This window comes from Panthera uncia (assembly GCF_023721935.1).
Source record: "Panthera uncia isolate 11264 chromosome E2 unlocalized genomic scaffold, Puncia_PCG_1.0 HiC_scaffold_20, whole genome shotgun sequence".
Lineage (NCBI taxonomy): Eukaryota > Metazoa > Chordata > Mammalia > Carnivora > Felidae > Panthera > Panthera uncia.
Window position 1 is genome coordinate 8,827,411 of NW_026057589.1, and position 60,948 is coordinate 8,888,358.

The following is a 60,948-nucleotide window of genomic DNA, read 5'->3' on the forward strand; positions in this document are numbered from 1 at the left end:
TACTTGTCAGTAGGAGGGGAAAGGCATGAAAGGGTAACTTTGTTTGGTAGTAGCTGCCTCGCTGTAGTCAAGGCACACACTTTCCACTTTGAATTATGTATTAACCTGGTGTTGCAGATTAAGCTGCCTCGAAGAGGAAGCCCTATTTAGTCAGCTGGGGGACATAACCTGCTATTCTTTGGAGGCCAGTTTAAATTCACCTTCATTAGCTTCAGGAGGTTTTGATTCTGTTCGGCCCAGGGGAGCCGATGGGAGGCAGCCTGGAGGGATGGCTTGGCTGCCATTCCCCATTCTGCTTTGCTTCGCTGGAAGCTGCGGGCTGCATGCCATCGAGGGGCACTGAAGCGTGAGGTCCGAGGGTGAGGGGGGCGGCTGTGGAGCCCGAATGCCCCTCCGCCCCTCCGCCTTGTCACTCACTAGGAGACCAGCAGAGCAGAGCTGTGCAGCACCTGGTTCCTGGCAGGGCTGGCCTGCAGCTTCAAGCACCAGCGATGACAAGGGAGATTGAACGGCAGACTCCTACTGGTGCAAGGTGTCTGAGCATTTCACAAGTTTGGATTTGAAAACTGGCGGAAAGATGAAATCTTTTTTTGTGGAACTTTCAGCTTCAGTGACCTGAAGCCCTCCAAAGCTTTGAGAATGGCCCTCTCAACCCTGCAAACGATAGGAATCTCTTTCTCTTGATGATTGCTCCACTTCTCCTGCCACTTGTGCCCAAGACAGTGACACTGCCTGCCCTTAGCGGTGCTTCCTGATGGCGGCACCAACCGTTCCCACTGCATGCAGCCCCCTTGCTCTGGTTCATGGGCTTGCTAACATGCCTCCTCCACCCATTCCCGCTCCCTACCTCCAAACCACAGCTCAGTCGTCCCCAGACAATACTGGTAACCTATTCCTACCTTGCTCGGACTTCTTCAATAGTTCTCCATTACTACCAAATAAAGCCCAAAGTCCTTATTCAGTCATTCAAGGCTTCCAGAATCTGCCCTTAGCATCCTCCTCCTCAGCAGCTAGAATTTGCCTGGCACATCTTAGAGCAGGTACTGTTGCAAGTTCTTCAGTGCAAATTTCTTTTTTTAAAGATAATGGAAAAATTCTTTAAATGCTTATTTATATATTTTTGAGAGAGAGAGGGAGAACACAAGCGGTGGCGGGGAGCGGGGGGGGGGGGGGGGCAGGGAGAGGGAGAGGGAGACACAGAATCCGAAGCAGGCTCTAGGCCCCGAACTGTCAGCACGTAGCCCGACGTGGGGCCTGAACCCACGAACCGCAAGATCATGACATGAGCCGAAGTTGGACGCTTAACCGAGTGAGCCACCCAGGCGCCCCGAGATTTTATTTTTTTTAAATAATCTCTACACCCAATGTGGGGCTCGAACTCACAACACAAGATCAAGAGTTGCACACTCCACTGACTGAGCCAAGCCAGGTGCCCTTTCAGTGTAAATGGCTTGTTTCATCCAGGCCTTTCTTCACTGCCCTTCAAACATGCCTCATCCATTCTTCTACCTGCTCTGTTCTTAAGCTACTCTTCCCATCTAGAATGTTCCTGACTTTCTGCACAGTCATCTCAAGTTCTCCATGAAACTCTGCTCAGCCTATTCCAGCTCCCTGAGATCTCTTTCCTGAAATCCTCAAACTCTTCTAGTTGGATTCTCTTATCAACATCTAATTATATAAACTGTCTTGTATGATGACCATTTTTGAAGTGTATTTGTCTTCAAAATGGATAACTGTCTAGATGGCAGGGACCAGCCTGAGATTTTCTGGTGTCAAAGCATCGTTCTCTTCTCAGAGCTGGTCTTCAATGTTTGTTAAGTGAATGTTGAAATACAGCACACATCTTCTACTACTGAGCCGAATGAAGAGGCTTATCCTTTGGAACCCGTGTAAAAGCCATTTCAACAACATCTGAATTCACGCGTTTAAATGATTAGGTGTGGAATTAGTCCTATTCCTAAATCCCCAGTGGTAAGCAGAGACAAACTTGAGCTTTATTGTATCAGCCCTTTAAAGATCCCCCCTCTTGCCCTTGATGAGCTGAATGCAAATAGGGCACCACAAACTGGATCTTAATTACAGTCAAATCCTCTCTGGCATAGGCTGGCCACAAAGGTAGAGACCCTACTTGCTGCCTGGTGACACAGGGTCGCTGGCCCTGCAGATTAGAAAAAGAGAATTTGCTTCTTATGGGAAGCCATTCAGGGGGCCAAGCCAACTGGTATGGGCAGAATGTTTACTGTTCTCATGATGTTGCATCTGGACCTGCTGTTCATTTAGGAGTTTTTAATGGACTAGCCCACCAACTATAAAACTCCCTGGAGCCAACTGAGTGAGATAGGCAATAAGCCTGTGGGGCAAATTTGAAGCCTTAGAAATTAACTAGGCATGAGACCATCCTGGAACATCCCCAGGAAACTTGCTCCCAGAGAAGTCATGCTGCTGTTGCGTTGAGGGCAGACAGATCTTTCCAAACTGGCTGTTCCATTCCTTCAGCTTCTAAACAGGTCACTTACAAGCAGCCAGTTGGCTGTATATGACTCACAGACACATTTTGCCTGGCCTGTGGAGTGTTTTCTTCTTTTTTTTTTTTCTTTCAACATTTGAATTAGTTGCTAACACTTAGAAATTAAGAGATTTCCCATAAAAATCTGGATTTCAGATTTCTCTTGAAAACAGAGCACCTGCGCCCTTCTCCTTACTGGGGTATCTTTAAACGGGATATTCACTCCCCCCAGGCAGATACACTCATTTTTGTCCCCACCCAGCCCGTTTGTATTCCCTGATCTAAAATGTTGCAGGTTGCAAATTGGGGTGGGAGGTAGGATCAGATAGCTCTTTCAGTCTCTGGCAACTCCAGGCTCTGTGATGATGCCCCTGAAGGTGGAGGAGATGGCCTGGGGCTCTGGGAGTCCATAATGCATTTGAGACAAGGCATTTTTTCATTAACACTGGTCTCTGAATTTCCGGTCACAAGTATCACATCCTGGAGCAATGAGCCTGTAGAATCCACGGCATTTGCAAACAGATGCTGGTCTCTGGTGGAGGATAACTGGAGTTAACTTTCACTGAGCCTCTGCTTTCAGCCCATTCTTCAATTTTGTAACAACCCTGTTAAGTAGATACTCAATCCCATTTCTGGGAGGCAGACCCTGAGGCTAGGGCCTTGCAGCTAGTGGCAGGACGGACTCCAAAGCCTTCCTCTTAACCAGAGGCTTCTCTATCAACCTGCATATTATTAGCTCTTCTTAGGTCCTGTCTCAAGTTTCAAAACACATTCCCATTGTGGATTCAATACTAGTTGTTTTTTTTTTTTAATGTTTATATTTGGGGGGCGGGCAGAGAGAAAGAGAGGGAGAGAGACAATCTGAAGCAGGCTCCCTGCTGTCAGCACAGAGCCCACTGCAGGGCTCAATCTAACGGATCATGAGATCAGGATCTGAGCTGGAATCCAGTCCGGCCGTTACCCGACTGAGCTACCCAGGCGCCCCTTAATACTAGTTTTTAAAACACACAAAAAAGAATATTTAAACCATATAGCATATTTGTGATGATTTTCTCAAGCCAAAGTGTGAAATGATCTGATTTCTGTAATGCACGATGGGAGTGGGTGGAGTAGGTGTCTTTGCCAGGGGTCTTTGTTTGCTTGTGGGACCCAGCAATGAGTTCTGTGGCCTAGAGCCTAGGGTGGGCAGGAGCAGCTTGTAGACTGCAACTCAGGTTCCTATAAATGTGTTGCGGGTTGGGAAGAAGCGATGGAAATTATCTCGGGTGTGTTTGGAGGACACGTAAATTCATTTTTTACTAGTCTTTAATTATAATTTCTCTTCAAGTTTTTCCGAGATTTGGAAATAGGGTTCTAATTTAGCTGGTTCTAAACTTCCTCTCCTAACAATTCCTCACCTCTCCCTGACCCCACTCCATCTCATCCAAGTCTAGCACCAGCTTTTAAGGAACCTGAAAAACACTGGCTATAAGGTCATCTGGGAATTTTAGGAGGTTATGGATGTCGGAAATAAAAGTGTAAAAAAAAGGGGGAGGAGGAATTGGTTTTGGCTTTAAGACACCGGAACTTCCAAGGTTCCTGCAAAACCATTTGGAGGTTTTGCAAACCCTTAAAGTCATCAGCGCCCCACTGCGGAATTCAAAGCTAAGCTTGTCACAATTGTTAACACCTTCTTTGAACAGTCTTTTTATATTTGACAATTATTCTCTTCTGCGCCTCTGCCTCTTTTTTTTTTTTTTTTTTTTTTTTTTTTGCGGGCAGGAAGGTTCTACTGTCTTGGTTTTAGGGAGTACCCTATACAACGAACAACCTCTCCGCGTGCCGCAACCGCAGGAAGATTTCCATCGCCTCCGCGGGCTTGCAGAGTGAGTAGATTTTGAGGCTTAGCGGGGCGCGGGGGAGGGGGGACGGAGAGTTAACAGTTTTGGAAGTCGCTAGGGGTTATATTGAAAGTTAACGCTTCAGGTTCTAGGTTGAGCACAATGACCGCCTCCTCCTGGGCAGCTGGTCCGGAGGCGAGCGCGGAGGAGCTCCGCCTCTGGCTGCCTTGGGGGAACCCACCTTACCAGGGCGCAGAGACCGAATCTGGAGCCGCGTGCACGGGGGACCCCGCGTCCCGCCGAGCACCGGCCGCGTGTAGCCCTCTCCGACTGAGCTAAGAAGGGGGTGCTCCTCGCGGCCCTCTGGGGGAGCCCTCCCACTCTTTCCAACTTTCCCGGCCCTGGGGCCGGAGGAGGGCGCCTCTCCCGGCGGGTGCGCGCTCGGTACTTAAAGGCGGCTCCGTGGGGCCGGCGCTCGTCAGTCGGAGCGCGCAGCGGCGGCGGTGCACCGGGGAGCGAGGCGCGGCGGCGGCGAGGAGCAGGAGGAGGGGCATGGAGCCGCCGCGGGCCTGCTGAGTACCGGAGCGCGGGCAGCCGGCGGCACGGTGAGCGCGGGCCCGGCCAGCCGGCCACACCGGAGGGGCGGGCCGTGCCGCGCCGCGCGGGGGCTGCGCCGGGCTCCAGGGGTGCCGCTTGCCGAGCACGGCGGACCCCCACCGGCTTCCCCCGCCGGTCCGGCGCCGGCAGGCCGGCTGAGGGCTGCAGTATCTCCAGGCTCCCGGGCGGTGGTTCCTGCAGCCCCCTCCCCACTGACCCCTCCTCCCATTCTTCCTCCATCCTCTCTTCCTCCAGCCTCTCCTCCCTTCCTCCCTTGCGGCTCCTGTTTTGTGAATGGATTAGGGGGCGGACGACGGTGCGGGGCACGAGGCTGGTTGGAGTCTCTCCCTCCCCCACTCCACCCTGGGGGTTCGCACCTGTCCGGCACCGAAATGCCCAGCGCCTTGGTCCCTGCGGGTCAGCCGGGCCACGGCCGCGTGTATCCTTGGGCCCGGCCTCCCTTTTCCTAGCAGGCTCGGAGGGGCGGGGGGTGGGGGGGTGGACGGCCGGCCAGGCGCAAGGGAAAGAGCCCCAGCCCCGCGCACAAGTTTCCATCCCGCCGAGTGTGGGCCTCGTAGCAGGGCACACCTGTCAGCTGGAGAGGCTGCACACTGGCAGCCCCGCAAAGTTTCGGGTGTAGATTGGCGGCGTGCGTCCTTGGCTGAGGATTTTCTCCTTCCGTCATCTGGGTGTGTGTGGGGGGGAGAAGTGTTCTAGGGAGCTCCCCCCAACCTCGTGTCCTTGAAGCCGGGTGCGCATTATACTAGGGGGACCGAGCTCTAGCGGATCCCTTCTGAGCGAAATGGGGGTGGATGAGAGGCGATCTAGGCTACCCTTCGCCCGCTTGGGTTGGCACGGCCCCCTGTCTGGGCAGGGGCGCCCCTTCCAGAGACCGCACCAGCACCTGATTGCTCGTGGGGTCTTTGGCTGTGGAACCTTATTGGCCCTCGGTGGGGTAGGGGTGCCAGGGTAGTGCCTCCAATTCGTGTGCGGGGTTGGGGGTCCTGCCCGGGAAAGGAAGGGGCCGGCGACATCGGAGATGCTGCCTTTGTCTGCAGGCACACTTTGCCAAGGTAACTGGGGCCCAGAGGAGATGAGCGGGGCCTGGTCCGACTGATTTCTTGGGTTTTCCGTTCCTTCCCCGCTGAGTCGTGGGAAACCGGCACGTGGGTGTGGCCGGCGCCGCCTGTGCCAGAAGGCGAGGCTCAGGCGGGGGTGAGAAGCCTGGCGAGTGCCTTCCCGGCTGCATTAACCTGGTGGGCACCGCCTCCGGCATTGCACCGAGGCGGGGCGCCAGCACCCGGCAGGTTGCTGGGCTGGCCTCGGCGCCCCCTGCCCTTTCCTGCGGCGCAGGTGGGCGGCGGTGCCCAGAGGCGCCCCTTTGGCATGTAAAGTCTAGAGGGCGACGGGGACCCTTCTGGAGTAGGTGCAGCCCCGGGGTTCCCCTGGGCAGCAGGCGCATGGCGGCGGGGTGGGGGTGGGGGGCAGGGAAGACTGGGAGTCCTGCAGAGGAAGCAGGCTCCCAGGGATGGCGGGGCAGAGCGCCTGGAGCCCGCGCTTCCCGAGGAGGCGAGGCTGCCAACAGCACTTTCCGGACCGCAGCTGCTGGAATGCTGTTGGTGCCTGAATCTCAGACTGATTTAGGCAGTGACTGCGTGCTTCTTACCCGTCCTATGTGGCAGGTGGTAAGGGAACAGACACTGTTCCCCTGGCAAGAAGGTGCATTTGTGTTGGGAGTGGGGCTCAGGGGAGTTGTGCTCAGGTGCATTTGTGTTGGGAGTGGGGCTCAGATCCAGAGTTGGAGAAGGTTGGAAGTGAGACCCCGTTGCCTGTGGCGGGTGGGTGGTGTTGGAAATGGGATCCTCCAGATGAGGCTGGTGGCAAAGAGTAGATGGGGAGGAGGCCTGGGTATGAATGGAGTGGGGGAGCTGTCCTCATCAGACCCTCCCCACCTCCCCGGCCTCCCCACTTGGATAGTCCATCGGGGCTGGAAGTGCTTCCAATTTCAGGCAAATTGTTTACCTGAGACCTACGGAGCCAGAAATCATTAGAACCCCTTCTTAGGCGGGGGACACCAAGTCTCAGACAACTTGGGCAAGGTCAGGCAGCCAGGAGGCGGTTGAGCTGTGTCTCAAGCACAAGTCTTCCGGTGCTGAGTCCTAGGCTCTTTTCATTAAAACACAGCTGTTCCCAACAGGGCGCTACTGGGAGCCCTGACTTAGTGCAGACCAAACCCGGCAGCATCTCCAGGAGTGGCAGGGCCTGTGGCTGAGCACAGAGATTCCGTGCGGGCACTAGGACCGAGTGGATGGGGCTTCCCAGGCCGCCCCCCCTCCCTTCCCAGGCTGCTGCAGTGGTGGCTGCAGTTCCCTCCGACGCCCTGACTGCTGGGCTTCCAGGAGAGCTGTCCACACCCCAACTCTCATTTCCTTTTCGTCCTTGTCTGCTTTTCCCTGGTTGCTTTCCCTTTCTTTCCTGCCTCTCAAGTAAATGAGAAAAAGGTGAGAAAGCAGAGAACACAGGGGGAACTTTGTCTGATTTTGCTGTTTGAAGAAAGGGAAGCTGCCTCCTCCACCTCTTTATGTTTCCTGCTCTTTCTCCTCTTTGCCTCTCCTACTTTTTCATGGGCCTCATTGGTGCTTGTGCTTTGCTTCCCCTCCCACTGTGCAGCTCCCTAGTGGGTACAGGGCAGGTAGAAGCTCTTGGCCAATGGCTACCTCCCTGGCCATCCTCCTCTTTGCTCTCCCTGGGCCTCTCATGTGCTCAGAGCTGCCTCTGGCCTCAGGTTCCCCCCAACTGAAGCTTGCCTAGGAGAGCTTTGGGTCATGCACACCCCAGGACCGCCATCCACCAGGTGGGGATCACCTAGCTTTCTGGCTTTGGTTTGTCTAACAATAAAAAATGCTACTCTAAATGCTTTACATATGTAATCCATTTAACCCTTAAAGATGCTACAAGGTACAGCTGTAGTCCACACTTTACAGATGAGTTAACTAAGGGGCAGAACACAGTCACACAGACAGAGAGCTGGGATTTGAACCCCAGTAGTTTGACTACCGAGTTGTACAAACAGTCTTAGTCATGCGCAGTCAGCGGCAGTGGTTTTTATTAGTGGATCATTTCCCCTCTTCTGGGCCAGGCCCAGAGAAAACACCCCCACTCCCATGGACTAGAAACGCTGCCTTCTGCCTGACTCCACACCTCCCTCCTCCCACCAGATGCCGGTGCAGCTGACGACAGCCCTGCGTGTGGTGGGCACCAGCCTGTTTGCCCTGGCGGTGCTGGGTGGCATCCTGGCGGCTTACGTGACAGGCTACCAGTTCATTCACACAGAGAAGCACTACCTGTCCTTCGGCCTGTACGGTGCCATCCTGGGCCTGCACCTGCTCATCCAGAGCCTGTTTGCCTTCCTGGAGCACCGGCGCATGCGGCGGGCGGGCCGGCCGCTGAAACTCGCCTCCCCATCGCGCCGCTCGGTGGCACTGTGCATCGCGGCATACCAGGAGGACCCCGACTACTTGCGCAAGTGCCTGCGCTCCGCCCAGCGCATCGCCTTCCCTGACCTCAAGGTGGTCATGGTGGTGGATGGCAATCGCCAGGAGGACGCCTACATGCTGGACATCTTCCACGAGGTGCTAGGCGGCACTGAGCAAGCTGGCTTCTTTGTGTGGCGCAGCAACTTCCATGAGGCAGGTGAAGGGGAGACCGAGGCCAGCCTGCAGGAGGGCATGGTCCGTGTGCGGGATGTGGTGAGAACCAGCACCTTCTCCTGCATCATGCAGAAGTGGGGAGGCAAGCGAGAGGTCATGTACACGGCTTTCAAGGCTCTTGGTGATTCAGTGGACTACATCCAGGTAAGCGTGCCTTCCCAGAAGCATGCAGACATGGGGGTGTGTCCAGCCAGCTGGGCCTATACTGTCCAGGGAGGTTAGGTCCAGTTTAGGTCTCTTGTGTTGAGCACACCCCTCCTCTGCGCTTCAGAAGGGCAACAAGACAGCTGCTGCTCGGAACAGCAGTCCTGGGGTCAGAAAGACCTGGGATGGGATCCTGGTTCTTCTGTTACTTAGCTCTGTGACTTTGGGTGGGTCTCTGGACTGGTATCCCACTACTAAGAAGAGCAGATCGGCGTGCGGCATTTACTGCATACCACACACCATTGCAGGAGCTTCAGAGACCATTCTTTTAATCCTCCTAGGATTCCTAGAGGATAAGTACTACTATTATTTTCACTCATAGGTGAACCTGAAGCACAGAGAGGGTAAGTAATTTGCCTAATCTCACACAGCACTAAGGTGCAAAGATAGGATTTGAACCTAGGCAGTCCGTCTCATGTCTGCCCTTACCCGTTGTGCTATACTGCCTCGCCACTGGTAACATGGAGATGAGTCTCTCCATAAGAAGGTGTGGTGAAGAGTAAAATAAATCATGCTCCAAAGCACTCAAGTATTGTTTTAGTTATGGGCCAAAGGGTCCTTCTCTACCCCGTGTCAGATTTGCATTTGTGAGATGGAGAGACACGGCAGTGAGTCACCCCCCAGCTTAGTCCTTCAGCAGTCTCGGCAGGTCGGGATCCTGAACAGATTCAGTCTAGCTTCTGGTCCAAACTGTCACTGACATTAGCCTGAAAATTTTATTAGGCTGATTACATAGCTCCGATTCTCAAGTAACAAAATGTAGAAAGAACTGACTGAAACCACACACATGTCGGTACCAAGTAGAAACTGCACCCAGAACCCCAGATTTTTGGTCCAGCATCCACACCGTCCGTTTCTCTGTTGCATTCCTTCTCTGCACATGCCAGAATAAATAGCACCTGTCGTGGTAGCCCACCTATGTACCAACCCAGTCTTGGTGACAGCACGTTGAGGACCCTGATATTGAAATGTTCTGTACTGTACCCACCTAAAACTAGCTTGCCACAGACATTTTGGCTTTGGCTTTTTTTGAAACTTGCATCCTCAAATGAGTTGGTACCTTGACTTCTTTCTGTCTTCCTAGGCCCAAGGACCTCCACGGCCTTGTAGGGAGGGCTGTTGAGGCATTTGATTCTGTAGTTCATCTAGAGTCAAGGGGCCTCTAAAGCTTTCCTAGAGACTCAGAGGACACAGGAAAAGCCCTTGAGACTTGGCACATGCTCAAACCACAGGGACATTGTCATCTGCTCTCTTGAAGCACAGAATTTCCCGACCTGCCACACATCTTCCTTTACTGACCATTACTTGTGTGTTCTGGTGGATCAGCGAATAGGCTCACACACCTGAGCCAGCCTTTCCCTTTATGGCTCTGGGCTCACTGCCTGGGGCAGCTTGGGCTTCAGTCACGTTTGGTGGATTCCAGCCTGTCTTCCAACAGCCCTGCTACTGGTGGGTCTTTCCCCGAGGGAGACGGCCCTGCCTCAGCCAGGGGGAAACCCAGGCAGGCAGGAGCTCTAACTACTCTAACCCTGCTCTGCTCGAAAGACCTCCCTGGAGTGAGGGAAGCTGAGCAGCATGAAGAATGGGTTAGGGTCAGGGGAGGAAGTGGTCTTGAGACGGGCAGTCCTGGAAAACTTGGCCTGTAAAGTTCAGGAAGTGCTGGGAGTCCAGCACGAGGTTGGTGAGGAGGTAGGAGGGAGCAGGTGTGATGGCTCTGCCTGGATCCCCCTCCACCTTTAGCTGCTGGTCTGTAGCCAGCACATCTTCCAGCAGGGTCGGGGCATGGGGTGGGAGGGCAGCCCCCTTCCCGCAGGATTAGCAACTTCAGTAAAAGGATTTTAGGCTTTTGGAAAGCCGAGTGTAGGCTCATCTGTGGGTATTGCTCTTTGCTCTGTTGTTCTTCCAGTGGTTATCTGGGCTCTGTGTAATTTTCTAGAAAATAGACAAGGAGTCAGCCACCTGGGTGAGAGTTCATAGCTCAGATTCAACTACTAATGGAGCCACCTGTTAGAATCAGACCATGAGTTCTCCCCGGGGAATGTGGACAAGTGGGCAGGATTTGTTCTAGGCCCTAGTTGGAGGCAGCAGCTGCCAGCCTCCACACTCATCCAGAGTATATAAAGTCCAGGTGTCGTGTCAGGATGGCCAAATGGTGTCAGGTGCCAGACTCCAGCTCCTGCTTCCCAGAGAATGCAGGTGAGGGCAGCCCTTGAACATACCGCACCCTGACCTCAGAGACTTGGCCAAAGGAGCACAGAAGGCCTCGCAGCCCTATTAGTGGGGGGCCTATGACTGGGTAGATGCATCCTGCTCTTGGGCTGTAGGTTGTCCAAAACTGGTACCAGAGGCTGAAACTGGGAAGAGACCTCGTTAAGAATCCTAGGAGAGCGCTTCGGGCAGTAGCCTCTGGCAAGAGCCATTTCTTGGCCTAATGTGGAGGGTCTGCCTGCCCTGGCCTAGCTACTGTACTGTCATCTGATTTCAATAATGTGTTCCTCCTTTTTTCCCAGGGACTCCAGGGAAATGTCTGGCGACCATTTTTGTGGAGCCTGTCTCTGTAGAAGCTAAAAACTTGCCCAGTGCTAAGCCCTTCTCCCTTTCCAGGCCTGGCACCAAGTCTCCCGGGTTTGTCTCTCAGCCCAGTGGCTGTCAAACCTGGTATCTAAAGTCTCCTTTTCCTTCTTTTTGTTATTTGCCGCACCTCTTGCATTTAGTATAGATCTCTTTGCTGGTAGCTGGAAGTGAATCCTAGGAGAGGCGGCTATGTCCCTGCAGCAGTGAGCAGCATGTGGTGTGCATAGGCCTCAGGTCAAAATGGGCTGATAATGCACTCCTCCCTCTACAGGTGTGCGACTCTGACACCGTGCTGGATCCAGCCTGCACCATCGAGATGCTTCGAGTCCTGGAGGAGGACCCCCAAGTAGGGGGAGTTGGAGGAGATGTACAAGTAAGAAGTAATCAGGGACTCCTGGGGGGTAGGGCCTAGACTCTTCTTCCTAATACAGTGAATATGCCTGGAAAATGAGCGTCTTGAATGTCTAGTATTTTGGAAGTGTGTGGGGGGGAGGGTTCTTCTTGGACAGTTTTCACTAGTATCAAAGAACTCACTTGCTACCCCATCCCTATCCTGCTCTTTTTCAACCTGAGGAAAAAGGAAATCACTAAAGGTATGTAGAGAGCCTATGCTGCTGGGAGGGGCTCAGTATCCTGAGGCTACTGATCACGGAGGGTGCTGCTTTTTGGGGGCACTGGCGCAGCAAGCACCTCCAAAGTTGGACCCTTCAGAAAACCCTTGTTCTTCAGGAAGTTGCCCTGAATGGTTAAGAACAGGGCAGTATGGTTAAGAACAAGGGGCCACATCTTCCTCCAGAGGGTACTGCTGGTGACACACCAAGTCTTCCTGAGAAGCTTTCCGAGTGCAGAAGGGTCAGGATAGGGGGCTGGGGTGATGAGCTGCATCTTCAAGCCCTTCTCTCTGCCACCATCCAGTTGTTTGCTGAGATGGAAGGTGGCTTTCGCTGTTAGAGCAACTTCACTGGGCCAGTCAGTGCACACCACAGTGAGAGTGACTGGGTGTGGTTGGCTCCTCCGAGCCTCAGGTTTTCTAGCTTTGGCTGGGTTAGGACTGATGGCCAGGAGTTTGAGCGATGGGATTCAGAACTCAGGGTAAGGAGGCTTCATGGTCTCTGCTGTCTATCTCCTGGGGCTCAAGTCCTCAGGTGAGGAGGCCCAGCATCTCCGGTTCCCTTGCAGATCCTCAACAAGTATGACTCGTGGATCTCCTTCCTGAGCAGTGTGCGGTACTGGATGGCCTTCAACGTGGAGCGGGCCTGCCAGTCCTACTTCGGCTGCGTGCAGTGTATTAGTGGGCCTTTGGGCATGTACCGCAACAGCCTCCTCCAGCAATTCCTGGAGGACTGGTACCATCAGAAGTTCCTGGGCAGCAAGTGCAGCTTCGGAGATGACCGCCACCTCACCAACCGAGTCCTGAGCCTCGGCTACCGGACTAAGTATACAGCACGCTCCAAGTGCCTCACAGAGACTCCCACCAAGTACCTCCGGTGGCTCAACCAGCAGACCCGCTGGAGCAAGTCTTACTTCCGAGAGTGGCTCTACAACTCTCTGTGGTTCCATAAGCACCACCTCTGGATGACCTACGAATCAGTGGTCACAGGTTTCTTCCCCTTCTTCCTCATTGCCACAGTCATACAGCTTTTCTACAGAGGCCGCATCTGGAATATTCTCCTCTTCCTGCTGACGGTGCAGCTGGTGGGCATTATCAAGGCTACCTATGCCTGCTTCCTTCGGGGCAATGCAGAAATGATCTTCATGTCCCTCTATTCCCTTCTGTATATGTCCAGCCTCCTGCCAGCCAAGATCTTTGCCATTGCTACCATCAACAAGTCTGGCTGGGGCACCTCTGGCCGAAAAACCATCGTGGTGAACTTCATTGGCCTCATCCCTGTGTCCATCTGGGTGGCAGTCCTTCTAGGGGGACTGGCCTACACAGCGTATTGCCAGGATCTGTTCAGCGAGACAGAGCTAGCCTTCCTGGTCTCTGGGGCCATCCTGTATGGCTGCTACTGGGTAGCCCTCCTCATGTTGTATCTGGCCATCATCGCCCGGCGATGTGGGAAGAAGCCAGAGCAGTACAGCCTAGCTTATGCTGAGGTGTGACACGGCCCCCAAGCAGAGTGGGAAAAGTGCAATGGGTAAGGGAGGGAAGGGGAATGGAAGAGAAAAGATGGGGTGGGAGGGAGGAGGGAGTGCTGTTTTAGTCCGTCAATGGTCCAAAGGACAAATCTGAAGTGCAAAGAATGGTGACTGTACTATGGCCTGGGGCAGTTCTGCTTAGAGGCAACACCTTTCCAGCTCAGGGGGCGACTTGTTTTCATGCCGCCTGTCTGTTGGCCTCTGCGTGTGTCATGGCCTCTGGGAAAGATTCCACTTCCTGCCCCGGGATCCAAAGGCAACCCAGAAGTGTGCTAAAACAATTAGTTCCAATCAGTGGCAACTTCTGATAGGTAAGTGAGCAATGACAGCCTGCGGGAAGGGGTTCTCTTAGCCCATCTGAACACAACCAGAGGTGGTGGGAGAATTTGAGAGATCTGGGCTGGCTAGTATGTGTCCCCCACCCTCACCCCCAAATCTAGCTATCAATGCAATAAGATTGTGCCTGATACAAGGCCCAGAAGCCTGATCTTTGGGCATCAGAAAACAGGGTCCAGGAATGGTGCTTTATTACATGACATACTCCATTCCACATCTCAACATCCCAAGGATGAGCCAAACTAGCAGAGAGTTAGCACTGAACTCCTTTTAAGTGTGTATGGTGTATATACATATATGTTAAAAATGAAAGTTTGCCAGGAGGAACAAAGATTGGTGGTTGTGCTAAAGGCCATGGCCTATATGGGGGCCTTAGGCTGAATGTAGCTCACCTGAAAACTGCCCGACATCGAGATGAGCTTGTCTGTGATCTCTGCTGGGGAGAGGAAAGGTTTTGGTCATCTACCAGGAAGATTAAACCCCAACATGCTCAGAAAAGAAGTGAGGGCTTGGCTACCTGATCCTGCACACTCCTGAATTCCTCTCTCAAACTCAGCTCTGAGTCTAAGACAGCCTCCACTTGGCTTGCTTCAAGGTGATGCACCAAGTCACCTCGTCCACCTTCCTTCTCATTTGGTAAGTTTTTCAAGTTAGCAACTGAGGCAGAGTCTGGACTCTCATAGCCCCTCTGCAATAAGCAACCCTGTCCTCAGCAGGTGGGGGGAAAAATGATTAGGAGCCTCTGACCAAATTAGCCACAATCTTGGAAGTGCTTATACAGATTCCTTAGCAGCTGGCTAAGCGTGCATGACTTTCAGGCTACAGATCTTGACAATCATGTCCAGTGAAAACCTTTTCAGTGTTCCCTAAGTGAAGCCTCCAATCCAAGCTGGTCATCTTTGAAACTGTCCATTCTCTTCAGTGGCTTCTCAAGGAGATTATTACAGCCAAGTTGTGGATAGTCATTATTGCATTTGCTTCTTTCCAGAAACCAAGCTTGGAGATGGAATTGGTTCCTAAATCCTAAGGTTCTTGTTTTCTCTCTCACGCCCCTTGAAGCTTTTATTTCTCTGCCCTTTGGGGGGGGGGGGAGCGAGGGAAAGCATTTTCTAGACATTTGCAATCCACAGACAATTCTCAGCTCTTGAGTTTGAAACTGGGAATCTTGACTAACCCTTTGACTTAGGGGTTGCTTGCTTGCAGGTGTACTTGTGCTCTCCGAATGTCCATTCTTAGCAGGGCCTGCTAGCCCCTCAGAACCAGCACTGAAGTTGACAGGAGTTGAAGGGGCAAGACTCTAGTGTGCCCAGGTGCTTCCTACACAGGAACAAAGTGTGCTCTGAGCCACAGATTGGCAAACCCTGGTGCTTTCCTTCATCTCCCATGAACGCAAGGGTTTTCCAGGTGCAACCAACATCGCTACATCACACAGACCTCGAGCTTCTGAGAAGATTGCTGGCCGGTGTTGGGTCCAACCCATGAAGGCTGGGAAGAGGCAGCAGGCATTTGCTAAAGGCGGTTGTTCCAGGCTCTTGCGTGTTTTTGCTGGCCAAGTAAACTATTTTGAGCACTACAATGGAGGAAATCCGGTCAGCCAGCCAACTGCAGAGCTCACACTTAACTAAGGGCTTGTTTTTCTTCAGCTTTTACTTGAAGGTTAATGTCGGATGGATTTCCAGATGGAGAACTGGTTGTCCTACCATCAGCTCTGCCTTGCACTGTGGTTTTCAACTGTGCTCAGAACAAGGGTAGGCAGGTACAAGTAGTGGGCCCACAACGTTTGACCTCTACTGGTTTTTCTAAGTTATTTTGTACATTTTTCAGCAGCGAAACCAAACTGGGTCTTCAGCTTTATCCCCGTTTCTTGCAAGGGAAGAGCCTTTATATACAACTGGACACATTTTGGTTTTTCCTCATTGAGAATTTTAAGCCTTTTGTATTCTTTCTACAATAATTTGTAAACATATTTATTTTTACTTTTTGTTTTTGTTTTTTACTTTTCAGGTCAAAATTTTATACTGCACTTGTCAAAATAAAGATTCTCACATAATGCTGGTTATCTCTGGACTACTTCTTCCTTAAACTGGTTTATTCCATTTCCAAAGAGGTACTTGAGATAGAAATGGTTTTGTCAAGGTAGTTGCAGTGGAACTCAAAACAGGTAAGTGTTCACAGCTGCCTCTGGACCTGGGGAATACAGCAGGCCCACTTTACTGTTAACTGCACACCTACAACAGCCCAACTTTTGTTGAAGGTGGGCAAGGTCTCTGGTGAAATCACTGGCAGACAAGGGAGTCCTGGCTAAGGTAAAGGTCACTATTTCCTCCTTGAGTGACAGCATTTCATCTGGCAGATAATACAGGACTGTGGCCAGTCTAAAACAATGAAAAGCACTGGGTAAAATTCCTTTCCTGTGGAAACAGGTAACTCAATGGAGTGACATTGGCAGCCCTCTCATCCCATTTATTAAAGAAACAGTAAGAAAAGATACAATGCAGGAAAAACACCAACCATCCTTTCACCTCAGGCTGAACGAAGCACAGTGATTTCTCCCCTTCATCCCCCCACCCCCTACCCCAGTTCCCATATTCCCATTGACGTCAGTTTAAATTTTGAGGTTCTTTGATCGGGAGTACTAGTGGAGAGGGAATTAGGTGAGCGGTGGAGCCTTGATTCTGGCCTCCTCTAAGTCCCAGGAGAAGGAAGCTGCAGGCCCAGTTAATCAAGCAAAATTGTATTTGGTGGGTCTTTGAAGTGGTTGCCCACCTCCCTGTTCTGTGTTCAAGCCCTCAGGGAAAGGTATGGCAGTAGAGGATGACCAGGTCCAAGCTGCCCAGGGCAGAGCTGCTGAAGCATGGTCCATTCACCATTGCAACAGTTCTAGAGAGCAGTGAGCTGATTCTCCAGTGGTGAGCAGAGGACTACATATGAATTGGGACCTGCAGGCCAATGTATCCCTGAGGAAAAGTCCACAAGAACAATTCAAGAAACTAGTAAGAAACAAGGGGCAGAAAGCTGTGGGACAAAAGCACAGCAGGCTTCTGGAGGGCTGGAGATCCTTTCTCTCAAGGTCAGGATCATTCCCACCTGCAGTAGTCCATCTCTCACAAGTAACATTTCACCTTCAGTCAAGAAAGAAGCGGAGGAAAAAGATGGCTCATTTGAACTTGAGCCCCAGCTATGGTACTTCAGACTGTAGCTCCAGATCTACCCTTTTACCTAAAACACAGCTCCTGCCCAGAACCACGGTGCCTGGAAACCAGAGTGGTTCTGGAGAGAAAAGTGTTTAAGGGGGTAACATTCCATTTGGGTACATTGCAGCCATAGGACCCCCTGGTCTGGGGAAAGCAGCTGGGTTTGTGCCTGGGAGGTTCCCCACTCTAGGAAATGGGACCAAAGTCTTGCTCACGGGGCCATTCATCCTTGGAAAGGAAGCCGGGTTTAGACCCAGGGTCCCAGTTGGCCTTGCAAAAGGAGCTGGGTTGATGCCCACAGGGCCTGCTGGAGAAGAGCCCAGGGGCCCAGGAGCTGACCTGGGGAAAGTAACCTGACCAGGGCCTAATGGGCCAGTAGACCTTGGGAAGGCAGCAGGACTTGGGCCCTGCAAGCCACTGGCCCTTGGGAAGTTAGCTGGGTTGGGGCCTAGTGGCCCAGAGGTTCTTGGGAAAATTGCTGGACTTGAGCCCTGGAGGCCAGCAGACCTCTGGAAGTTAGCTGGATTTGAAGCCAATGTGCCAGAAGACTGAGAAAAGGCAGCTGGATTCAGCCCCCCTGAACCGGTCCCCCTTGGAAAGGGACTGGCATTTACTCCCATAGGCCCAGCTGGCCTTGAAAAATGAGCTGAATTAGGGCCTATGGGGCCAGGAGCTCTGGACATGGGAGATGGATTTGGCCCTGGAAGGCCAATTCCCCGAGAACCAGGACCCGAGTTTGGGCCCATGGGGCCAGGTACTCTTGCCATAGAGGATGGGCTTGTGCCCATGTTTCCAGAAGCCTGTGAGAAAGCAGCTGAATTTGCTCCTAATAGACCTGCTGCTCTTAAAATGGGGGCAAGATCTAGGCCTTGAGGTCCAGCCATCCTTAAGTTAAGACCAGATCCCGTGCCCAGGAGGCCACCTGCTCTGGTGTCCAGATTTGGGCCTGGTCCCAGGCCACCTGCCCTTGGGTTGGGCCCAAGGCCTGGGCCCAGGCTATTTGCTCTTGGGTTGGGCCCAAGGCCAGGGCCTGGAAACATACCTGATCTCGGGGCAGGGTTTGTACCAACGAAGCCTGATCTCAGATTGGGACTGGGTCCTGGTCCCAGGCCAACAGGCCTAGGATTAGGAGCACCATTCCCAGAAGGCAACAGGACACCTGCTCTCAGGTTGGGCCCAGATCCAGGGCCCATGGGGCCGCCACTTCTGGGGTCAGGACCTGTTCCCAGGAGACCACCTGCCCTTGGGTTGGACATAGGACCTGGCCCCGGGAGACCCCCTAACCTTGGATTAGACAGAGGCCCTGGGCCTGGTAGAGCCCCTGCCCTTGGGTTTAGAGATGGGCCTGGGCCTGGGCCTGGGCCTGGACCTGGGCCCAAGAGGCCACCAGGCCTTGGGAAAGAAACTGCACCTGTGCCAGTGGGATTCATCCCTCTTGGAAAAGAAGCCATGCTTGGATCACGAGCACCAGCAGGGAAAGGTGCTGGATTTGAAGCCAATGAGCCTGATGAAGTTGGAAAAGGCGATGGGTTCCTTGGAAATGGGGCCAAATTTCCACCAAGAGAACCAGTTGCCATAAGGAAGGGATCAGAGTTCATGCCCAGCGGGTGACCTGTGTTTAGGACAGGACCCCCCTGTGGTCCCAAGGAACCGTCGAGTCGTCCTCGAGGTGGCAACTGAGCACGAGTCCAAGGAGTTGGCCGCTCTCTAGGGAAAATCCGGGGTTCTTTCATACTTTCTTGGGGACGTTGGTGATAATGGGCTTGGGGCGAGTTTTGAAAAGGATCTTGTTTTTGATGAGTGCTGTCACCAGGTACCGGGTGCCAGTCTTGCAGCCAAGCTCATCACAGTCCTGCTCCCCAGGAGTGTGTTTGACAAGGACGGCAAAAGGTTTCTCCAGGTGGATGATTTTTCCATACAGGATATGATGCCCCACGATCAGCACAGGGATTCCCTTTAGCAGAACAAGAACGAAACGCCTAAGGTTCAGGGCAAGGTCATAATACTCAGGTGCCTTCCAGAGATGCTCTTGGAAGGCAATGCTGGCACCTCCACTCCCTGGTTTGGCTCTAACAATATTGAAGAGCCACACCAGGCAACCACCCTCATGCCCTTTTTACTCTTTCTAACCCCAGGTAAGAGAATTTCCACTTTTTAGAACAGTGACTTTTCCAGCTTCCCCAAAGCTAAATTCCCCTGCTATTGCAGGGGTTGGGGGAGAACAAGCAGATACATTAGATTAGCTAGACCTCGAATAACAAACCTGAGGGCAGTCCTCACTCTGGGTCCTGGGAGCACCACCTTGGTGTAGCTTGCTTTCCTGAGGCATTAGGCAGGGAAAGAAAAGTCCCCTCACCTCAGTGGTGTAATGTAGGTCTCCCAGGAGGTTTCCAGCTAATCCAGTGCTGTAGCGAGCCTCGATCTCCCCCTGTAGCTCCATCAGCACCCATTCTGCCAGGCCTCCAGCCCCGGCACTGCAAGCAAAGGGCTGGCGGTTACAATATTTTTGAGGGGTGAAGGATGAATAGTGTCCTACACCACCACTCAAGGCCCAGAAGAACTTTGTTGAGCATAAGTTCTTGGGAAATTAGGCAGTGCCAGGCACTGAACTAGAGACTGAAATGCAAGGACGTGTGCAAGATGCACCTGAGAACCCCAATTCTTTCAGGAAAATGTCAAACCTACAGAACCCTAATCATTCAAGCTAAACAAAAGAAGTCTCAAAATGTACTCACCTGGAAATAACAATTTGCACCATGAGCTTTCCGTCTTTAAAAAGCAACTGAAAATAAGCTGTAGAGGAAAAAAAAATTTAGGACAATAATAATGATAGCTAACATATATCAAGTATTATATGTGAGGCATTTTTCTAAGTGCTTTAGACAAATTTTATTTCATTCCCCTAACAACTCTTTTAAGATGTAAATCTTTTTGAGTTGACACCGTACATGTAACATTGCTTAAGACCACCAAAGGTCAACAATAGTGTGGAAAGTTAACACGTATTATACTTGTGTTCAAGGTCACATATTTACTAGTCAAAGAGCCAGAATTTGAACCCAAACATACACTAGAGCCCACACTGCTGACCACAATGCTAACTTGCCCTTCTCAAGGATGTTCTATTTTCTGTTTTTTTTAAATTTTTATTTTTGAGAGACAGAGTGTGAGTGGGAGAGGGGCAGAGAGAGGGAGATAGGATCCAAAGTGGGCTCTGTGCTGACAACAGAGAGCCTGCCCGGTGCAGGGCTCAAACTCATGAACGCAAGATCATGACCTGAGCCAAAGTCGGACACTTGAAGTCAGACTGAAGCACCCCTAGTCTACATGTTTCTTAAGAAATTAAAGAATTCATTTAGATTCTACATTTTCCTTTGGTGATGATATAAACTTCATGTCTAACACTTTGGTTATGTTTCAAGGTTCAAAAGACCTCCTTTAACAAAAGCCAAGAAACGAAAAAGTCCTTCAGACAACTTTAGTGAATGGTAAGCTGATTTCTAACATGACTCTCATCATACGCCTTGACCATCTTTCACTTTGGTACTAAAATACCCTGGCACTCCATCAACTTTCCTTTTATACAACAGTACCACCTGGTGGCAAGTTTGTGGTACTCTAAAAGCATGGGTTAAAATGAATTTTTGCCTGAAACAACTATCTTCACTTGTCTTTCTAGAAAGGATACATTCTTGGGGGGTTAGGGGGATAGGGAGAACCTAAACTACGGGTTCTGTATAAGTCCTTCCAATGAATTGATGGAACTTAGCGGAAAGTTAGTAGTCTAGTGTTTACCAGTTGTAGTACTGCAGGTTAATAGGTTTAATTGTGCTCAAGGTTAGCAAACAACAGATTAATTTATGCGCTGCTGAAGCAAGCACGTGCAAACACCAGATTAAAAAGTTAAACAGGTTTCTTCACTGGTATGTTGACCTTCATTTTGGATCTTCAGGGAAAAGTATGTTGACAAAAGCCTTCCAGGACAGCAGAACCTCTACTCTTGAGCACCAAACACTTTGGGAACATAAGGTCAGTCAATTCACTGGTCTTAAATTCAGATATAAACAGTAGCTAATATTTATTGAATTTGTATTACGAATCAGATGCTGTTCACACATAAGAACCTAGGCCTCGTGACTTTATGCTACACCCATCATAATCAATATGCTCCCAAAGGAAAAAACCAAGTATCGGTGAGAATGAAAAGGCACCAAGGCATCAGGCAGGCACTGCATACGTGGAAGAGCTGGTCAGAAGGGCAAGGGGGAATCAAGGAATCTCTGAGTAAAACAGACCTTCCGCAGTAGCACCAGTTGTGGCACTGCTTGAGAACAAATACACCAGGCTCAAGGGCAAACGTCTTGTGACAAGATAAGGAGGCCCTACCACTACAACCCAGAATAACCAAAAGAACTGTTAAAATTCTTCTAAGGTTTCCTGACGGAGAAAGGATTACAATTTAAAATCAGAAGACCTAAAGTCAGGTTCCAGCCTAGAAGTGTAGAAACTCTTCACTGTGTCATCATACACAAGTCACTTAATGACTATGGGGCTAGCATCCAGATTATCTGACTCATTAGCCTACTTTGAAGACCACATATATGCATAAATGCTTTAAAGATAAATAGCTAGTTTTTTAGAGAAGGGAAAAAATAAATCAGTATTTCCACACTATAATTGTGACTGTAATTTAGAGAATGGTAGGTATACTTTAGCCATGAATCAAAAAAGACTTAGTAACTAGAAACTGAAGTTGGAAGGTTTCTCAAGGTTAATAAATGCATACAGATTAAAGGCTTCTTATAACTAAGCTTTTGATGACTGACAACGCACTACATATTACTTGATAGGTATATTTATAACAAAATATAGATACTTTGAGAAACAATTACATGTTCACACAGATACAGAGGTTCTAGGAAGACCACGGCAAGGAAGGAAATCAATCTTTAAGGCCTCTGGAAGCATGTTTGAGACGAGTACATATGGGCTGCAGAAATATTTTAATTGTATTCCACATTTCCCGGAAAGTTTCCTGTTAGAACAGGAACTGACAACAGTGGCCTAAGTGGGCAAAGGAAAATAGATGCCTGATAGCTGGGCCGGAATACCTGTACCTGCGTACTAATCCCTGGTACTTGAGAGCACACGCAGCTTTACCCACTTATGCAGGAAGCCCTGCCTCAGTAGATCTCCTGACGCTGGCAGACATCCAGCAATGTTCCTGAAAATAAAAATTCCCTGGCCTACAGCTCCACCATCTTCACCATCCTGCTTCTGTACCTAGTCAGGCTGGTAAAAATTTGTGCTAGTCCTACTGGGATGCTGCAGATGTGAACAGGAATGAAGTTCATTCCTACTTATAGAAATCTAGCTCATAGGAACCTGTAGACTGGCCTGACTACATTTATGTACACGAGGATGTATTTACCAAGGTAGTAAGAAATGTAGGAGAGGGCATTCCTTTAGCAAATTTTAAAATTCTACTCTTTAAAAAAATTCATTTATTTTTGAGAGAGACAGAGACAGCGTGAGCAGGGAAGGGACAGAGAGAGGGGGAGAAAAAGAACTCCATTCTGCCAGCACAGAGCCCAATGTAGGGCTCAAATCCACGGAACTGTGAGATCATGACCCGAGCCAACAAGAGTTGGGACTCTTAACTAAGCCACCCAAGTGCCCCTTAAAATTAGACTTTAAAATAGCCTATCAGAGTGCCTGTGTGGTTCAGTTGGACTCTTGATTTTTGGCTCAGGTCATCCTCCCAGGGTTGTGGGATCGAGCCCATTGGCTCTGTGCTGAGCATGGAGCCTGCTTAAGATTCTTTCTTTCTCTCTCTCTCTCTCTCTCTCTCTCTCTCTCTCTCTCCCTCTCCGCCCCCCCTCGCATTTTCTCAAATTAAAAAAAAAAAAAAATTGGGGGCCTCTGGGTAGCTCGGTCAGTTGAGCATCACACTCTTAATTTTGGCTCAGGTCATGATCTGGAGGTTTGTGGGATCAAGCCCCGAGTCAGGCTCTGAGCAGATAGAGATTCTCTTGGGATTCTCTCTCTCCCTCCTTCTCTGCCCCTCCCCTACACACTCACTCTCTCAAAATAAACATTTAAAAAAATGTTTTTAAATAGCCTGTCACCTGAATTTTATTATTCCTTCCTTCTCTTGCTCCTTGAGATTACTCCTGTCTGCAACTGTTCTCAGGGTCAGAGCAGGCAGATCTACCTGGTACTTCACTGAGGACATACTTGATGGAGGCAACAGGGAATGTGTATTTCACTTAATGTGGAGTTGTCTAAAAAGGATCTGAGAACATGCAGCCCAATCTGTCCCTATTATACCCTTGACAATAGGCAGGTAGTAGGAAAATGAAGAAGTGAAGAAGTATAGTGCAAACCAAATCCTATTAGTAATAATAGATGTAACATTACAATAAATATTTCCTGTAGAACAAAACAAAAATTTCTGAGTCTTCAGTTTCAACTAATTCCAGCAATAAAGACAACTAGAACAATTTCTACGTTTGTTTTAAAACACTGTGTAGAAACTGCAGATTTATCAAAAACAACATTTAAAGACACAGCCTGAAGAATACACTCTAGCAAATCATGAAACTAAAAGGAGTCAATGGAAGAGCTTGTTTGCCACCTCTCTCTCAACAGTATTGAGTTTAATCCCAGATCTGGCTAGGACCAACTAACTTACTTTGGTTTACGAATAATAATTCTAAGTTGACAGTATGTGTAACTGTACAGCCAAGGAGAATTTTGTGATTCACTTTTTTTTTTTTTTTTATTTTTTATTTTTGGGACAGAGAGAGACAGAGCATGAACGGGGGAGGGGCAGAGAGAGAGAGGGAGACACAGAATCGGAAACAGGCTCCAGGCTCCGAGCCATCAGCCCAGAGCCTGACGCGGGGCTTGAACTCACGGACCGCGAGATCGTGACCTGGCTGAAGTCGGACGCTTAACCGACTGTGCCACCCAGGCGCCCCTGTGATTCACTTTTTAAAAGATGTTTAATTCACTGTACTTCAGAGTGGAGCTTCACAGGCTACAGCTAGAGTGTGGACCTGAAGAGATGGCAAAGTGAGGAGAAAACCCAACCTCTTTTCCCTGAAATGAATTATTTTGACCCCCCCCCCCCAACTCCCACATCTCAACAAAGGGGTATTTTTTCTGCTTAATTTTTCTGGGCCTTCATATAGCTAAATAAACAATACATAATTCTGTATTCCTAACTCAGTCAAGTGACTTTAGCTCTATAAAAGAAATTTTAAAAGCACTTTATACATTCTAATTAACTCTAATTTTTTCCCTTAAAAAAAAAAAGCCCTTTGTGGGGCTTAAAAATTTCTAGAAATGGCTTGCCCCAGATCATCCCCAGTCTTCAGACATGAAGCTAGTCTGGAGGTCCTGGGTAAAATCAACACACTATTGTTTCTCAGGAACAGTGGTCCAGATAATTTTGAGACCCCTGAACAAATTACAGCACAGCAAAGGAACCAGCATTCTTAAAACCAATCCGGAACTAAAATGGATTGCTACCCAAAATTCAAAAGATTTAACTAGAACCAGACCAATCTGGGATGTACCTTATTTAGAACTATCATTTGACTTCTACCTCTATTTGAACTTAATTACTGGTAAAGTTGTTATTAAAAACCTGAAAAATCAGAGTGCAAACACAGTTTAAGAGGGAAAAAAAATCCAGGCATTATGATATAAAAAGCTTAATTTCTCCCGTAGCTAAACTTTTGTGGACACTTATCTGATTTTCTCATTTAACTATGAAAACAACCCTAATGATGTACACACTTATTCCCATTTTATAGATGAAGAAACATGCTCAGAGAAACTAAAGGTTAAGTAACTGGTCACGCAGCTAGTAAGCGGTAGAGCTGGGATGTGAACCTCAACGCTTCCACAATATGGCCTCTCCAGCAGTCCTCTCCCACAGCCCCTTGAATACAGTACATCTATATCACTTCTGAGTGTTTTACAGATATTATTAGCCTTTCTCATGTCTACAACACACCAAGTAACCTACAAAACTTGCAGCCAAAGCAGCTATTACATCTGTGGGGTAGGTAGTTGAAAACATATTCAATTGCTGAAATTTAGATTTTTGAAATCTCTAGAGATCTACTCAATGTCACCTCCAGGATTCAAAATTTAGAAGGCAACATGAGCCGAAAGAAGAGAGTACATTCTTTGTCAGTGAGTTTCTTATACTTTGCTTTCTGAATTGTTAAACTGTTTTAAAATATTACTGCTGTCTTACAGAGAACTGAAAATGAATGAGCAATGAGCCTCATGATAACTGCCCCCAAAATACAAAGTGGTAGAACAAAGTGTGGTATAGATTTAACAGAACATACGGTTTTTACCCAAATAAGGGGACTCAAGGGTAATTACAAATTAAGTTTCACTAGAGCTAAGTAGTATTTTACAAATTTTCATTACACCTTTCAATGCATCTTGTATGTTGTTTTTTTAAAAAAGGGAATAAAGGCTTAAACTTTACAGTTCTCAATATAAAAATTTTTGTTTTTTATTTAAAAAAACTAAATCCATGACACAAAGTGTTTTCAAATTGCTAGGCCAACACTTAGCATTTACCAAACTTTTATTTAGTCCCAGGACTGTTCTTTGTTTAGAAATGCTGTGAGAACTCAAGTTGTCGGACCTGGATTCTGTCACTTACCCTATATAGGACGTGGGAGTAATCTAACTTTGTAAGTTTCAGTTTCCCCACCAACAAATGGGGCATAAGAAAGAACCTATCCCAAAGGATTGTTGTGAAAATTTAATGAGGTTATGAATGTAAAATCCTCAGAACAGCGACTAAGACGTGGTATGCCTTTAGGGTCAAACTATTTATTACATGGGGAGGAATATGACATTTTCTTAGTATATGTCCAAAATAATGTCTTAATACTATACTGTATAATTATTAATGTTTACAGTGGACTAAAACATCCAGAAAAGCAGCAGGTTATCAGAGTAAAACCAAGTTTACATTAATGTGAGAACAATTCAAACAGGACAGTCAAGGTTCACCAAACTGCTTCAAGGATTAAGTTCTGAAAGGGTTTTTTTTGTTTTTTTTTCCTCTAAAGATCACTATTTCTCTATGTGCCTTTCCATTAAACCAACAATTCAGGAAGTTGTCATATATGAATGCAGGTTATTTTTATTAACAGTGTCATTGTGGTTTGTGACTGAAGGAGATGGTCTAAGTTTCAAAGGGAAAATCTTGTCTCTTGACAGGCTTATGTCATTAACCGCTAAAATTCGGTTTCTAAATGAGAAGCTTGCTCCCCTCCAAAGAGGGGCTATGGAGGGTGGGTGGAAATGAATGCTTCCAAACTTTTCATTAGTGAAGAGTGTGTTCAAAAACATGTGTGGATACTATGCATACACGTGGTACTTTCCCATCACATTTTAGGATTCCCATGATGGAGGGAATCAGTTACTGGTATTTGCAGACAATGGGTGAAAAAGATGGCTTCAGTCGATCTGAGTTACTCCAGTTTTCTCCATCTTCTGCTACTCTGCAGCCCCATCTGAACCCTTCCTCCTCTTACTATAACCCCTATCTACCCCAAAGCCCATCCTTTCTAGCCCTGCTTGAAGTCTTACACTATCCGGGATTCTCCCCCCCCCCCCCAACCGGCTCCCACTTTCTCCTCCCTCACCCCTGACCCCCTCCCATCCCTTCAGTTACAAACACTTCCTACGTCTAGTCCCGCCCACTTTCTGGGACTTCTCGATCCGCTTTCCCTCTCTTCCCCAACCCCCTCCAGTTCACCCCCAGACTTTCGGTGGGATCTCCTATCAACCTAATTAACCCTTTCTCCTACCTCCCAAGGAAAGTATTCTTTAAACTGCATTCCTCCACACCCCTCACTGGAGTGATCTTCCAAACCGTCCACCCTCCTCCCAAAGATTTCTCTTTACACGTCCTTCTACCACCCTCATTTCATTCTCCAGATCTTGCCCTGTTCCTTCTTCAATATGAAGTGCTTAGCTACTCCAGGACCCCACCCCACTCTTCCCCAGTCTCTCACTCCGCCTACAAAGAGCCTGGAGCACTCTTTCTTGCAACCACCCTCCCAATTACCTCTACCAGCAGCTTCCCCCCTCCACCGCGACTTAAAAATGTCCCCTCGAACAAACCTCATAGTCCTACCCCCCCCCCCCAGTACGCTTTCTGATATGCCCGCTACTTCCTGGGTTCCAGTTCTACCCCGCTCCCGCAAGCCTCACGTGCTGGACTCCCTCCCCACCCGGGGAAGAACCCCTTCCCGCACGTACCTCGAGGTTCCGGCCCGCGCCGCCCCCTTCTCCGTCCTCCGCCCGCGCTCGGCCACCCTTTCCGCCCTTCTCTCGCTCCGCCCCGCTCACTCCCTTCCTTCCCTCCGCCTTCCGTCTCTACACCGCTCCCTTCCCCCACAATTCCCGGCCCTCCCACCCCGGGGGCTCCTCTGGGCTCGCCCCCACCTCTCCGCGGCTCTCTTCGCTCCCCTCCCCCTTCCCGGCCGCCCCTCCCCCGCCCGCGCTCCCCGCCCCTCGGCTCGCCATTCTTCTCCTCGAGCCGCGCGCCCCACCCGGCCCCAGCTCCCTAGCTTCCCGCTCCCTCGCACCCTCGCCCCCAACCCAGGCTCAGCCCTCAATCCCCGCGGCCTCCCGCAACCCCCGCCCGCGGCCTGACCTGCAATGGCGGCCGCCGAGCGCGGCGCCGCGCGGCCAACGGGCGACAACCGAACCTCCCGCCGCCGTCGCCGCCGCCGCGAGCACTGCCTGCGCACTTCCGGCCTTGCGCCGCGAGCACTTCCGGGGCAGAGCACGCGAGCGCGCGCGCACGTGGGGCCGCGGTAGAGAGAGACGAGCCCCCAGCCATAGGTGAGTTGAGGAAGGGGTATGTTTAGCAGCGGGAGAGAAAGAAATTTGAGGGGCTGCGGCTTGCTCTTGGCAGACGCCGGCGGAGCTCGCTGTCCCCCCTGTGCCGTGGGTGGGTGGGTGCTGCTCGTAGATTCCCAGAGAGAGAAGGGGCGGCGGAGTTCTAGCGCGCACTTCAGACGCCTTCTTAGCTGGGCCGGGCCCGGCGGAACGCGCCTGTTCTGCCCGCGCGTTCCTAACCTTGAAGAAAGACGAGCGAGCGGCGAACCAGACCCGGCCCCTGTCTTCACCGAGTGTGATTGTTGGCGGCGGTGTGGAGGGGATAGTTGACAGATGCCAAACTAAGTCCCGTCGCTTCTTTCCTTGAGGAGCTCTCGGTTCTGCCAGCCCCATGAGTCCCACTGTCAGTCACTACCTTAACTTGAGTCTGTAATTTGTAAACTTAGAGTGCTATAAAGTTAGAAGTGTTCGCTAAAATGCAGATTCCTAGTCTACCCCCTTTCTCTCCTCAGCCAAGAGAGGAATTCTGGAGCTGTGGAGTAGGACCCAGAGTCCTGCATTTTTAAAAGCCGTTTTTCCGTATGGTTTTGATGCAGAAATTCTGTGGACCGGGCTTTGAGAGACCCATTTAGGCTGTCAATATTTCTTGCTTTTTGCGAGTATTAGTGGTGTTTTCCAGGAGTACCTTAGTTTCTGCCTCGAATACAACCGGTCAACTCTATGTGCCTCCCTTCCTTAAAGTGCGCACACCCAATTAGAGAATGAGGTTATGTTCAGTATTTTGTCATTCTTCTTTCCCAGAGTACTTTTTCAGGTAATTGGCAGGATTGTTAGGAGTCTGGGGAATGCTCTGTGTGTCGATCTTTTAATTTTTCTGCTGAAGCATCCTGAGCTTCTGGAAATAGTTTGATAGGTTCTTGCGGGGGTGGGGGGTGTGAAAGCATCATTAGTTAGATATTCAGAAGTGAATCTCAGGTACAGTTAGACTCTTCCATACAGGATGGCGATAATAATACATGTGATATACTGCTGTTAACAATAGTGAGGAACAATACAGGCGACACACTGGTGTTAACGTTTCACAATAATGACTCTTTTTCCTCCCCCCCCCCCGCCCCCCTCCAGGAATGGGTGAATTTAAGGTCCATCGAGTACGTTTCTTTAATTATGTTCCATCAGGGATCCGCTGTGTGGCTTACAATAACCAGTCAAACAGATTGGCTGTTTCACGAACAGATGGCACTGTGGAAATTTATAACTTGTCAGCAAACTACTTTCAGGAAAAAGTAAGTCATTTGGAAGCCTGATTTGGTGTTGCTGAGTTAATTTTCTTACTAAGTTGAATTCTACAACGTGTATGTCTTTTGTGTTGAAGGACTTCAAAAGAAAGTGACTGTACTCTCTCTGGGTTATTTAGAACTATATAACATGTGTAGTAAATATGCAGTCTCTTGACTGAGCTCAGAGTTTTGATCTATAACGTTGGTTAGAAAGAAACCTAGAAATTATGGTGGCCCACTGTCTGTTGGAAACTGAGGTTTGCTGGATCTTTGGAGCACAACAAAAAAGGGAAATTGTCAAGACCCATTGCTTTATAATCAGTCTCTGCATCAGTGCAACTTTGGTAAGGTGGAATTTCCTGCTGGGGTTGTCAATACCTATTTCATTGTCAATTCAGAAGAAACAATGAATCCTTTTTTTTTTTTTCTTCTTCTTCTTAAGTTTTTTAATTTATTTTTTGAGAGAGAGAGAAAGAGCACATGGGTGGGGAAGGGTCAGAGAGGAGAGAAAGACTCCCAAGCAGAGAGCTCCATTGCAGAGCTCCATCTCACAAACCCTGAGGTCATGACCTGAGCTGAAATCAAGAATCAGATGCTTAACCGACTGAGCCACCCAGGTGCCCAAAAACATTTTAATATCAAACTTTTTGGTGACGATGGTAGGAAGATGGATTTCTAAGTTCGTCTGACAGAATGTAGACTGAACTGCCTATAATTGGGAGTAAAAGTAAAATACCATTTGGGTGTATGCAGAGAGCTGTTATAGCAGCATATTTTTCAAAAGTACTGATTACTGATTGCAGGTGCAACAAAATAATTCATTTTACATTGATGAATGTGTATTGCCCTAAGCACTGAATGGATGCCTATGAATGGGTAGATGGATAAATGCATGAATTTAGTGCCCAGCAGTTTAATACTTGGAATTAAGGCATCCTGTAATTGTTTCTAAATGAATGAGTGATGAGTGGCAAGTATTAGGCATTATGACAAATGTCAGAGGCCCTACATTGAAGGAGCTCAAAGTCCAGTGGGGAAATAGAAGTATACAGTTTTCAAATAGTAGGTAAATTTTATGATAAAGCTAAGTACCAGAGCAGTCTAGGTGGCTCAGTCTGTTTACATCAGACTCTTATTTTGGCTCAGGTCAGGATCTCACAGTTCGTGGGATCAAGCCCCATATCAGGCTCCACATTGACGGTGTGGAACCTGCTTGGGGTTTTCATACTCCCTCTCTTTCTGCCCTTCCCTGCTCATGCACGCACATGGGTGTCCCCTCTCTCTTTCCAAATAAATAAATAAACTTAAAAAAAAAAAAAAAAACCTAAGCACAGGCCTAGAATCTTAGTGGAGAGGTGCTTTTACTCTGATGATGTGGGTTTAGGAATCCTGGAAAGGGATGACTTATTGAGTTGACCCCTGAAGAACTAAGAAGTTAAAAAAAAAATTGGGGTGCCTGTGTGGCTCAGTCAGCTAAGCGTCCGACTTTTGATTTTGGCTCAGTTCATGATCTCAAGGTTCACAAGATCGATCCCTGCCATCGGCTCTGTGATGACAGCACGGAGCCTGCTTGGGAATTGCTCTCCTTCTCTGTCTGGCCCTCCCCTGTGCATGCATTTTTTCTCTCAAAATAAATAAACTTAAAAAGAAAGTTAAAAAAATTGCTGATTACCATAAATAAGTCACATTCTATGCTGTGAAAAATGTGCTATGGTACATGCTTGTCGCACCCTGTGGTTTTTCTTATCATTTATGACAATTACAATTACATAATAGTTTGTACATTTGTTTAATGTTTTTCTTCCCCATTGAACTTCAAATTTTGTGAAAACAGGGACCATGTGGGTGATATTGATGACATTATTCCCAGCATTTAGCAAGTGTCTAGTGCAGAACCACTCCTGCATTCATGTTTATTTAGTGAATATGTCAGTTATTCTTTACTGAATGTCTCCTATTTTTTCTCATCTGTTCTTATTTCAACAATAATTTAGTATTTTGTTTTTTCAATAGTCCCTTCCCTACTTCTTAATCACTCAGAACAAGAAAAAACTTTGTCCATTAGAGTGAAAAGAGTAGGGGCTTGGAATAAGAATTAAAATGTTCTCTTCACATTTGACTGTGGCACTTTGGGCAAGCCCCTTAACCCACAAGTACTTGTGTCTTTTCAAGTAAAGAGATGAAAAATTGTACCTACTCAGTGCTTTTTGTGCTGAGCAGACATAAGAATAAAGTGTCTTGATATATATGAAAACTTTTTTTTTTCCTCAAGTTTATTTACTTATTTTGAGAGCGAGAAAGCGAGCAGGGGAGGATCAGAGAGAGGCCCAAACAGGCTCCACACTGCTAGCTCAGAGGCTGATGTAGGGCTCGAACTCACGAACCATGAGATCATGACCTGAGCTAAAATCCAGAGTCAGACGCTTAACCAACTAAACAACCCAAGGGACCCTACGTGAAACCTTTATAAGTGCTCATAAAGCACTTAGAAATCTGAGACTTGAGGGGCGCCTCGATGGCTCAGTCGGTTGAGCTTCCAACTCTGGTTCAGGTCACAATCTCATGATCTGTGAGTTCGAGCCCCACATCAGGCTCTGTGCTGACAGTTCAGAGCCTGGAGCCTGTTTCAGATTCTGTGTCTCCCTCTCTCTGTGACCCTCCCCCGTTCATGCTCTGTCTCTCTCTGTCTCAAAAATAAATAAACATTAAAAAATCTGAGACTTGATAGTTAAGTAGCTGACTCTTGGCTTCGGCTCAGGTCACGATCTCACAGTTTGTGGGTTCAAGCCCTACATCAGGCTCTGCACTGACAGTGCCGAGCCTGCTTGGGATTCTCTGTCCCCGTCTCTCTTTGCCCCTCCTCTGCTCGTTCTCTCTCTCTCAAAATAAATAAAAACTTAAAATGTAAAAAAAAAAATAATCTTAAAAAAAAAAAAAGATTCTGAGACTTGAATGAGAAGTTGGAGGTGGGGCGCAAACCCACAACCCTCAATTCAAGAGTCACATGTTCTTCCAACTGAGCCAGCCGGACGTCCATTTGTTTTATTTTTAAAAAAACTTTTTATAGGTAAAATTGACACAATAAACATGTATTTAAAGTATACATGTCAGGGGGCACCTGGGTGGCTCAGTTGGTTAAGCGTCTGACTCTTGATTTTCCCTCAGGTCATGAGCTCACGGTTCGTGAGTTTAAGCCCTGCATTGGGTTCTACACTAACCATGAGGGCCCTGCTTTGAATTCTTTCTGCTCCCACGTGCACATGCACTCTTCTTTCTCTGTCTCTCAAAATAAGTAAACTTAAAAAAATTTAAAGTGTATACATTGATAACTCTGACATACATGTGTACTGTGAAACCATCACCTAATCAAGATATTTACACTGATTTTGTAAAAAATTTCATATATCAAATACAGTTGGATACAAACTTTATTCTTTTGAAAAGGTTTGGAGGACAAGTCCTGGGAAAAGGAAACCAACTGTATAGGTAACTAAAATTTGAATCTAAAAAATGAAAATATTAATAGACATGATCTTCTGGTAGAACAAAACCCCATGTAGTCATTTCTAGGCAAGTGTTTTAGTTTTGACGTTGTTGCCTGTGACCATTCAGTGCTGTTAGCTGATAAATTCAATGGGGGTTGACCTGTTATGGCGTTTCTGTAGTTTTTTCCAGGTCATGAGTCTCGGGCTACAGAAGCTCTGTGTTGGGCAAAAGGACAGCGACTCTTTAGTGCTGGACTCAATGGAGAGATTATTGAGTATGATCTGCAGGCATTAAACATCAAATATGCCATGGATGCCTTTGGAGGACCCATTTGGAGCATGGCTGTCAGCCCCTGTGGCTCTCAACTTTTGGTCAGTAAGCAGCTATTGGTAATTTAAAGCAAGAATTCTCTTGTGCTCAAGTAAACATTCTTCCCTGTGTTTACAGGAGAGTAAAGTTAAGTTATATTATGACATGTAGCAACTCCATTCTGAAGTGGATTCCAGCAACCACGATGCAAGATTGGAATTGATATTGGGGATTAAAAATCTCTTGTCCTGGGGCAGCTGGATGGCTTGGTCGGTTAAACGTCTGAGTCTTGATTTCAGCTCAGGTCATGATCTCATAGTTCGTGAGTTTGAGCCCTGTGTCAGGTTCTACATTGACAGCTTGGATCCTGCTTGGGATTCTTCCTGTCTCTCTACCTCTTCCCCACTTAAGCACACTCTCTCAAAAAACAACAAAAAAAAAACTTTAAAAAAATCTCTTGTTTTTTTGCATCATTTCTACTGCTACTTTGGACCTTGTTTATTCATTTATGAAATGAGAGGGTTCGTTTGGTTCAGTATTTCTCAAACTAGTTGGAATTGGGAGATGTGGAGGCTGTTTTTTGCTCTATTATGCTTTATGTTTTATGATAAATATCAATTCAGAATATGGCATGTTAATACGAAATTCTTCTGTAGATTGACAACACACTAATGTATGTTACAACTTCTGAGAGGTCCTTCCACAAGTTGACTTGTGGAACTATTTTACCACAATGTCTCAAAAATTGAGTGCAGACTGAGAAGACTATCCCTCCCCCCTCACACAGACTTATTAAAATGGATGTTTCCAGAGGTTTCATTTTTCTGGGATAAGCCTATGATTCTTGTTTGATTTGTACTAATTTGTACAATATCTTGATGTTTCTTCACTTACATTGTATAGTTAATGGGTGTTTTATTTAGGCTCTGGGTCTCTAGCAGAGGTATGCTGTGAAATCCTACTTCTATTCCATGTCCTATACAGGAATTAGGCCACTGATTAGCCTGTTTTCTGGCTAGGATGTGAAGCCTGCCAAGAATACACTACCAGTTTCTTGGTAGCAGTAATTTTTTTTTTTCCTGTCACAAACTATTTTTCTCTTTCACAGCAAGTGATAGCTTCAGGGAAGAAACGTTTATATTTATAAGTACATGTATTTAGTTACATAAAATGCTTATCTTCTCTATTTTCCTCTAATAGGTTGGCTGTGAAGACGGATCTGTGAAGCTATTTCAAATCACCCCAGATAAAATCCAGTTTGAAAGAAATTTTGATCGGCAGAAAAGTAAGGGTCATTTTGGTGGGGGCAGTGAGTAGCCTCAACAAGAAGTTATGTTTCTGTGCCACTGGGGATGGGCTGTTTTCCCATGGGTCCAGGTAATGTTTTCTCTCCACACTAAGTTTACCTCAATATAGGATATGTGCTCGAAGCCATCCTCCACTCAGGCTTTCTCTGTCACGTTGCGTAGTGGTGGTTGCCTGCTTAAGTAATATAGTAAACTAGAAATCCAGAGTAGGAAAGCTAATGTTTCTGTGTAAGTCACTTTGTTCTCACTTTCTCTTTTTTTTTGAAGTTGTAACAGAGTGCATAAATACTAAAACCTAGAATTTGCAAACAGTTGTCCATGTTCCACCCAGTTGACACCGACCTCTAGAGCAGGGGTTGGCAAACTATTTCTGTAAAAACAGGAGGTTAGTAAATATTTTAGGTTTTGTAGGCCATATGCTCTGTCAACTCTCTTGTCCTATAAAAGTAGTCATAGATAAATAAATGGGTATGGCTGTGCTTTGGTAAAGCTTTATTTATAAAAATAATTGATGGGGGCGCCTGGGTGGCGCAGTCGGTTAGGCGTCCGACTTCAGCCAGGTCACGATCTCGCGGTCCGTGAGTTCGAGCCCCGCGTCAGGCTCTGGGCTGATGGCTCGGAGCCTGGAGCCTGTTTCCGATTCTGTGTCTCCCTCTCTCTCTGCCCCTTCCCTGCTCATGCTCTGTCTCTCTCTGTCTCAAAAATAAATAAAAACATTTAAAAAAAAAAAAAAATAATTGATGGACTTGATTTGGCCTTTGAGCCATAGCTTGCAGACTCTTAGAAAATAATAACTATCCCATGTATTCTGTGTCTGTTAGTAATATTTTTCATCTGCTAATCAGAGTCCCTTTTGTTTTTAATGCCTTTTGGGTGTTCTTTTTCTATTTTTTTTTTTAAAGAAAAATATTCTTTATTTAAAATATCTTTAAGTAACGTCCACTTCCAACATGGGGCTCAAACTTACAACCCCAAGAATAAGAGTTACATGCTCCACCAACTGGGCCAACCAGGCTTGGTTTTTTGTTTTTTTGTTTGTGTTTTGTTTTTTAAGTTTATTTTGAGAGAGAAAGTGGTTGGGGAAGGTGCAGAGTCAGAATCCCCAGTAGGCTCCACACTGTCAGCACAGAGCCCAACATGGGGCTTGAACCCACGAACTGCGTGGTCATGACCTGAGCCAAAATCAGGCATCAACGCTTACTTGACTGAGCCACCCAGGTGTCCCTTGAGTGTTCTTTTTTAATTATAAAGGTGATATAATGCTTATTCAAAATTCATGTGCTTAGCCAAGTGTGAAAGGAAATATCTCGTTCTGTTCTGTAGGCAACATTTTGGAAATAATCTTCAAGACGTGTTTGTATATTCATATAAATGAATACACACGAGTGCTTGTGCTTGTTTTTTCACTTGGTGTATCACAGACATCTTTCCATGCCAGTCATGCCAGTCTACATGGCATTCCATTTAATGGCGTTCCATAATTTATTTACCAAGCTCCTACTGATGGATTTTTTTGTTTTTCACTACTACAACCAGGACGGCAATGACTATTCCAGTGTACATATTTTTTAACACTCCTACAAGTATTTCTCCTTGATTAATTCCCAGTAAAAGTGCTGAGCCAAATAAGCAGATTTAAATTTTGTTATGTTCTTAACAGGTCACCCTCAAAAGGGGTCGCCCTCAAAAGGTTGTGTTTCTTTATACTCCCATCAGCCGTTTCTACATTATTAAAGTGATATTAAATACTTCATTATGGATTCCAGAGTTGGGCAGAGTTGATCCTCATCTGTTATAAAACAGTCCTTCACCAGAGCGTAGTAGATGAGAGCTAAGAGTGTAGAACGCCAGACCTGTAGGTAATTGTCAAAGGAGAACTCAGTTACCCTTTACTGTGTATTTATGTGTATGTCCTTTTCTTTTTTTGTTGTACAACTCCCAAGGTCGCATCCTGAGTCTCAGCTGGCATCCCTCTGGTACCCACATTGCAGCTGGCTCCATAGACTACATTAGTGTGTTTGCTGTCAAATCAGGTGACTGTTTTTCTCAGTTCATTTGGGGTTTGGGTCTTGATTCACATTGCTAGTTTCCAAAAGCTTGAGCCCTTGTGCTTTTACTGACCTCTAGGGCCTAACCTCTCTTTAACCTTCTGAGATGTTAGCCATGGATTTTACTCCTTTCTTGGATTGCTACTGCTGCTTTTGGGGGAATCCTGTTTCTTCAATCAGATGGATATTTTTTATTTTATTTGTAATAAGAATTCATTTGAAAATTCCCCCTGGAGCAATAAGACATTTACTACAAAGGATCAGTTAAAATACTTGTGTATACCAGACCTTGGTAAAAGTAAGTGCCTCTCTGAGGAACACTAGGTCTTAGCACCATAATTGGTGAGGCATGAGATCAGAAAGGTAGAGAACCATCTACTTTCTCTGTTCTTGGCCTGAAAAATTGCAATATGGAATCCTTCAGTGATGAGACTGACTTCACCTTGTTCAATAGGCCCATCTGTACTCCCATCTAAGATGGGAAGTAAAACAGATCTGGTTTGTCTCATTTTTCTTTTTCCTTCATGCTTAAACAAATTTTTTATTGTATGTTATACACGCATAGTCAAAGAAGAACTCCTTGAGGCTTGTTACAAAGAAGCAGGAGTCCCCCTGTATTCCTTCTTTCACTCCTCAAAGGCGACCACCTGTAACTCTTAGCTAATTCTTTGATGTTTACTTCCACATATATAAATGTATATTTATACATTTGACTCATCAGATTCTTCCAGTTGCATAAATTAGGCTCATATAAATCTGATTTTCTTTCTATCACTTTTATCTTTTTTTTTTTTTTGATGTTTATTAGAGAGAGAGCGCGCACACAAGCAGGGGAGGGGCAGAGAGAGAGGGAGACAGAAAATCCGAAGTGGGCTCTGTGCTGATGGCAGAGAGCCCTGTGTGGGGCTCGAATTCAAGAACCATGAGGTCATGACCTGAGCTGAAGTTGAGTGTTTAACTGACTGAGCCACCCAGGCACCTTACCACTTTTATCTTGAATGATTCTCTCACAGAGCCTTCTTTTATTTTTTTATACCTTATTTATTTATTTTGTAAGAGAGAGTGTGTGTGCGTGCAGAGGTGGGGCAGAGAAAGGACCCCAAGCAGGCTCCGTGCTATCAGCACAGAGCTGACTCACAACCCTGGGATCATGACCTGAGCCGAAATCAAGAGTGGGACACTCAACCCACTGACCCACCCAGGTGCCCCTCCCCCTCTTATTTTTCATCTCTTTGACTTTTTATTCTGTTTCCTGAGAGTTTTTCTTTATCATTTATTGATGGACTGATTTTGAAGATTTTATTTTTAGGTACTGTCTGTACTCAATGTGGGGCTCCAACTCAGAACCCCGAGATTGAGGGCTGCACGCTCTACTGACTGAACCAGCCAGGTGCCCCTTGTCTTTATCTTTTAAGTCCTGTACTGAGTTTTTCATTTCTGCCATTTCCAAAGTTCTTTTTGGTTTCCTGAGTGTTTTTTTTTATAGTGCTTTTTTGTTTGTTTGTTTCCTTATTTACTGCCTTCTCTTTCTAAGGCTATTCAAGATTATATTTGTCAAGTGTTCTTCATCTTAGCTGTTTTCTCTCTGGTATTCATTTTTTTCTGGTATTCTCTCTGGCCTCTGCCTTTCATATTAAAGCTTTGTTTACCTGTCTGGTGATGGCTTTCCTCACCACAAGAGTGGAGCTTAACTGCTCGTGGGCTCCACTGAAGAATGATCTGACTGGACTGTTTGGGGAAACTCTAAAGAGACTGGCTTTTTAAATCATCTTCCTTGTGCTGGTCATGTTTCCCAGAAATGTTTTTTTAATTCTCCTGCTTGATGATGATATGCCTTTCCACCTAAATTCTGAGAAGACAACTAGTGTTCTCAATATTCAGTAACATTTCACCTTATTTCCCATATAGTAATCCTACCCTCAGTTGTTCCTGGTATCTCTCTTCAGAGAGTAAGTCTCCAGTTTTGTTTGAGGTGGAGTTGGGGAGTTGCCTGGCTTTTTAGTTAGGGGATAGGTATCTGAAGGATGTTAAGTTTCATAAACTTACTTTCAACCTAATTTCTCCTTTTAGTTCCACTTTAACTTCTGTTTCTAGAGTTTTGGGCATCAGCAGTTCCCAAGTCTTCTAAGGATTTCATGGTATAAATCAAGTGGCTTGTCTTTCCCCACTGTTGACTTGAGACATACTGCTTTTAGAACTCTGCTACATCAGTTACCATTCCATGTTTGCTTTTTTAATTCCCCAAATTTTGTACTGTTTGATTCTCCCCCTTTCCCGTGGGGTTTTAAAAAGAGCCAAATATCGTGCACACTGCAGTTAGGCAGTTTTAAGTGAAGTCTCAAATGTCTCTTTCAATTTCACCTTCCCCTGCCCCTCCCAAATTTCTGTCTCCAGCTACCCCTCCCACCTCTCCCCCACAATCTTCAGGTAACCATTTTGGTGTTCCGAGACTGAGTTTACCACAACTACTCTAACTACTGTTTACTGGCTGTTTGTGCGATGTGCTCAGGCAGCTGACTTAATAGATGCCTACCACAGGCGGGTTTTGAAGACAAAAGAGGTAAGTACCATTCAAATTTGGGCTTTTCTTATTTTTCAGGGAGCGCTGTTCATAAGATGCTGGTGGATAGGCAGTATATGGGTGTGTCTAAGCGGAAGTGTATCATATGGGGCGTGGCCTTCTTGTCTGATGGCACTGTCATAAGTGTGGACTCTGCTGGGAAGGTGCAGTTCTGGGACTCAGCCACTGGGACACTTGTGAAGAACCATCTCATTGCAAATGCTGATGTGCAGTCTATTGCCGTATCTGATGTGAGTATGGTCCCTGTTTTGAACGGTTACTGTATAACCTGGGGGATGAGTAGGGAAGGCTGTATCAGTAATGTAACACAAACGGTGTTCCCTAATCTTCAGTGTTGCATTGAAGGAAGATGAGTTTAGGAAAATGTATCTGAAACCCACATAATTTCTTTGAACCCTCATATTCTCTTAAAAACTAGTTAGAAAATATTCTCTAGATTAGTTAGCAGGGAGGTTTTCTTCAGACACTCCCCACCCACAGTTAATCCAGTCTGATTTAGATAGGCCACAAGTATCCTAGAAGAATCTTGAGAGGTGCTATTTTCCTCTCTTTGTGCAGTTCTTCTCCTGCTTCCTATCTTGGGAAATTAGATGATTTTATTAGATGATTTTGAAAATATTAAATTTTGGGGCGCCTGGGTGGCTTGGTCGGTTAAGCTTCCGACTTTGGCTCAGGTCATGATCTCATAGTCCGTGAGTTCGAGCCCCATGTCGGGCTCTGTGCTGACAGCTCAGAGCCTGGAACCTGTTTCAGATTCTGTGTCTCCCTCTCTCTCTGCCCCTCCCCTGTTCATGCTCTCTCTCTCTCTGTCTCAAAAATAAATAAATGTTAAAAAAAATTTTAAATAAGAAAATATTAAATTTTCCCTATTTCAGTAAGACTTAAGCAGACTCGTGTTGAACAAGTGTGCCTCTTCCCTTTTGGTAACATCAATTCTTAATCAGAAACCTTTGGCTGTTTTATCAGTGGGCATGGAAAGTGACTTCGAGATTTGCTGACGAGATCCTTTGTCTTCTTAGTTTGAGGCTTGTTTGGTGTCTTAAGTGTGGACATGCAGTATGTACTGTAGAGATCACTCATGCTGGCTTTTCTTGCCCGTAAGTTGTTTCTATCCCACTTCACAGATTTTCCATGAGACCAATTTGATGGGTCTTAAAGCCCTGTGAAACATTTAGATGTCACATGTAAGTGTAATGAAGAACAAGTTGAAATGACCAAGAGAAATTTTCCTTTTCAAATAGAGTTTTGAGGGGCAACTGAGTGGCTCAGTCAGTTAAGCATCTGACTTCAGCTCAAGTCATGATCTCATGGTTGGTGGGCTCGAGCCCTACATTGGGCTGTCTGTTGTCAGCACAGAGCCACTTCAGATCCTTTGTCCCCCTCTGTCTGCCCCTCCCCCTGCTGACACAAGTGCTCCCTTTCTCTCTCAAAAATAAATACTTTTGAAAAAGAAATGTTTAAAAAAATCGAGTTTTGATCCAAAATGGTTGTAATTATTAAACTTAAGACTTAATTATTAAATTTTGTGCCATTAAAAAAATTTTTTTAATGTTTATTTTTTGTGAGAGGGAGGGAGACACACAATCTGAAGTAGACTCCAGGCTCTGAGCTGTCAGCATAGAGCCTGACACAGGGCTCGAACTCACAAACCGAACGGTGAGAGCATGACCTGAGCTGAAGTCAGAAGCTTAACTGACCGAGCCACCCAGGTGCCCTGGTGCTTTTTTAAAGTGTAATCACTCAAATATTATGCACATGTTTCAAAGACCAAGGAAGATGTGGATATTTGTTACTATGTAACAATTAAGAGAATACATTAAGGGGGAAAAGTAGCACAGTATAGTGCATGAAGTAGTACATAGTAGTGTGTTAAGAAAAGAAGCAGATTTTGTATTAGATATTTATGTTTGATATTTTCTGCATATGTAGTTTTGCTAATATATATACTTACAACATTCCTGAAAAGATTAAAAATGCTAATGGTAGGGGCGCCTGGATGGCTCAGTTGGTGTGAGTGTCTGACCTCAGCTCAGGTTATGATCTCGCAGTTTGTGAGTTCAAGCCTCTCATCGGACTCTCAGCTGTCAGCACAGAGCCCACCTGTACTCCTCTGTTCCCCCTCTTCTCTGCAACTCCCCCACTCACTGTCTTTCTCTCAAAAATAAATAATCATTTAAAAAAAATTTTTTTAATGTTTTTATTTATTTTTGAGACAGTGCATGAGCAGAGGAGGGGCAGAAGCAGGCTCCAGGCCCTGAGCTGTTAGCACAGAGCCCGACGTGGAGCTCGAACCCACAAACCGCGAGATCATGACCTGAGCTGAAGCTGGATGCTTAACTGACTGAGCCACCCAGGCGCCCCATAAGTAAACATTTTTTTAAAACGCTAATGGTAATAGGGGTGCCTGGGTGGCTCAGTCGGTTAAGCGTCCGACTTCAGCTCAGGTCACGATCTCGTGGTCTGTGAGTTCAAGCCCCGTGTCGGGCTCTGGGCTGATGGCTCAGAGCCTGGAGCCTGTTTCAGATTCTGTGTCTCCCTCTCTCTCTGACCCTCCCCCGTTCATGCTCTGTCTCTCTCTGTCTCAAAAATAAATAAACGTTAAAAAAATATATATATATTTAAAAAAACGCTAATGGTAATTTTAAAGTTGGGGCTGGCAGGCAGGAGGCAGGTTTAATTTGTACTGTATACCATTTTACTATTTGATCTTTCTTCTACTCTGTGCCTATAATTACTGTATTGCATTGAATCATTAGATACAAATGATTGTAAGACATGCCATAATTTTGTTATCATGGGAAAGGAAAAACACTGCCAATTAAACTATAACAGTGCTTTTCTTGAAATGTAAAATTTGTATTTTGTAATACAGACTATTATGATTTAAACTGACACGATGTTTTTTTAATCAGAGAATTTTGGGGCACCTAGGTGGCTCAGTTGGTTGAGCATCTGACTTTGGCTCAGGTCATGATCTTGTGGTTCGTGGGTTCGAGCCCCATATCGGGCTCTGTGCTGACAGCTCAGAGAGTGAAGCTTCTTCAGATTCTTTGTCTCCCTCTCTCTGCCCCTCCCCCAGTCATGCTCTGTGTTTCTCTCTCTCTCAAAAATAAACATTAAAAAAAATTTAAACATAGAATTCATATTCTTATAAATTCTTATCATTCTTGTAAATAGTTATTCTCTAAATAGCTCTTATTGAAGAGCTTTTTGAGACCAAAGCATAACATTTTTATTATATTAGTCTTGTGCATATATAACCAGGAAAGTATGAATGAAATAAAGTGAATAAGGTTTTCCCAAAACTTCTTCACATGTACAGATGGACTCTGAATCACCTTTCAACTCTGTCATCAGGGTCCATGTTTCCCACACATTCCTCTCAGCCATCCATAGTGTTGGTAGATGATGTCCTACTGTAGTCCCAAGATTTTGTTTCAGGTTTTTGACAACCAGTCTGCAAGTTTTTGTTGTTTTAAGTAGGCTCCACACCCAACTTGGGGCTTAAACTCATGACCCTGAGATGAAGAGTTGCATGTTCTACCGACTGAACCAGCCAGGTGCCACCCATTCTGCAAGTTTTGATACTGCTCTTTATCTGAAAATAATACATATGCATTAGGTTGAAAGCTAGAAGATATCCTGATTTCAAAGATAGTTAAATGTGGGCAAATATGTGCCTGAGAGTTAGTAAACTGTTACTTATTTTTTTATTTTTATTTTTTTAGTGGACAAATGTAATTGTACAAATTCCAGCCCTCAAAATGCTTATCATACCCTATGAACTAGGGCATACTTGGTTTTGAACCCCAACTGTAGCACTTAGGCTACTTGGGCAGGCTGCTTCTTTCTAAATCTTAGTTTCTTTCTTTGTGACAACAGGGATGCTAGTAATACATACTTCATAGCGTTTGGGAAGGATTAATTGGGTAGTGCATGTAGAGTGCTAAGTGCAGTACCTGGCACAGAATGAGTGTGGTATTGGCATTTTCACATCTTTTTTGAAATTGATCCTAATTTCAAGGGTTTTCTCCACTACATTCTCTTGCCAGCACAGTTGATTATTTTTAGATATCTTTTTAATGGATTTTCATTGACGGAAGAGTGGATGGTAGCAAATACCCAGTCCTTTGATCTTAGATGTCTTTCACCCTTATCAAGTAGGCAAGTACTGATTCCTGCAGAGAGTTGTAGGGAACATTTGCTTTCATTTAGAGGTCAGTCTTGAGATTGTTTTTCTGTGTGAAACAGTCACTCTGTGATTAAATTAGGACACTTCCCCCTCCCTTTTCAGGTCAGCGTTCGCCTTGGTTTGTTCCCTCTGTGCCCTGAGAAAGGCGTTTTCTTTTTTCCTTTTCAGTTCTTTTATGATTCTACTTTGGGGAAAGATGATGTGGAGTGAGTTAGAGTTGTCTTTTTGGTCCCTCTCTTTTGGTGGGACTTTGTGCAAACCGCACCCCCCACCCCCTTGTATATAAATAAACTGTTTAGTTGGGTGTGGAGGACAGTGTGTAAGTTCCTAAGCTGCTCAGTATCTCCACTCTTCCTTGGATAATGGTTTTCAAATAGTATCCTTAGAGCAGGAAAGGGAGAGGCTGGTTTGGGTTAAGTTATATGCTGTCCTTCAGATACGCTTTCCTTCCTTCTCACAATCATGTGCCTGCAAATTACCTCAAAGAGAGCTGGCACAAGATTGAGGTGGTGTGGTGTGCCCAGAGCAAAGGCTTTGAAGGCAGATGGCCATGTGTCTTTGTCGTATCTGTAGACCTCTTGAAGTTCGTTTCCTTACCTGTGTAAAGAGCTATTCAATGATGATGGCGGGGGGGGGGGGGGGGGGGGAGATAAAATCATTACTCATACAAACATGAAATGGAAATGTCAGAGATTTTCTGTAACTCATTAACAAGGAAACCAGTAAGATGTTATAAGCAGTTCAAAGGACAATTTCACAAACACAGAGTTCTATACAGCCATTAGGAATGCTGAAATGAGTTTACAAATTGTTGCAAGACTCCGTGTCCACAGAGCAGTTAGCAGTTGCATTCCATCAGGCAAACTTATTTGGCCTAACTCTCAGTACTAGAGTTTACAGAGTTGTAAACTGGCTCCAAGACAGTCAAAGCGCTCCCTAAACAAGGATACGTACTTGTTATGCTTATTTCTTTTTTTTTTTTTTTTTATGTTTATTTATTTTTGAGACAGAAACGGAGCGTGAATGGGGGAGGGGCAGAGAGAGAGGGGGACCCGGCATCCAAAGCAGGCTCCAGGCTCTAGGCTCTGAGCTGTCAGCACAGAGCCTGATGCGGGGCTTCAACTCATGAACTGCAAGATCATGACCTGAGTTGAAGTCGGACACCCAACTGACTGAGCCACTCAGGCGCCCCTGTTACATTTATTTCAAAGTCATTCACACTTTCTCCTCGTAGGGCAAATGGTCACTTAACCTTGCAGGTTACTCAAGGACTAGAGATTATACGACATATATATGGTTCTTAGCACAGTGAGTGTGTAGTTGATCCAGCTACATGTTCATACGTGTTTAGATATCTCATTTTTCTTACCTGACTAACCTAGTCTTGGTACTGTTTGATTGGTTAACTGCTGGTCCAGGTTCCTAGGTTAATCACTGCCTTATCAAAGATCCATCCTATTTTTTTTCCCCTGCTCAAAGTTATATGTTGTTGTTTTTTTTTTAAGCCGGAGTTAAGATGAGAATGGTTTTGAGCATACAAAGGAATTTTAAAAATTGCGGACATACTAAGACCTTTTAAAACTAACACAAATCACAGTGTTCAACATCCTGGTGAGAGAGAGCCTAAAACTGAGGACTAGGCACCTGGGTCCTTGTGTGATAGCTACTTCCCTCCCTCCTCAGCCCACCCTCTCTTCATCCCTAAAAAAGAAGGCAATGAGCTTCAGGTTTTGACTACAGTTTTGCAGTCTTTCTTCCATTATTCTCAGTACTTTTTTTTTGTTTACTGTTTATGTACATAACAGAAAATACGCCATTTTAACCATTTTTAAGTACAATTCACTGGCATTAAGTACATTCACAGTGTTGTGCAACCATCACCTCTATCCATTTTCAGAACTTTTTCATCACACAAACTGTACCCATTAAAAAGTAACTCCTTATTTCTCCCTTTTCCCAAGCCCTTTTAAAACCTTTATTCTACTCTCTGTCCCTATGAATTTGCTATTCTAGGAAATCTAAGTGGAATCATATAATATTTGTCCGTTTTTGTCTGAGTTATTTTACCTAGCATAATGTTTTCAAACAAAGTTCATCCACATTAATACCATTATCAGAATTTTGATCCCTTTTTAAGGCTGACTAATACTTCATTATATGTATATACTGATTATGTTTGTTCATCTGTTGATGTGCATTTGGATTTTCATGTTTTGGTTTTTGTGAATAATGCTGCTATGAATATTGGCGTACACGTATCTGAGTCCTTGTTTCCAAGTCTTTTGATGATACGTTTTTATTATATTAAATTTACTCCTAGGTGATCTTTCTTGTTGTTTTTCTAATGGGGTCTAGTTTGTATGTTTGAAAGCACTGTAATTGTTTGAGGTACACATTGTTAATTTTGTCAGTAGAGGGCACATTATTACCTGTGTGTGAGCTTGCTCCTCTAATGGAATTGTCAGCTTCTGGAGGAAAAAGACCCCATAACGTACCTTACGGTTTTGGGCATAGGTTTTCCCCTAAGCTGTGCAGACAGAAAACCTCAGGGAATATTTTTCAAACTGGGCCCTGTTTTGCTCAAATGTACCTCCCTAATGATTTAATTTCTCAGCAAGAAGACAGTTTCGTGGTGGGCACAGCCGAGGGGACAGTATTCCATTTTCAGCTGGTCTCTGTGACTTCCAACAGCAGTGAGAAGCAGTGGGTGCGGACAAAGCCATTCCAGCATCACACACATGATGTCCGAGCCGTGGCCCACAGCCCGACGGCACTGATATCTGGAGGTGGGTTGCACTCGCTGCCAGGCTGCCGCTTTACCCGGCTCTGGTTATTTTCACGTGGGGCTTTTTCCAACTCTGCTGCCTTCCCTCTCCCCTCCCACTGCAGGCACTGACACCCACTTAGTCATTCGTCCTCTCATGGAGAAGGTGGAGGTTAAGAATTACGATGCTGCTCTCCGAAAAATCACTTTTCCCCATGTAAGTATTGTCCCCTGGCCCCCACCGTCCCTCTGTCCTATAAGACTGAGTACAGCTCACGCTTTCTGGGCAAATCTATAGGACTTGTATAGTTACCTACCTTCTTCGTTCTTCTGTTTGTGAGGTAAGCGTCCTGTAAAAACATTTACAGGGGCCAAGAGATGTACAGCAACACTCCTAGTTCACTTTCTGGGGAAATCATTCCCTCTTCTGGATAGTTGTGGTTTAGGGAAGTTTGTTTTTTTGTTTTTAAGGCTGGACTCTATTATTCTGGGTGGGAGCACGAAAATCCAGGCTTCCAGTGTTCCTTTCTAGGTAAAAGGACATCTTCCCAAGCTAGAAACCCTTCTCCCCGCTACCTGCTTCTACGTTCCATTCAACCAGTAAACGTTACTGAGTCTACCTCCTCATTGTCTTGTGAATCTAGTCATTTCTCTTAACACTGCCATTATCCTAGTTTGAATCGGTGTCTTTTCTCAACTGCATTCACCTGTTAATCTCATTTTATTATATTTGCTCCATTTCAGCCTGTTCTCCATTGATCCATTCAAAAAACAACTTTGCTCATCATTCCATGCTTAAAAGCTTTTGGTTGGTCCTTCAGGCTAACCTAATTCCTTAGCATGGCCTCTGAAACCTGTCTTGATCTGGCCCGTCCTTCAGCATCTTCTCTCCCCTCTCTTGTCCAACACGTGCTTCACCTCATCCCTACCCCCACCTAGTTTAGTGTGCTGAAAGACTTTATTCTCTGTAATGCTCTCTTACCTTTGAGCTATTTCATATGCCATTCCTCTTGGAACGTCCTGCCCTACCTTTTTTTGCCTGATTTGTCTTTATTAATGAGCCTCATCAGGGCTCCTGGCTTTATGAGGCTACATTGGATATCCTTTCTACTTTTTTTCACTACATGCTGTGCTTAGTCCTATTAAAATTCTTAACACACTTGGTGCAACTGCCTGTTTAATTCTTTGTCAGTCCTTTTAGACTACGAGCTCGAGGGCAGTAGCTATGTTTTTATTTATCATTATGCTCTTAGATCCTAGGACAGTACTGACATATGGTAGTACTTAGGACATTTTTATGAAGTAAATGGATTTCATCAGTAAAAAACGTGCTAGGATGTTGCTGCTGTATCTAGTACTGAGGCGATAAATAACCCTGCTTATTTATCACTTTTCAATTCTTGGATACAGCGACGTCTCATTTCCTGTTCAAAAAAGAGGCACCTTCTCCTTTTCCAGTTTGCTCATCACTTGGAACTGTGGCGACTGGGATCTACAGTTGCAACAGGTACAGTGAGAGAAAGTCTTTGCCACTAAGAGGACTGGAGAGAGAAGCGAGGGATTAGAATTGCAGTTGAAATTCTGCTTGTGGAAAAATGGAAGTATTTTTCTGTCTTTGGCAACTTCTGGTTTTCCCAGCCACAGGAGAGACCAAAGGAGTTCTTCACAGTGTTAGAATTGTTAGCAGGTTACTGGGTCAAATGCTAAAAGTTTATGATTCTGTAAGGTGCCCTGCAGGGCATAGTGGAGGTGAGGGTTGCCCTGGGAGCAAAACACACTGCTGAAAATGACAAGATTTAATATTGGGTGGTGACAGCCCTGCATTGAGAAGGAGGAGGTCACGTGGTTCTTACTGGGGTGATAGTCTAGTGGCTTTTTGTATGACCAGTTGAGAAAATGTTTGGGTTCTGTTGTTTTATAGTAGATAGGAGGGTTTTGCTTTAGGTTCCAAAATGAGCAAATGAAGTTGAAGTCGAGGTCTCACAAACCCCACTCCCACCCATCTCACTGCCTGGCTGTGTGTTAAAGCTTCAGAGAATTAGTGATATACCATGGGCCACATCTGAGGCACCTAAATAGAAGTTAAGAAAGTACTCACTGCTTTCCTCTTTATATAAACCCAGAAAACTGGGTTTACTGTGTCAGACATTTTTTTTATTTCCAGTGGTAGAGATTTCATTCTACCTAGAAATGACTTTTTAGAAGAAAAATGTACAAATAACGTTTCTTTGAGAAGAAAAACTCAGGGAAATTTCTTGTTCCAGGAAAGAATGGGGATACCCTTCCACTTTCTAAAGACGCAGATCATTTGCTGCACCTCAAGACAAAGGTAAGGAAGTTTTATCTGTGTGTCCAGGCTGTGAAATCCAGAACCATTTTCTCATAATGAATTTTGAGGCTTAGTCGACATCATGAAAGTCTAAAATCTTCAATTATTTGAATGAAGTACTTTGTCAACAGAACTGGGTTTCCTGTGATTATAAGTAAGGCATGCAGAATTTATTGGATGAATGAATACAGAAAATTGGTGTGTTGTTGTTGTTATGTAAATAACTTGTGTATTTTTATAAAATTGAAATGGTAAAAGAGTATACAATGAGAAATGAGCCTCTTCCTTACCCAAATCCTGGTCCCACTCTCCAGAGATAATCACTGCCAATAGTTTCTTACATGTCCTTCTAGAAAAAATTTCCACCCATGTGTGTAGGTGTATATCCTTCCCTTCTACAGTAATGAGAATATAACATGCACACTGCCTTGTAATTTCCTTTTAAATGTCTTTTTTTTTTAAGTTCTAATTTTTTTTTTTTAGTAATCTCTGTACTCAACATGGAGCTTGATCTCATAACCCTGAGATCAAGAAACACATGCTTTTCCAACTCAGCCAGCCAGGTGCCCCTAAATGTCCTTATTTTAATTACACAAATATTTGCAAATACAGTTTTACTATCAAGAATTTATACACTATTCATAGTTTATATTCTTGAATGCCTCTTAAAATTCTAGTCCACTCTCCTGGAATAATTAATTGATTAGCTGTTTCTCCTTCCAGGTATTTTTCTATGTGATAGTGTATATGTATGTATACATACATACATATAATTAGATATTTTGGGAGTTTTTTGAATTATATAATGTTACATTGGACTTTTCTTTTGTTTTTCAGATTTTTTTTTTTTGCTATTTCTTACAGGTTGTTAGGTATCATAGAGAAAATGAAACAAACATAACTCAGAAAATTAGTTTTCCAAGTCACCTGGCCTACAAAACCTTACTGTATTAAATGCTTTTCTTCTCAGGTTTCTAGTTAGGTTTTAGTGTGAAGCCATCTTTAAGGTACACGAAGGGCTGAGAGAAGTTCACATATTCATAGACCTCTGTTCTTGGTTTTGGAAATCAAGCCACACCATTCAGGTGCTGTACCTCTGAAATAATCCTAGTGACACATAGCATATGTGTGTCAAGATTATGTGTAGGTATTTGTGGTTATGGCCAGAGTGGCAACAGCTTGAGGATTCATATCACAGTGAACCTTGACAAAGTGAAGTTTTTCATGAATATTCATCCTGATTTCTGACATTGCCAGGGTCCTGAGAACATTATTTGCAGCTGTATCTCCCCGTGTGGAAGTTGGATAGCCTATTCTACAACTTCTCGTTTTTTTCTTTATCGGTTGAATTATGAACATGACAACATAAGCCTCCAAAGGGTAAGTGATAACCCAATGTCTGGTTGAACAAGAAAAAATTCCTTAAGTGTGTGATTTTTGTGTGAAGCAGAACATACTGAGTATGAATCATGAAAAGCTATTTGGAGACAGCTGTTTATAAAACAGTATTTTATTTCCATTTTGAATAGATTATGTTTTTGGAGGAATAGGGAAATGCCAGAAAGTGGCAATAAAGCATAGGCTTTTGCAGAGATGAAAGGGGGGATGGAAAGGTTATAATGGGCATGTTAGTGTTTCTTGATCAGTTGGCTTCCTTAGATCAGGGAGTATTAATGTCTTTTAAGCTAGGCTGTGATTATTTTTGATGGATTCTAGGTCTCACTTCTCTCTCTTACTGGTTTTTACTACTGGTTCACCCAAGGTTTCCAAAATGCCAGCATTCCTTCGCTCTGCCCTTCAGATTTTGTTTTCTGAAGATTCAACAAAGCTCTTTGTGGCATCAAATCAAGGGTCTCTACATATCATTCGGCTATTGGAAGGAAGCTTCAAGCACCTGCATACTTTCCAGCCTCAGTCAGGTGGGAACTTGGTAACTGGCCAAGGGGGAGAGTTGTCAGTCTCTGATGTATCTTTTTTTCCCTTTTAAACCTAAATCATTGTCAGGGCTCCCTAATGCTCTTCCCCACCCTGTAAATACTCACATGTTTGCAATTTAAAGTAGGAGGAGATATCTGGTGAAAATGCTTGATGAGATCTGAAATGTTCCTTACACCTACTCTTTTCTCACTGGATTTTTTTAGTCCTTATTTGGGGCCAGAAATTTCATCACCCTTCGAGTTTTTTAGCAGAGCAAGAAAGTTAAAATCATCTTAATACTGACACCCAGAAATAACTGCCATTAATATTTTTGTGTATTTTTTTGTTTGTTTTAATTTTTTAAATGTTTGTTTATTGTTGAAGGAGAAACAAAGTGTGATTGGGGGAGGGGCAGAGAGAGAGAGAGGAAGATACAGAATGTGAAGCAGGTTCCAGGCTCTGAGCTGTCAGCAGAGAGCTTGATGTGGGGCTTGAACTCAAGAGCCATGAGATCATGACCTGAGCTGAAGTCAAGACACTTAATTAATGGAGCCACTCAGACACCGCTATTTTTGTGTATTTCTGATAGATGTTTATATATAGGTAATTTTTTGGACGTGTCAATTTTTTTGATCGGTGGTTTTCAATAAAGATGAACTTACACATGCATTTGTATTACCTGTCACCCCTGTTCTCTGAGAGCATGAGTATGCATGACTGAGTAACTATGTATAGCTAACTGTTGCTGAGTTCATGATTGAGAACTTAGTACCCAGTACTTGCTGTGGGCCTTTTCCCTTCTCTCTTGCCCTAGATATAGCAGCTTCACTGTCATTTAGACTCCATCAGCCTAAAACATCAACTCTTTTAACTTAAACTTTCACTATTCATAAGCTGCTCCAGAAGCATACAGGAAAAGAAACCCACAAGTTAGGAGGCAGATAAATAAGAGACAGTGTATTTTGAGTGCCTGTATATGTTTTTATTAAAAACAACTTAGACTCTGTATTTGGCATTTAACATTTCTTAAAATTAGGCTCGGCATTATAGATACTACTTTATTTGCTCCTCCTCTTCCATCTCTTGTCCTCTTATAGTCAAGCTGGTTTCTTCATAGCCCTCAAACCTGTGTATTCCAGTCCTTGTCACTTAGCTCATGTTCTCCATCCTTTTCCACCCATCTTTAGCATCTGGTTTATGTCTTGTTATAAAGCTTTTTCATCCTTTGGGGGTGTTGTTTGCAGCACAAATTTTGGCATATAACATCACTGTTTGATTTTTAACCCACAAGTCTTCATTTTGCCAGATTGGTTTAAAATCCCTTGATGACAAAGATGGCCCATATGTGCCCATGCTCCCTTAGTGCTAAATATACAGCAGGTACCAAATAAATTAAAGATATGCGTCAAGCCTTTTGAGCTTGCTGTTTGTCCTTAGCTTTGATTAAAAACCATTTGGTAGGAAAGGAGTTTGAAGCAATTAAAATACAGACTTTAGGTAGCTGCTGCCTTGATTCTCCATTCCTCTGGTAGGCAGTGTCTCACTCAGGCTTGAGCAAGTGATGCCTTCAGGTTTATCTCTGGCTCCTCTTTACATGATGGATGGCTAATTAAATGAAAATAGTAGACTAACATGTAAGACTTACTTGCAAAACTATCAAATTATCCAATTGTGATTTAAATAAAAGTCTTGGGACGCCTGGGTGGCTCAGTCGGTTAAGCTCCCGACTTCGGCTCAGGTCATGATCTCATGGTTTGTGAGTTTGGGCCCGCATTAGGCTGTACAGACGGTGCAGAGCCTGCCTGGGATTCTCTCTCTCCCTCTCTTTCTGCCCCTCTCTCCCTTTTGCTCTCTCTCAAAAATAAATAAGTAAACTTAAAAAAAAATTTCTCCCTCTTTAAAAACAATACAAAATAGTAACAAATAAATACATAAAAGTCTTAATTGACTTTTGCCATCATATCCAGGCCAGGGCTGGCTGTGGACACTGAATTTAGAGATTAACTATTGTTCTGTCTGCACAGGGACAGTGGAGTCCATGTGTCTTTTGGCAGTCAGTCCAGATGGGAATTGGCTAGCTGCATCAGGTACCAGTGCTGGAGTCCACGTGTACAACATAAAACATCTAAAGGTAAGCATAGGGTGTAGTAGTAGGAAACAAGAGGAAGTTAACCGTGCAGTTACAAGACTCAAAGCAGATTGGTATGACCTGGAAAATTAGTGGACATTTTTTTTTTTTAAACTAAGAATTTTTCCTGTTTTATTTGTTTGGAGCCCCAAAACTATAATCTGCAACATTAAAATCAGTCAATTGGAACAGTGAAAACACGCTTGTACAAAATTTTGAAATTAAGGATTTATGGATGATGAATTCACATCCAGATTATTTCTATATTATGGTGAGGAAAATTCTGATTTACCCAGATGACTAGTTGCAGATCGTAACAATTTCTTTTAACAGCTTGCCTTGTAATCTCAAAGTATTTTTAAATTAAACAGAAGTTTGACAAAGGAGTAACAGGAAAATACTTTTCATTAATCAGTAATGATCTTGTCATTCACACATTGAATTACTACTGATCCCTTACAAGTTTTCATCTTCATCCTAAAAATCAGTTAAGAACTACCCAAAACTTGGAATGAGCATCAAAAGTTTATAGAATACCAAACTGCAACATTTAGTGAGTTTGTCTATTAACTGCATAACTTAATCTTTATGACGTTGTGGCAGAAGCATGTACTGCTCTTTGAGCTTTGCCTGACACTGTAGTGTTGCACATGTCTTGCAACTTGCATAAATGTCCGTGTCAAGGCATTAGTTTCTTTTAAATTTACTGTAGAGCTACAGATTCCTTGTTCAATGATGTGTTTATGAACAATTCATATAGATGAGAGATAGCAGCAAAAGCTTTATTCTGAAGTTTTCTGCAAATGCTGTCAGTTGTGTGAGCGTTAAATGTGTGGTTTTTTTTTTTTTTTTAATTTTAAATAAAATTAAGGTTTATTATTTGTGGGTACTGCCTGATGTTTGTGGGAACTTCCATAGAACTCTTTTGAGTTCTAAGGAACGCTATTTAAAAACTGACCTAGACCATCGAGTCATTCCTGAAAGGAGGTATATAGAGTTATCTTTTGTGTCTGTCATTTGTTCTCAGCTTCACTGCACAGTACCTGCCTATAATTTCCCTGTGACTGCTCTGGCTATTGCCCCCAATACCAACAACCTTGTCATTGCTCATTCTGATCAGCAGGTAAGAGATACCAGCGCTTTCTAATTCCTTTCTGCTGGATAATAACTAGGAAGCTAAGATAATGACAATTTTGGAGGAGCTTTTAATTAAAAGTACTGGATGATATATAGGTAGTTTCCTCCTGTGTGAAGTGAAACTTTGTGTGTAGCCTGGGTACATTATAGGCCAGTAATATCCTTTGGCTTGATGGGCACAATGGAATGATGAAGCACTGAGATTATAGAGTAAAGAAGTACAGGAAGGAGGAGCAGTTTTTAAGTACTCATTTTACTGATTGTTTATAGATTAGAGATGACATAGACCCAGGTGTTAGACTGGGTATAGGATATAGTAAGGTCCTAAGAGTTGAAATGACGAAAAGATCATGTATTTCACCTTCAGTTTTGAAATAACGAAATCAGGCCATAGTGAAGTCTGTTGTCTGTAACAGACTTACCAAAATGAGTGCATAGCCTACTGCTTTTTTCCATACCAAGTTGTAAGAAGATCTTTAAAGTACCCGAATTGTGGGGGCGCCTTGGTGGCTCAGTCAGTTGAGCATCCGACTTCTGCTCAGGTCATGAACTCGCAGTTCGTGAGTTTGAGCCCCGTGTTGGGCTCTGTGCTGACAGCTCAGAGCTGGAGCTGCTTTGGATTCTGTGTCTTCCTCTCTCTATATTCCTCCCCTGCTCGTACTCTTTCACTCGCGTGCTTGCTCTCTCTCTCTCTCTCTCTCTCTCTCTCTCTGTCAAAAATAAATAAAGATTAAAAAAAATTTTTTTTTAATATTTGAGTTATAGAACACATTGTGAAGTGATCAATACTTATATATTCTCATCTGTAAAATGGGCATAATACTTCCCTCACTGAGCTGTTGGAAAGATTAAGTATGATCTTACACATGCGCACATGTATATGTTCTATTCAGAAAATGAAATCTCTCATTTCAGTTTTGTGGGTTTTTGTCCTTGACTAGAGTCTGAAAGATTAGTGAAGCCACATGTTTGTCTTTGTCACACATAAGTCCACCTGATGCCTTTTCCTGGCATTTGGTCCCATAGGGGCTTCAGTTATTAAAGCTGGTGGGAAATTTTTTATATCTTTTAGATTAGCAGAGATCAGTAGAGTTGATAGTACACAGTGCTGGAAGGACACAGTGAGATATGTAAAAAAAAATTTAAATCCATGTAATCTTTGATTCACAAGTTCTAATTCTAAAAGTTCTTCCTGTAGATATAAACCTTGAGTTGTGCAAAAAGACATTGATACCGAGATCATCATTGCAGCCTTGTTTACAGTAGTGAAAGACTGGAAATAAGTGTCCATTAAACAGATGAGATAAGTAAATCATGGTACATCCAGAAAGTGAATGGCTTGTTGTGTGTTCTTTAAGGAGGCAAGAGTGATATATAGATAAAGTTATTGGTATCAACATGGGTCAGTCTCCATGGTATAATGCTAAATGAAAAATGCAACATGCAGAATAGCATATATTGTATGCATAAAATATCTGGAAAGATGTAAATAAGAAATAGGCTGCTATCAAAACCCTCGAGGAGAAAGCAGGCAAAAACCTCTTTGACCTTGGCTGCAGCAACTTCTTACTCAACGCTCTCCGGAGGCAAGGGAAACAAAAGCAAAAATGAACTGTTGGGACCTCATCAAAATAAAAACTTCTGCAAAGCGAAGGAAACAATCAGCAAAACTAAAAGGCAACCGATGGAATGGGAGAAGATATTTGCAAATGACATATTAGATAAAGGGTTAGTATCCAAGATCTATAAAGAACCTATCAAACTCAACACCCAAAAAACAAATAATCCGGTGAAGAAATGGGCAAAAGATATGAATAGACACCTCTCCAAAGAAGATATCCAGATGGCCAACAGACACATGAAAAATGCTCAACATCACTCATCATCTGGGAAATACAGATCAAAACCTCAATGCGATATACTACCTCATACCTGTCAGAATGGCTAACGTTAACAATTCAGGCAACCACAGATGTTGGCGAGGATGTGGAGAAAGGATCTCTTTTGCCCTGCTTGTGGGAATGCAAACTGGTGCACCCACTCTGGAAAACAGTACGGAGTTTCCTCAAAAAATTAAAAATAGAACTACTCTACAACCCAGCAGTTGCACTACTAAGTATTTATCTAAGAGATACAGGTGTGCTGTTTCGAAGGGGCACATGCACCCCAATGTTTACAGCAGCACTATTGACAATAGCCAAAGTATGGAAAGATCCCAAATGCCCATCGATGGATGAATGGATAAAGAAGGTGTGGTATATATATACAATGGAGCATTACTCAGCAATCAAAAAAAATGAAATCTTGCCATTTGCAACTACATGGATGGAACTAGAGGGTATTATGCTAAGTGAAATTAGAGAAAGACAAATATCATACGACTTCACTCATATGAGGACTTTAAGACACAAAACAGATGAACATAAGGGAAGGGGAAAAAATAATATAAAAACAGGGCAGGGGACCAAAACATAAGAGACTCTTAAATATGGAGAACAAACAGGGTTGCTAGAGGGGTTGTGGGAGGGGGGATGGGCTAAATGGGTTAGGGGCATTAAGGAATCTACTCCTGAAATCATTGTTGCACTATATGCTAACTAGGATGTAAATTAAAACATTTTTTAAACAGAAATAGGCTGCTTTGGGGGCACCTGGGTGGCTCAGTCTGTAAAGCATTGGACTCTCGATTTCAGCTCAGGTCATGATCTCTTGGTTTGAGAGTTTGAGCCCCACTCTGCACTGTCAGTGCAGATCCTGCTTGGGATTCTCTCTCTCTGCACCTCCCCTGCTTGCTCTCTTTCTCTCCCAAAATAAATAAATTTTAAAAAGAACAAAATAGACTACTCTTGGGAAAGGGAGATGTCAAGATGACAGGGTGACTTTTCACTGTAAACCTTTCTGTGCTATTTTGTTTACTGTGCCATAGTTTACCTTAAAAATGTTTTACTTAAAAACAGTAGAAAGCGTAAAGCTGAGCATGATATAGTCAGGTTTTGTATAGATATTTTCTGATTAGGAATGAGAGATACCCTTCCAGGTTTTCTGGGTACTAGTGTGCATTTCTCCTGTATCGTATCCTTTCTCAGGTATTTGAGTACAGCATCCCAGACAAACAGTATACAGAGTGGAGCCGGACCATCCAGAAGCAAGGGTTTCATTACCTTTGGCTCCAAAGGGATACTCCCATCACACACATCAGTTTTCATCCCAAGAGACCAATGCACATCCTTCTCCATGATGCCTATATGTTCTGCATCATAGACAAGTCATTGGTGAGTTCTCCACTACTACTACCTGTGCTCACACTGATTCATCTGTACTTAAGAATTTTCAAGTTCTAAAAGCAACAAGTATGAGTTAAGAGAAGGAAGAATCAATAAAATGTCCTGACATATTCTTTGGATGAGAGGAACTTTTGTTTTGCAGAGTTCTTTATTTTCATTCTCAGGCCTGTGAGGCTCCCAGGGTAGAAGGAGGCCTTTGTGCACTGGTTTTTGCTGATTTTGACCATTTCTCTGCTTTGCGTATGAACATATAAACTTAAGGAGGAAAGTGATTAGGTCAGTGTTCAGAAGGTAACTGTCATGGGGAATACCATTGATTTGGCTGAATCACTTACACCTTTGCACCCTGGGGTGAGTGAATAAATAGCACAGTTTTATTAAAGGAGACACAGGCTGAGGTCTTGACCACTTTTGCCCCTTGCCTGAATATGCTGAAACACTGTAAGCTTGAAGAGTTGGTCTTAATGTCTTGAAAAAAGCCCATCCAGGAAAATTCTGTTCTTTATGGCTAGGATGCAGGTGGGATGTGAGCATTTTTTTCAGTTCTAGATTCCACCCTCTGCCAGCTGCTATTTTGATTCACCCCAAATTTAAATGTCTTCTCTGGGCAGATACTTTATTCCTAGGAGCCCTATGAGCTGTGGCCATGCCTGTAATGCACTTTGGGCCTAGGTTACACCTAACGCACAGTGTTTGGTGTATCTGTAAAGGTGGGGGTGGAAGGAACCATGGGGAAAGCAACAGATGGCTCTCAAGGAGATGTGCATGATGTGTCACTGGAACTCATTTCGTGGACCCTGTATCCTCTGGGCGTGGGAAACAGAGCTGGCTGACAAGTGCCTTCTGCAGGATGAGTGATACAGGAAGGGCCTCTCCCACTCACTTGCCTCTTTGTAACTCAGCCCAGGGCTGTCCATATTTTTTGTCAAGCATCGGTGATAAGTCCATCACTTCCTCATGCTGGGCAGAGCTATTTCCCAAGGAAGTCAGAGATGAAATATCACTTGGTTGGCCAGACGCCATCTCTTGAGGTGTCAGTGACATCAGTGGGGGTGGTTTGTGTTTCAGTTTTGGCCTGGGGAGAACTTTAGTCACTTGGCCTGTCCATGATCTGGTTGGGGCAAGAGTCTAGAAAGCAGAGCCTGTATGGGCTGAGCTCCTGTACATGCCAGTTTGTTCCTGTCTCACAAAGTGTTACTGACAAGACTGGCCAGAATCCCCAGCTGGGCCCTTTGATCTTGCTGGTATAGAATACCATGCTCTTTGCTTCATACTCCCACCCTCTACAGTATACCTAGAAGAGTGGCTACAGCTTTCTTACTGAAGTAAGGAGAGCCAGGGAGGTAGAAAATGTCTAATATGAAGGTTGGAAGGTGGTGTTTGCCTGAAAAGTCACTATAATCCTTTGTTCTGTAGAAGCCCAATAAAATGACGATTTAAACAGTATGTCTTTGTCTTTTTAGCCTCTTCCAAATGACAAAACCTTACTGTACAATCCTCTTCCTCCCACGAACGAATCAGATGTCATCAGGAGGCGTACCGCCCATGCCTTTAAAATTTCTAAGATATATAAGGTAAAACATCTTGCATTATATTCTAGACAGTTGGTTCCTTGTGATATTATCAAAATGTAATAAGCTCCACATTAAGCAGACAAGAGCACCTTCATTTTATATGCAGAATACCTGATTTGGGGAGACAGGTACCTTTCTGAGGGTGTCTGTTCCTTACATTTGTATTTCATTATCTTTGAGGTGATTAGAGGCGTGCACATCATACTTCCCCAAAGTGAAATACGTAGGTGGTGAGAAATTATGTTGAATCTTAGGTGGTGTTTTTGTGTTAAAGCTGGCCTTGAAAGGTTGTTACTACTACTCCTTCTCCTTCTTCTCAGTCTCCTTCTCCCTGTCCCACTCCCTCCCCCGTCCTCCGTCTCCCCCCCCCCCTTCTTTTTCTTCTTCTTCTAATGTGACTTCTAATTGGAGAATGGTCCACAAGATAAATTTCAGGCAAGTGGAAGTCATTGAATTTAGTCATTGTGACTTTTACTTTCTTGGCTAAGCTTTTCATTGTATATGAAACAAATATTGATTGAACTTACGATACTACAACTATTTGTGCCAACTCCAAAGTTCCATTTTCATGCTTCTCAGATTAGAGTTCCTTGGGTGTCCTGGAACATTTTCTCAGGGGTCTGTAAGAATTTTTTTTTAAGAGGGACATCTGTAAATTATTTAAGTATGATTAGTTTCTTGATGCATTTGTAACTTGCTGTTTGCCAAGAATCTAGGCTCCAAAGCCGTCGCTTAACATTGATTCCTAAGAAATTATGGAACAGATGTTCTATATAGAAAAACATGAAAAATCTTGTTGAAATCTTTTATTATTAACGAAGTCAGTTAAAAGTTCCCAACCTTGGTGTGCCTAGCTGGCTCAGTCAGAAGAGCGTATGACTCTTGATCTTGAGGTCGTGAGTTGGAACCCCACGTTGGGTATAGAGATTACTTTTAAAAAATAAAAAATAAAGTTCCCAACTTCACCAACTACTTTGAGTCCTAAGGCAGGAAGGATTGTCAGAGATTTCAATTACTCCAGCCTTGAACGAGGCTGACCTTTTACCTCTAGTTAGTCTGTTCAGGACTAGCCCTGGTGCCTAACTCCTGGTAGAGTCATTGTCATCTCTCTACAGCCTCTGCTCTTCATGGATCTTTTGGATGAAAGAACACTGGTGGCAGTAGAACGGCCTCTGGATGACATCATCGCTCAGCTCCCACCACCCATCAAAAAGAAGAAATTTGGGACCTAAAATAGGGCACGGTCTGTGCCCTTCCTTGAACTGTCTGCTCTGTTTGTTTTCACAAATCATGATAATAAAGCAAAGTTATTCTTTAGGACTAGTCATTATGAATGTTATCTTCCAAAATAATGGACAGTAATTTCCCTTCAATGACTCAAGTGAATGGGAATTCCAAGGTATTTGTAGTTGGGATAATGTTCTAAGCAGCTACCACTTCATCCTGTTTGTTCTTTAGACCACAATCTCAGGGAAAAAAGATGGTTCTTATCTTTTCTTCCCTAACGCCTGCCTGAGGCTTGCTTCAGAGGGCTGATGACCTTCACTGTCTGCCAGCCTCCTGCCTGCAGCCAATGCAGAGGTGTGGGGACCTGCCCAGCATTGCCCTAGAGGGCAGGGGAGCTATGCCTGTTTGCTCAAGATAGCTTAACTACCAATAGTGATAATCAGCCTTATGTTTCAAGGAAGAATTTTAACGCAAAGCCCCATCTCAAAAACTTATGCCTTTGGCCTCTGACAGTCAGCCATTTATTTTATTTAAAGGGAAAAAAATCAAGGGTGCCTGGGCGGCTCATTCGGTTAAGCGTCCTACTTGGGATCAGGTCACGGTCTCGCAGTTCATGGGTTTGAACCCACACTGGGCTTGCTGCTGTCAAGACAGAGCCCGTTTTGGATCCTCTGCACCCCCCCTTGCACCTCCCCCACTCTCTCTTGCTGTCTCTCTCAAAAAAAAAAAAACCAATAAAGGGAAAAAATCAGGCTTGGGATACTAATTTCATTAACCATCTTTCACCTAATACACATATATAAATGTATATAATATAGGTATACATACATAATATGTATACAAAAATGTATACATATATAATATACTGTATATATTTTATATGTTAAAATTAATATATACTGTATACATTTATATGTTAATATTAGTGTTAATATGTTGATATTAAATTAACATAAATAATATTTTATGTTAATATTTATATATTAATGTTGATGTTTACATATTAATATGTAATATGTTAATATGCCAGTTTCAAAGATTAAGGAAACACTGGGCAGGGATTTTTGTTGAGAGTAGGTGTGGAGGGTGGGACCAGAAAGCCTGCCATATATCTTACCTTTTCCATCTTCTACTGCTTTCACATTGTTACTCCCATGGGTATTATCAACTGACTAGTTTTAATGTAGTCTTTTAAACTAGAAAGTGAAGAACTCAAGTTAACCTGACCTGAGCAGATCGATTTCCTTCCCATCTGAGTGGATGTATTCTGTTGCATGCTTGTGGAAATCCAGAATGTGTGGTTTTGTTTGTTTGGTTTTCGGTTGGAGGGCTGTGGTACAGGCAGAGAAGGATATGGGTTCTGATGACATCATGAATAAAATGCTGGTGAGAAACATTTTTGTTAAGATGAA

At 44.7% G+C, this 60,948-nt stretch overlaps 4 protein-coding genes across 6 annotated transcripts; 2 read left to right on the plus strand and 2 right to left on the minus strand.

Moving 5' to 3' along the window:
* Nucleotides 1–8,141: 8,141 nt before the first annotated feature.
* Nucleotides 8,142–16,780, plus strand: HAS3 (hyaluronan synthase 3). Of its 2 annotated transcripts, none has more exons than XM_049622433.1 (3): nucleotides 8,142–8,777; nucleotides 11,683–11,784; nucleotides 16,673–16,780. In XM_049622433.1, exons 1-3 carry the CDS (start codon nucleotides 8,142–8,144, stop codon nucleotides 16,778–16,780), a joined length of 846 nt encoding a protein of 281 aa, XP_049478390.1. The 2 variants fall into 2 exon arrangements, with proteins under 2 accessions (XP_049478390.1, XP_049478389.1); XM_049622432.1 differs by lacking the exon at nucleotides 16,673–16,780 and adding an exon at nucleotides 12,591–13,514.
* DERPC (DERPC proline and glycine rich nuclear protein) lies at nucleotides 16,335–18,813 on the minus strand. Its single transcript, XM_049622435.1, has one exon. The coding sequence runs from the start codon at nucleotides 18,811–18,813 to the stop codon at nucleotides 17,173–17,175; it is 1,641 nt and encodes a 546-aa protein (XP_049478392.1). The 3' UTR covers nucleotides 16,335–17,172.
* CHTF8 (chromosome transmission fidelity factor 8) lies at nucleotides 18,810–27,873 on the minus strand. 2 transcript variants are annotated; one of them, XM_049622458.1, is made up of 4 exons: nucleotides 27,786–27,873; nucleotides 19,816–19,873; nucleotides 19,437–19,554; nucleotides 18,810–19,034 (listed from the first exon to the last, which is right to left on the minus strand). In XM_049622458.1, the coding sequence occupies exons 2-4, from the start codon at nucleotides 19,836–19,838 to the stop codon at nucleotides 18,810–18,812; spliced, it is 366 nt and encodes a 121-aa protein (XP_049478415.1). In that variant the 5' UTR covers nucleotides 19,839–19,873; nucleotides 27,786–27,873. The 2 variants fall into 2 exon arrangements, with proteins under 2 accessions (XP_049478415.1, XP_049478416.1); XM_049622459.1 differs by lacking the exon at nucleotides 27,786–27,873 and adding an exon at nucleotides 27,389–27,707.
* Nucleotides 27,874–27,879: 6 nt separating this feature from the next.
* Nucleotides 27,880–59,626, plus strand: UTP4 (UTP4 small subunit processome component). The gene is made up of 17 exons (XM_049622431.1): nucleotides 27,880–27,976; nucleotides 29,099–29,259; nucleotides 32,919–33,110; nucleotides 34,249–34,333; nucleotides 36,299–36,388; nucleotides 39,003–39,214; nucleotides 45,791–45,962; nucleotides 46,066–46,157; nucleotides 47,351–47,447; nucleotides 48,205–48,269; nucleotides 49,527–49,649; nucleotides 50,032–50,188; nucleotides 52,211–52,317; nucleotides 53,342–53,437; nucleotides 56,538–56,723; nucleotides 58,199–58,309; nucleotides 59,425–59,626. The coding sequence occupies exons 2-17, from the start codon at nucleotides 29,101–29,103 to the stop codon at nucleotides 59,539–59,541; spliced, it is 2,061 nt and encodes a 686-aa protein (XP_049478388.1). The 5' UTR covers nucleotides 27,880–27,976; nucleotides 29,099–29,100; the 3' UTR covers nucleotides 59,542–59,626.
* Nucleotides 59,627–60,948: the final 1,322 nt, after the last annotated feature.

Bases quoted from the DNA above. Each gene is read 5' to 3' on its own strand.
- UTP4 (XM_049622431.1), top strand. From the start codon at position 29,101: ATGGGTGAATTTAAGGTCCATCGAGTACGTTTCTTTAATTATGTTCCA. The intron at 29,260-32,918 runs GTAAGTCATTTG...GCGTTTCTGTAG, and splicing joins CAAACTACTTTCAGGAAAAA to TTTTTTCCAGGTCATGAGTC. The intron at 45,963-46,065 runs GTGGGTTGCACT...CTCCCACTGCAG, and splicing joins GACGGCACTGATATCTGGAG to GCACTGACACCCACTTAGTC.
- DERPC (XM_049622435.1), bottom strand. From the start codon at position 18,813: ATGAAAGAACCCCGGATTTTCCCTAGAGAGCGGCCAACTCCTTGGACT.
- CHTF8 (XM_049622458.1), bottom strand. From the start codon at position 19,838: ATGGTGCAAATTGTTATTTCCAG. The intron at 19,555-19,815 runs GTGAGTACATTT...CTTTGCTTGCAG, and splicing joins GTGCAAATTGTTATTTCCAG to TGCCGGGGCTGGAGGCCTGG. The intron at 19,035-19,436 runs GTGAGGGGACTT...GTTCTGCTAAAG, and splicing joins ACCTACATTACACCACTGAG to GGAATCCCTGTGCTGATCGT.
- HAS3 (XM_049622432.1), top strand. From the start codon at position 8,142: ATGCCGGTGCAGCTGACGACAGCCCTGCGTGTGGTGGGCACCAGCCTG. The intron at 8,778-11,682 runs GTAAGCGTGCCT...CTCCCTCTACAG, and splicing joins ATTCAGTGGACTACATCCAG to GTGTGCGACTCTGACACCGT. The intron at 11,785-12,590 runs GTAAGAAGTAAT...GTTCCCTTGCAG, and splicing joins GAGTTGGAGGAGATGTACAA to ATCCTCAACAAGTATGACTC.